At 36.1% G+C, this 71711-nt stretch overlaps 5 protein-coding genes, 1 long non-coding RNA gene and 1 pseudogene across 10 annotated transcripts; 4 read left to right on the plus strand and 3 right to left on the minus strand.

Moving 5' to 3' along the window:
• Positions 1-7874: 7874 nt before the first annotated feature.
• MAB1 (Transketolase family protein) lies at positions 7875-12698 on the plus strand. 3 transcript variants are annotated; one of them, XM_020363771.3, is made up of 16 exons: positions 7875-8011; positions 8237-8274; positions 8357-8410; positions 8482-8562; positions 8650-8676; positions 8765-8827; positions 9013-9099; positions 10570-10695; positions 10853-10986; positions 11124-11196; positions 11333-11398; positions 11596-11634; positions 11734-11858; positions 11941-12055; positions 12337-12434; positions 12593-12698. In XM_020363771.3, exons 2-15 carry the CDS (start codon positions 8251-8253, stop codon positions 12403-12405), a joined length of 1083 nt encoding a protein of 360 aa, XP_020219360.1. In that variant the 5' UTR covers positions 7875-8011; positions 8237-8250; the 3' UTR covers positions 12406-12434; positions 12593-12698. The 3 variants fall into 3 exon arrangements, with proteins under 3 accessions (XP_020219360.1, XP_020219359.1, XP_020219362.1); XM_020363770.3 differs by having other exon boundaries at positions 7876-8011; positions 12337-12698; XM_020363773.3 differs by having other exon boundaries at positions 7956-8036; positions 12337-12698.
• A 274-nt stretch (positions 12699-12972) lies between these two features.
• Positions 12973-17156, plus strand: LOC145957548 (uncharacterized; annotated as a pseudogene).
• Positions 17157-17625: 469 nt separating this feature from the next.
• On the plus strand, positions 17626-24861 carry LOC145957114 (uncharacterized). Its single transcript, XR_014433534.1, has 3 exons — positions 17626-19474; positions 19649-19704; positions 24565-24861. It is a non-coding gene; the product is annotated as an uncharacterized LOC145957114 (long non-coding RNA).
• Positions 24862-31807: 6946 nt separating this feature from the next.
• On the minus strand, positions 31808-33082 carry LOC145957549 (uncharacterized). The gene has a single exon (XM_083073826.1). It carries the CDS (start codon positions 33080-33082, stop codon positions 31808-31810), a length of 1275 nt encoding a protein of 424 aa, XP_082929952.1.
• Positions 33083-37093: 4011 nt separating this feature from the next.
• LOC109802070 (uncharacterized protein At2g33490) lies at positions 37094-42037 on the plus strand. 2 transcript variants are annotated; one of them, XM_020363278.3, is made up of 11 exons: positions 37094-37429; positions 37510-37582; positions 37647-37724; positions 37790-37851; positions 37941-38009; positions 38113-38141; positions 38213-38420; positions 38522-38764; positions 39410-39463; positions 39564-40560; positions 41776-42037. In XM_020363278.3, exons 1-10 carry the CDS (start codon positions 37304-37306, stop codon positions 40530-40532), a joined length of 1911 nt encoding a protein of 636 aa, XP_020218867.1. In that variant the 5' UTR covers positions 37094-37303; the 3' UTR covers positions 40533-40560; positions 41776-42037. The 2 variants fall into 2 exon arrangements, with proteins under 2 accessions (XP_020218867.1, XP_020218866.1); XM_020363277.3 differs by having other exon boundaries at positions 37095-37429; positions 41736-42037.
• A 561-nt stretch (positions 42038-42598) lies between these two features.
• Positions 42599-44300, minus strand: LOC109802402 (leucine-rich repeat protein 1). Of its 2 annotated transcripts, none has more exons than XM_020363763.3 (7): positions 43921-44300; positions 43719-43851; positions 43561-43632; positions 43324-43467; positions 43179-43238; positions 43021-43092; positions 42599-42922 (listed from the first exon to the last, which is right to left on the minus strand). In XM_020363763.3, exons 1-7 carry the CDS (start codon positions 44024-44026, stop codon positions 42844-42846), a joined length of 666 nt encoding a protein of 221 aa, XP_020219352.1. In that variant the 5' UTR covers positions 44027-44300; the 3' UTR covers positions 42599-42843. The 2 variants fall into 2 exon arrangements, with proteins under 2 accessions (XP_020219352.1, XP_020219351.1); XM_020363762.3 differs by having other exon boundaries at positions 43179-43250; positions 43921-44294.
• A 20940-nt stretch (positions 44301-65240) lies between these two features.
• On the minus strand, positions 65241-66081 carry GILP (GSH-induced LITAF domain protein). Its single transcript, XM_020364299.3, has 3 exons — positions 65860-66081; positions 65640-65772; positions 65241-65553 (listed from the first exon to the last, which is right to left on the minus strand). Exons 1-3 carry the CDS (start codon positions 66054-66056, stop codon positions 65470-65472), a joined length of 414 nt encoding a protein of 137 aa, XP_020219888.1. The 5' UTR covers positions 66057-66081; the 3' UTR covers positions 65241-65469.
• Between the last annotated feature and the right edge of the window lie 5630 nt (positions 66082-71711).

Here is a 71711-nt window from a genome sequence, read left to right on the forward strand (position 1 = left end):
ATTAGCTCGATTTTCAGATTACTACCTGTTAACTTTTTTTTTTGTTTAAATTACCTAACTAATTTTTTTTCTTCAATTTAATACCTGACGTTAGTCCCTCTTTGTTAAATGATGACGTGGCCGACGGACTACCACGTCATCACTCAAAAGTATATGCCATGTTAGCTAGATGTACACCTGACTCACTCGCCATGTCATTTTCCACGTCAATTTTTAAATTCTGACCCCACCCGACGACACCAACCACATCAACAAGCACAACTTTCGCATCCCCTTCGTCTACGACTGCCGCAACCTCGGTGAGGCTAGCACCGACAACAAGGAGAGAAGGATAGAAGGAGAAAAGTGCATAGTTTTGGTGGAAGAGTAGAAAAGTCAGTTTGTTTGATGCGTGAAGGAAAGAAGGAGAATGGGTTTAATGTGGTGTGAGAAGAGTGCGTTGGTGTGACTTGGGTGGCTTGAATGGGAAGGGATGAATCACGAACATGGATTGATATCTCAATTTGGATGGTATATATCTGGAAAGATACAAAGCAAGTAGATTCCCTTTTTTCCCCTTCTTCCTTCACTTGGAACTATCATCGAGGCCAAGGGCGAGGTCGGCACCGACAACATCATTGAGGTCGTTCGCCACGTCTGCTCCGTCATGGCCGACATCTGCCTCCTTCGCGACATAGACGATGACAAGGTCTTCACCTTTGCCAAGATCCTTGCCACCCCCTACAACCTCGTCATGCAGACCAAGTAGCTCGACCGCCTCCCCGTTGTCCAGTTCGCCGGCGACAGCGACGCCACCCCCACCGACGCTACCCTCATGATGCAGCTCGGCTGCGACGGCGTCTTTGGCGGCTTCGGTGTCTTTAAGAGTTGTGACCTTGCCAAGCGTGCCAGGGCCATCGTCCAGGCCGTCACTCATTACAGCAACCCTGAGGTCTTGGCTGAGGTCAGTTATGGCTTGGGTGACGCCATGGTTGGGATCAATTTGAACAATTTCAAGGTTGAGAGGTTCGTCAATCGCTCTGAATGAGTATGCGAAACAAATTTTTTTTAAAATTTAAAAATTGACGTGGAAAATGACATGGCGAGTGAGGTGTACATCTAGCTGACATGGCATACATTGTTGAGTGGTGATGTGGCAGTCCATTAGCCACGTTATCATTTAACAGAGAGTGACTAACGTCAGGTATTAAATTAAAAAAAAATTAGTCAGGTAATTTAAACAAAAAAAATTTAATAGGTGGTAATCTGAAAAATCAATTTAATTGGAGGTAGTTTGGACATATTTAAGCCATTTAAAAATTATTACCCATAAAAAAGGCACGAAATGTCTTTTTCAACTAGTAATATATTAATGGCATACAACCTTTTGGTGAACACATTTTTTATGGCATTTTTATTCTTGTAAACTACCTTCAAGTTATTCACTTCTCTATTATAAGTCACCTACTATTTTGTAACTTCTATTAATAGTATTTTAGTTTATACATTGCACATACTAAATACTTATTATATTTAAATAAAATTATCTAATAAGTTATATATAAATAGATATTATCTAAATATATAAATGATATTTAAAATTTGTATAAATTGATATTTTACATATAAATTATATTTTAGATTTATGATAAATAAAAAATAAATTAGAAATTCTTTTTATTAGAATCCCTACAAATTCTCTTGTTAAAGAAAAATCCATAAAAACATTTTTACAAGATAATAGTTCGTATTTAATTAAAAGGGGTTGAAGATTGATTTTTATTTCTAATTTTTCTATGAAGAAAGTGAAGACAGTTATGAGGAGTTACAAAAGCAAGTGAAATTGGTTCAAATGATTTTCTTTTTTATTTAATTAAATTCATGAAGACACATAGTACTTATTTTATGTTAATTATTAATAAATAAGTTATTTTTACATGAAATAACAATAATTTAATAACTTAATAAGTATAACAACCCGTCATAATCATCACACTTACAAATCATAACTATTAGCAACAAAACAATCACATGTTGAAAAATTTATACTCAAAATAACTAGATATGCATACTATAACAGGTATATAAATATAAGTAACTAAAAACAATTATAGAATTATATATAAAATATGTACAATCATCCAGTATAAAATCTTGAGTGCCGGTCAAACACAACTATACAGATCCTCCAAAGATAGTCATTGACTATATCACTAATAGTGTGGCCCACAACTACTTCAAGAGCCTACTTTGATTAACGTTGCCCTACTCCCATGAAATATCATAATCATCATAGTCCACACCGTATGAAAAACACACAAAGGTAAGTTAGATTTTGAAAACATATAAGTGTAAAAATAAATGTCTATACTACTCTCTAACATGTAAACCAACCAAAACATGCCACACGGTTTACAACATACAACAATCAACATGTTTGAAAGCTAAACACCCGAACAATTTAAACATTCACCACAATCATACCATGAAAACAAACACTTATCTAATGCATATGAACAACAATCAACTCACACCTCATTACATGCACACACCATAACTAATCATCGTCATGCATTCACCTATGAAGATCTCCTAATACACCTAAGTAGTCTAAGTAACTTAACCTTATCGAACCAACTCGATCACTATCATACCTAATGCACACTCGTTGAATCGATAACTAAAATGGGATACCAATCCATATTTCTAACTTCTCAGGTATTATCACTTACACTAGAAAAGTCTAGTTCGATTGTTAGGACTAGTATAGTTGAGTATAAGTGTACCATGATCATAACATGCATTACCAAGTTACACATGGAGTTAGTTCACTGACCATCCATAAGGAACCACACAATCTTTCTAGTAATCAGTTAAGGGTTGTAACCATTTTGACATGCATTACCAAGTCACATATGGAGTTAGCCCACTAACTACCCACAATGAACCACACAACCTTTATAGTAATCATTTAAGGGCTATAACTCTCGACTTTATACTTTACTTCACATTAATTAAGGACCTAGAGGAGACTCAACATAATTCATTCCAAGAGTCACGGCTACTCAAGGAAGGTTTTGAACAATTGGCCTCCCAAAGCGCCAAAACAAGATTCCTTACATTGGATCTTCAACTTTCAAACAATATCATCTCCTCTAATCTTACGTCAATCAATATACTTTAATGCCTACAACATTCTCAACATCAACACCTAAACATGCATCATTTGTATACATCACCCCAATTCAATGCATTTAAAAATCAAATCATACCAACCATAATTAGCATACCAATGTTATACGTCTCATCCAAGACTAACATACCAATGCTTAATGAATTATTCAATAATAGCATACCAAGGCTAATTTAACATTCCAATTATGCAACTTATAGCATATCAATCATACACAACATAGCATTACTCATCGCCATTTCAACTACATAATAGTATAAAATGCTAATTCTTATTCAACACCACAACCATGCAACTATAACATATCAACCATACACAACATATCAATGCTTGTCACCCTCATGCAATCATTCAACATGCAATAAACTCACATACTTTATTCATGTTCACCAAAGCATTCATCAAAACATGTATTAACAACATAAATTGTGTCTGACACAACTTACCTTGTAGCCAATGCCATTGAGGCAGGGAGCTCTCTGCCTTGTCCATACCCGATGCCATTTAACCTTTGCCCGATGTGACTGAGGCACCTCATGCTTGGTGATAAAAAATCCATGTCTGGCATCATATTAGGCAAAGAGTCTCTACTAGACTCACGCCTTGACGTCACCTCACTGGTGCTCGACATCATCTAGGCAAAGAACCCTTACCTTGATCATTCTTGGCGCCATCCAATTTGGAGCCCAACGCCATAAAGTTAAAGACATTTTGGTGTTCTTACACTCAATACCATTCGAACCACGCCTAATGCTGCCCCAATCCAAGACGAGTCTTTCTCCTCACGTCCAGTGCCACTAATCCTACACCCAACGTGAACAAAACAAAAACCTATGATTGGAATTGCGTCCGGAGCCATGAATGTGCGTTCAATGTAACATCAGATATCTGCAAATGCAGACTTAAAAAATTTTCTCTATCCACCTAAAACACAAGAACTTTCCAACATTTAACACAAGATATCAACCACATGCATCGGTTATGAACCATTTACAATAAAAAATAAAACATGTGACTAAAATTAAGATCAAATCATCCAATTCTCTCAACCTGTCTCATAAGGACAAAAACCTTAACTCTCATCATTTAGCCAATTCCAACCAATACAATAATCATTTAATGATAATCCATCAACATGCAACTCAAACTAAAACAACTAAACACATTTATAACTTCCCGTACCTCACTCCAAGCAACAAGAGGAAAAAAAACACAAGAAGATGAAGATAACCGAGCTCCCCCAACGAACTCAACACTCTTTACAACTAAGATTCAAGGCTCTCGGTACTTGAATTACATTACATAACAAATTAACCATCCAAGGGAGAGATTTCTCCGATCAAGGTAAGGTTCAGGGAGAAGAAGAAAACTCATAGACTCAGAGTACCTCTATATAGTTTCTCTCAAAAATATGAAGAACGTGAAATTATGAGATTTAGTTCTCAACAAAATTGTTATATACTTCATCCCTTTAAGGTCAACTAGTTAAACATCTACTAGATTCTTACAAATCCTTCAACTCTCCGAGTCTCATAACACACCTTAAACACCATATAAGTTAATAATTATTAAAAATATAATAATTAAAAAATTATAATATTACATTAAGTACAATATTTTTTTATAATAATTATCTTAAAAATTAGAAGATGAATAATTTGTATAATTAATCTTAATTATTCAAATTTAACACTAATATATTTGGAACATGATGCATCACTTCTGGAAATAAATAAATAAATAGAAATTTTGTCTTTTTTCTTAGAATGTGTGATAATATAAATGATAACTTTTTAAAATCTGTTTTATGTATTGTACTTACAATTATCAATTTAGTTTTATGCTATTTATACGAGGGCAAGACTGTTTGTCGTTGGACAAATAAGTTTGATATATGTGTAAATGTTAAAATAATTTTTTTTTACAACAATCAGTCTTGCTCTCATATAATTATATTCCATTATACAATTTTATAAAATATATACCTTTATATAAAAAAAAGAATATTTTTGAATAACTGTTCTACTCAATTAATTTATTTTATTCATAAATTAAAATTATTTTTTTCTTTCAATAATTTTTTTCTTTTATTTTTATTTTTTTAAAATAATTATTCATGTAACTACTCATTCCATGATTTATTTAGAAAAAATAAAAAGATACATATCCTCGGCATAAATAGTATAAATGCTTATTATACTGCCTTTCCTCGCTGCACATACTCTTTTCTTGTTTGTGGTTGGTGAGTTACGTGGATGGAAAGAACGGCAAGCCTCGTGCACCTACCGCTCTGGATTCTCGAGTTGACGCATATATGGTAACCGATGGACTGATAGCTGTTTGTTTACGTGTCTTTTTAATATTTGAAAGATCATTTTATTGTTTTTATAAAGGTTAAAATAATATTTTAAAAGCCAAATATTACCTCATTTACTTATAAAAATTTAACAAATAAACCTTCATACCATAAATTACAAAAATGGAAGTTTTAAAAACCGTTATATTATTTTAAGGGCAATGCATAAAACATAAATTTAAAAAAGTTATCATTTATATCACACATTCGGAGTAAAAAATGGACAAAACTTCTACTTTTATTTATTTGCAAAAGTGATGCCATCATGTTCCAAATACAACAGTGTTAAATTTTGAAAATATAAATGATTAAATGAAGGATATAATTTTGTCATCGTAAACATATTTATTCGGCAACTAAACTTATAAAATTATATTTATCTATATAAAAATAATAATTTCAATCAGCGTTTAAATTTAGAAAAGTTATAATTATAGTAAAAATTATGTGGAAAATATATTTTACTAGTAGAAAAAAATAATATAAAATTATTATTTTTTGAATTTTTAATTATTTTGTTATTTATGTTCATACATTTTTCATTATTTTTATGATTTTTTTAAATGTTAGTTTGGTTCAATCATTTTCATATAGTAAATCTAATGGGACAATTATATTCTCAAAAAATTGTTAGCATGTGAGAACTTTTTTAACTTTTTATTTTTTATATTAAATTTATTTTTGCTGAATTCATCCTAATTTATATTTCTCAACATTTCATATTTCTATTTTATTTTTACTTATGATATCCATTATTGAGACATTCATTTTTTTTCTTTCACAAATTTAAATACCTTGTCACATTAATATAAAAAATATGACATTACAAAAAATAAAAAAAAGTAAGTATTGGAATTAAAAAAATATATCATAAACTATAAAAATTAAAATGAATTAATAAAAATAAATATAAAAATTAAAATATCTATTTTAAATGATAAGAACTAAAAGATAAAGTAAGGGCTCATTTGTATAAATAACTTATTTTTAGATCTTATTTAGTTTTTATGTAATAAGAACTTATGTTATAAATATTTAAAATTTATTAAGTTATTGCATTTGAATATATATATATATATATATATATATATATATATATATATATATAAACACTTATACAAATTTCAAAATATATAAACACTGATGTTATCATTTACTAAACTCAAATAAACACTGATGTTACCTCATTTTAAATTTTTTAAAAAATTTAAATTAAATTTTGACTAAAAATAAAATTAAAAGATTTAAAAATATTTTTAGTCTTCATAAAATTTTTCTTTGATTTTCATTTCTTTAATGTTAAAACTATTGTTTTTAATCACTATATTTAATAAAATATTCAAAACATTCTAGGTGTTACATGCTAAAAATTTATATAAATTTTTAAAATAATTGTTATATATATTCATCTATGTTAAAATAATTGTTAAGAACTAAAAATAACGATTTTAAATTTTAGAGGAATGGAAATAAATTCTTTTTATTAATCAAACAAAAAATTATTTATTTTATAAGGAACAAAAACAATGTTTACAAATTTTAAGATGAATATTTTTTACAGGATCAAAATCAAAACTCCATAATTTTACTAAAACTAAAAAATATTTAAGTCAAATAAAATATAAAAAGTGACTAAATAATTTTAAAAAATGACATTACTCATCACAATAATATTAAACATAATAAAAAAATTACTAGTCACCATTCACTTAATTTTAATTTATAAAAATTATTAATAAAAATATGATACATCAATTATATATAATCATAATTAAATTTTTAAAAATTAAAAATTAATTATATATATTTTATAAAATCATGATTGAAAAATTATTGTATAAATATTAACAAAAAAATTATTATAAATATGTAATTTTAGAGATAAAAAAATTTATAATTTTTTTTAACAATAGGAAAATGTAGACTTTTTGGAGGAAGAAATAAAAGAACATATGGGAGAAGAGAAAAAAATAAAAAGGAACAAAATATTATGAGAGGAGAAACGAAAATATTTAGAGAGAATAATAAAAAAAATATAAAATTTATTTTTAGAAAAGAATAAAAGAATAAAAAAATAAAAAAAAAATATTTGTATCAATGACCAAGTACTTCATAATAATTTTTTTATAAATTAAATGATAAGTTATACTAAATAATTTATAAAAAAATCGGTTCAAAAAATTTATAAACTACTCTTAGACATTCTATAAATTTGTCTAATAAACTTTTCTAAACAAGTCTAATATATGAAGAATATATTAAAAATAGTGTGTTTATAACATTAAAAAAAAATTGAACTATTTTTTTTTTAAATCTATACTTTTTAATATATGAAGAATATATTAAAATAGTGTGTTGTACTGACATTTTTCTTTTATTCTCATATTTTATTTATAAAGCAGAGGAGAGGGAGGGGGTTGTTTGGTTTGGTTCCAGCTACTGGTGTATCTCTTTAAGCGACTGGCGATCGGATCCAGCTACTGGTACGGGTTCTTCTTCCTTTGCTAGGTTTTTCTTTCAATCCTCGTGCTTCTTAATCTTTGGGTTTTTGTATCCACTGTAGATTTGTGTTTATGCATCTGGTTCTCATGCATGTTGTCGATTGGTTAACTTTTTTTTTTTTTTTTTTAGTTTTAAAAAAAATGAAATTTGTTGATGGTTTATCGCTGTTGTGGCTGACTGACTAGTTTTGGTTTGCTTGATTCCAGATCAAGGAGGCAACATGTGGGGTGTTATGAGGCACAGGGTACGATATTTGTCTCTGTCTGATTCCATTTCCATTTCAATTCCATTTCATTTCATTTGAAGATGAACACTTTTATGTGCAGAGTATTCGCCCTGCCATCTCCGCATTCAGATATTTCTCTTCTGCCGCCAAAGAGGTATTTCTCTCTTCTCTCATCAAACTCGCTTTCCCCGATTCAGATTTTGAAACAGAAAATAAAATGTGCAGATTACTGTGAGGGAGGCTCTGAACACCGCCCTCGATGAGGAGATGTCAGCTGATCCTAAAGTCTTCTTGATGGGTGAAGAGGTCATCCATTTCTATCTATTCTCTCTCTTTCGATTTTACAAATAACTTATTCCTGGGGTTGTTCATTTTTCTTGTATTTAAGTGCAGGTTGGGGAATATCAGGGTGCATACAAGGTTAGTTAATTTACTTGTCTTGGCGATCTCTGGATTTAAGAACTTCATTAACTATTACGTCTTAACTTTCTTTCTTCTTTCATTTTAGATATCCAAGGGGCTGCTCGAGAAGTATGGCCCCGAAAGGGTTCTCGATACTCCAATCACTGAGGTCATTTTTCTTACACACACCTTTCATACTTCATTCTTTCGCAGCTCTTATTTCCAAGTTATTAACAGATGAACTTTTATGAATTAAATTTAACTGATTATCCTAGGAAAAAAAGAGAACTGGATTTATAGATAGTTGGTCGCAGCTGTTGGATTGAAATATTTTTTTTGTGAAATATAATACAGGCTGGGTTTGCTGGGATTGGAGTTGGCGCTGCATACTATGGTCTAAGGCCTGTTGTGGAATTTATGACTTTTAACTTCTCCATGCAGGTTAGAGTTTATCTCAATTGCATCCTTTCTTTCTTAAACTGAGTGTGGAGTTAAGTGTTAAATTTGTCACGCACCACTTGGTTTAAGTATACGTACAATGTTATATAAAGTTGACTGGCCATGAAGATTATTAGATGGCATTGTATGAGTTTTGTTTTGTGTGATAAGAGTACATGGGTTACTAAGTTTTCAACACGTGATTGATTCCACCAGGAAAAATGTTAACTTCCCTTTGAGGCTGTGTTGATAATCACAATTGTCAATCAAGGATAGAGGTGTGTGTGGCACACCCCAAAAATGCTTCAGAGGGATAGCAAAATCACTGCCATACCGAAGATTATGTATATATAAATGAGATAAATAATTTACAGTAGGCTCAAATGCTCAAATATGAAGGTTACTCAGTAAAAAACATATTCATCGTTGATAAGCAAAAGTTGTAGTGATATAGTCTGGACTTACAATCATCAGAAACGACAAATCTTAGGCATAATTAACAAGTTAATAACAATTAAGGATCATAAGGGTAACAAAAGTACAACAGAGGTCGCCAAGAGTGCACTGAGGTGACAGAATGAGAGTTGCTATGCACAACATCAGTAGGTTGCTGGAAAATGACAGCAAACAGTGGAAAATGATGAAGCTTAAACTAGTAGGTGGGGTGGGTTGGGGGTGATGGAAAACAACACATACAGTAAACAGCATACCCCTGGGTCCTTTGGCCAGAAAAAAAATGAAGTGCAAGCTAGTGGGGGCGGCCTTGATGAGGCAGATATCACAATATAAATCAGTGGGGCACATGATGAAATCACCAATATTGGTCTGGTCATGATTTGACTCGGTTTGGGCTTGTGATGGCTGCTCTGTCAAAACCTGAAGTGATGCTCTGTGCATTACAAGGATGGCAAAAAGGCAATGCTGTGAAATTCTGTGATTGATTACCCTGTTAAAGATATGGAAGTAAGGATTTGTGGTTTGGGCCAAGCTGTTGATCTCTATATTGGAGGGAGGGATTCAGTTCATTGTTAACAGTGCCAATCATGCTTAACTTAAAAAAATAAGCAATTTTGTGGTGTTTAACTAAAAGTTTGAACATCACATTGATGTATGAATCAATCCAGTTTGTTAGAGTGGCCTGGCCTTTTGGCTGGAATTTTGTTACTTGTCAAATTTTATTGCTTCTATTTTCAATTATTATTCTTGGGTATGAATTATGTTGGAAAGTTAAATCTCTTTCCTTTGAATGAAGTAGGTCCTTATATTTGCAATTTTAATGTTTGAGCATTGGTAGCTTGAATGTTGAAAACTTGAAATACTAATAAATTGTGGCGAATATAGGGTCAACGTGTGTAATTGCGTTTTGTTTTGGGCTTCATTTGTTTGATATACAGTTGCATCATCTTGGCTTATTAGCTTGCTATTTAATTGTTCAATTTTAACCCACTCACTGTATTTTAACTTATGTTGCAGGCAATAGATCATATTATTAATTCTGCTGCAAAATCAAACTACATGTCTGCTGGGCAAATATCTGTACCTATTGTCTTTAGAGGACCCAATGGTGCTGCTGCTGGGGTTGGTGCTCAGCATTCTCAAGTATGGTTCTCCAAGCTTTTTTCTTTCATACACAAACTTTCTTTAATTATTTGTTTAAATTCTGCATTGAATTTTACTCTGGTTTCGAGCTATCGAGCACTGATAAATAATTTGGATTGTCTCTCTTTGTATGTCCTACATCTTTGCTTTTATGAAGTGTTATGCATCTTGGTATGGTGCATGCCCTGGGTTGAAAGTCTTGACACCATATTCATCTGAAGATGCTCGTGGTTTGCTTAAAGCAGCTATAAGGGACCCTGATCCTGTTGTTTTCCTTGAAAATGAGTTGTTGTAAGTTGTGCTGCTTGATTCTCGTCCCCCAAAAAAGAAACTCTTGCTGTTTGATTTATACATGAAAAGGCGTAGCCATAGATTTTGACATCAGTTTGGTTTCAAAATATAATTAATTTGACGAATTATGCCCCCAGATATGGTGAGTCATTCCCTGTTACAGCCGAAGCTCTTGATTCCAGTTTTTGCCTTCCCATAGGAAAAGCAAAGGTAGTTAATTATCTGTAGTATACTAGTATCTGAAATACATCTTACTTATGAATCTATGATTGTTAAACCATACTTACTATGCAATAATGCATTCTTGTTGAATCCTTGTCTGCTTCATGCATTTTACAACCATCAGATTGAGCGGGAAGGAAAAGATGTGACTATTACAGCTTATTCAAAAATGGTTGGCTATGCTCTCAAGGTTTGTTTACTTTGAGATTCTTTTGTAGTATAGATATATATAAATAATGTGTTGTTTACGTGTCTTGTTTGTTCAATTGGCCATTTGCTTAGAAGTACATGAAAAAGATGTAGGTTTGTCTTGCATTAAATATTAAATAAGACGAAAATCAATGGTAATATTTATTTTTTCTGGATGGTTTGGTGTGTTGTGTTTAGGCTGCTGAGACACTGGCAAAGGAAGGAATCAGTGCTGAGGTAAGACTTGCGATAGTTTATAATGAACTTCCCCCTTTTTTTGCAAAACTTCATCTGGTTTATGATAATAGATAGTGAGTGACATTCTTATCCAAACAGGTTATTAATTTGCGTTCTATCCGACCGCTTGATCGGTCCACAATCAATAATTCTGTAAGGAAAACAAATAGGCTGGTAACTGTTGAAGAAGGGTTTCCTCAGCATGGTGTTGGTGCTGAAATATGGTTTATCTCTTTTCATTGACTTTATTGTTTCTTTCTGGTTAATTCTTGGCAATCCTGTTAAGTGTATACTTCTGTTGAGCAGCACATCTGTCATTGAGGAGAGTTTTGGTTATCTCGATGCACCTGTTGAGAGAATTGCTGGGGCTGACGTTCCTATGCCTTATGCAGCAAATCTGGAGAGAATGGCTGTCCCACAGGTAATGATTCTTAAATATATATATATATATATATATAATTTTTTTTCTGTTAACTTGTCAACCTGATTTGGGGGATTTTTTTCTTTCATAATTTTGATCCAGAAATGTATTTTTTATTTTGAATATTTTGAATGGAGGAAATGATAGCCCTGACATGATGGTTTTGTATGACACGAGTTTTGTATCTGATAAAAAGCTAGATGCTAATTTGTTCAAGGATTTTGGTATATGTCTATAGATCATTTAAATCTGGTGGCTTCCTGGTTTGTATGTATGTACAGGTTGAAGATATTGTTCGTGCTGCAAAGAGAGCATGCTACAGATCTGTGCCTTTGGCTGCAGCTGCTTGAAAGTCAAAAAATTTTCATGTCCTGGTTAGGTAATCCTTGATGTACCAAAAACAATTTTCCCCCTAATTTCCACCATAAAACATCAGGAAGAAATTGCAACCAAATAATGCTGGTTTTAACTAATCGGTTATGTTAGGCTTTGGTTTAAAAGATTCTTATGTATGCATAATACTGTCCTAATTTTCAGGACTCTCAGATGCTATACATTTTTTTCCCTTCTCAGCATATCTGGGAGGAAGTTCATGTTTAATAACTTGGATAACAATGACACATGGAGGGAAGTTTTCTGTGTTTTTGGTTTCTGTTTGGCAAAAATTATGTAGTCAACTTTTGAATAGAATCATACATTATCGGCTCTCTCTTTCAGCAGACTACTTAACTGCAATATATAGCTTGCTGTTTTGGGTCCAACTTCGTTTACTGTTTAGTTTCATTGGCAAACTAGAGATATTTGATGCGAGGTCCGTATCCTTGGGGAGAACAAGGCTGTGGGTACTTTTTTTATTTTTATTTTATTTTATTTTTAATGTGTTGTGTATCGACTTCTTGTGGGTGGTGGTTGATCTATAAGACTACGTCAAGCTCCAAACTTCTTGTATATGCTACCCTTTTTTGTCTAGGCGTTGTTTCAGTTAGACCCACGTTATTATTATGTTGGCTGCTGTTAACGTCAACAATTGAATCGAAGAAAACGCTGAAAATTAGACTTTGCCTTTTACGCCTAACAGACGCTTTTCCAATTATCTGGATCCCACAAGTTTGATTTTTATCCTTAGAAGTTTTTTTTTGCACCATGAATCATGTATTGATAAACCACTTAGAGAGTTTTAAAATAGTTATGGGCATGTTCGTTTAATAATGTGTCGATGTGTTATCATTGGAAGATAATTCAGCAAAATTTAAATTAAAAACCTACTTTGGTACTCAAAATATATGCTTCTTAGTTCTTACATTTAATTTTTTTTTCTTAAAGAGTATATTTGAAAGGTAGGGTTGGAGGATAAGGGAAGGCAATGCTTTAAATTTTTTTTTTTTTGTTTATTTTTGTTACGGATGAATGTCTTATTAGTGCATTTCTAATGGAGGTTTCTTAATCTATCCGTTATATCTAAACATTGTATCTAATAAAAAATGTCTATTGGAGTTGATTTATGTGACACAAAAAGTTGAATTTTTTTTAATCCTATCCCTTGGTAAAGCAATAGAGCTTGAGTCTATGAGTTTTTTACATGAAGTATTGTGATTGGTCGGAGAAATCTCTTCCCTTCATGTTGGAACCAAAAACAAAACAAGAGGTAAAAAAAGAAAATAAGTCACTAGAGAATAAAAATAAAGCAAAGCCATACAAAACATGAACAAGCATCCACAATCCACTATTGTGGACGAAGTGAAAGATAAAGTGAAAGAGGAAAAAAAAAGTCGCCGCTCCCGTGCTTACTAGTCGCTCAACGTTGTTGTGAACGACCCAAAATTTGTTGCCTAGCGTTGCCATGAACAACTCAAAGAGAAGAGAGGAGAGAGAGCGAGAGGAAGAGAGGAGAAGAGAAGGGGGGATTTGGGAAGACTGTCGCTGATGGTATTTATCCATCTCTCGGGAAGAGGGGTTGGCTAGTGACGGTGGTGGTTGTGTTGAGGAGGGGGTGGTGGAAGAAGATGAAGCAAAGAGAGAGTTGGTACAAAAGTGTAAAAAATATGATTTTTGTGCATTTCGTGCATTTGTGCATTTGATGAGAAAAATGTGATCGTTCTAAATGAAACTGACTCCTTCAAATGTGATAAAAAAATTTGACCGTTGAAATAGGCATTGATTGAAAGGCGTTGAGAAAAAAAATTGATTGTTGAATGGCAAAATAGTGAATGTTGAAAGACGCTGATGAAAAAAATTGACCATTGAATGATAAACTAGTAAACGTTGTGGCAAGATAGTGTCTCTATAAATTGATTTACTATTCACATTCACTATTCACATCACCACTTCATATTAGTTTCACTTCAAAACAATTCTCCTTTTCTTATTGTTATTCATCTGCATTTTTTTGTGTTGTAGCACATGAATCCCGATTAATATACTTTTTAAAGTTATTTTAATTATTTACAAAATCAACCACCACTTCCACTCCCTTTCGGTCAAAATTTTCAAAATTCTCATTTTTTTAGATACCCACCACTACCACCACCCTCTACCAATGATCATTCTCCAAATCTCCAATATTTTATGTATCTGCCATCACCATCACCAACCAATCTCGGTAGAATGTATAGGCCTTTAATGTTTTCCGAAAGAGTTGTGGAGCCATTAGATCGAGAAACAGAATCACCAATTGGTTCAATATCCGAGTTTCAAGTTGAGCTAGAGAATATCACACTTGATGTAGGAGGATAATAAGGGGAAGAATTATCTACTAAAAAAAATCATGTATTAGCTTCTCAATGGAAGAAGACAACCTCCTTATTCAATCATGGCTCAACATTTCGAAGGATCCAGTTGTGGGAGTTGATCAAACTGGAAATAACTTATGGATAAGAATCAAAGAGAATTACAACAATCATCGCAATCAATTTACAGAAAGAAAACCAGGTTAGTCGAAAAGTCGATGGTTTTAAATCAATAAAGCAGTTCAATTAATTGTGAGGTGTTACAAACAAGCTTGTGATCAAAGAAAAAGTGGCAACTCGGAGAAAGACATTATGGCATGTGAATATAAGATTTACTCACAAGATGTGGGTGATAAATTCAATTTTGAGCATACATGACTATTCTTAAGAGACGAGCCAAAATGGAAATCTGAATCAATGAAAAACTCTATTAAAAGGACAAAGATTTCTAAATTTGGGCAATACTTAGCATCTTCAAACACAGATGTGGCAAATGATTGTGAAGAATATGACCTAACAACACCAATGTTTCGTCCAATAGGCCAAAAGGCAACAAGAAGAAAGAGTGAAGATAAGCTTGTCGAAATATCATCCAGCAAAAAGGAGTTGGATAATATGGCAAAAGCAATGTTAGAGAGAAGTGTTGCAATGGAAAAATTGGCTAAAGCGAAGGAAGCAACTAACTTTAGTTCGATGTATGACATTCTCATAAAGGACACATCTAGGATGATTGAGAAACAATTCAAAGATTACGAATTGACTTGTAATTTTATTAGGCACAAATTAGGAGAATAATTATTATTGTAATTTTAAAAGTTGTTAAATTATCGCAAATTAGACTAATTTTATTGTAATTGATTTTTATTGTTAAAACTAGTCGTTGCAGAACTAGCCGTTATAAAATTAACTGTTATAAAACTAGCTGTTACAAAGTAGCCATTTTTCATGACACTATATAAATGTTACACACTTATTGCATCTCATTATCAAACCCTGGTTATTATTTCATTTTCTCAAACTTCACCTTATTTCCTATTCTCTCCTAAACTTCACACTCGAATTTTCCACATAATGGATTTTGACAAAGACTTTGATACTTTGTTTGAGCAAGTTATAGAAGAGGAAGTTGAAGATAACACCGACGAACAATTAATGAGGATAACACTTGAGATGCAACAATAATTTGACATAACCACTCGTCGAAGGGAAAAATAATGATGATTGATCGGTGTCGTGAAGAAGGGCACAATCGATTATTTATTGATTACTTCTTTGAGAATCCGTTTTACACAAATGCTTAATTTCGACGAAGGTTTCAAATGCAAAGGCACGTGTTTCTTCGAATTGTAAAAGCCCATGGTCATCATGATGAATATTTCCAGATGAAGGTTGATGTAACTCGAAATAAGGGTCTTTCACCATTACAAAAATACACAATTGCCATTCGTATATTAGTATATGGATCAAGTGCTGATAGTACAAATGATTATGTTCGAATTGGTGAAAATATTGTTGTGGAATGCTTAGAGAGACTTGTATCAGGTGTGTGCAGCATATTTGGGGCTAAATACTTTAGGAGGCCTAACAATGAAGATGTTCAATGACTACTTCAAATAGGGAACACACGTGGCTTTATAGGTATGTTAGGTTCTATTGATTGTATGCATTGGGAATGGAAAAATTGTCTAGTTGCTTGGAAAGGACAATTTTGTCGAGGTGATCACGACAAACCTACAATCATGCTTGGAGTTGTAGCTTCACAAGACTTATGGATGTGGAATGCCTTCAAATAATGATATTAATGTGTTAAATGCTTCGAATATGTTTAATGACATTTTGTCAGGACAAGCTCCTACTGTATAATACACATCGAATAGAAACCACTATATTATGGTTTATTATCTTATTGATGATATTTATTCAGAGTGGGCTACATTTGTTAAGATCATCTCTCTACCACAAGAAGAAAAGAGAAAAATTATTTGTCAAACGACAAGAATCGGTAAGAAAAGATGTGGAACGAACATTTGTAGTGTTGCAATATTGATTTGCAATTGTACGTGGACCAGCACATGCTTAGCATCTCAATACATTGAAGAGCATCATGTATGCATGCATCATACTACATAACATGATTGTTGAAGATGAGAGACACACATACAATATTAATTTTGATTATGATAACGGTGATAACGAAGTCTCAACTATCGATATATCTAATGCTCATCCTATTTTTATTGCAACATATTTACAAAGGAGGGCGCATCTTCGTGACAGACAACAACACCGAAAACTTTAAAACAACTTGGTGGAATATATTTGAGAATGTTTTGGGCATGAGAATAACGAAAATTAATGCATATTTATTGCTATAAATATTTTATTGTGTATTTCTCTTTATTATGTAATTTCTTTGTTTTCATATTTAAGTTCTTTCTAATTTCTTGGTAATGCTTTTAATTCTTGCAAATATCTTTGAATTATGTAATTTCCTTGTTTTTAATATTTAATATTTCTTAATGCATTAAAATAATTGTGTTAATTTTTTTATCCATATTAAAAGATTATCTTTTACAAAATTAATATTTAATTATAATTATAACATTATTTTTAAATTGTTAAAAAGTGAAGTATGAGTTGTCAGAAAATGAAGTATGAGTTGGCAAAAAGTGTGGGTGCTTAGAAGCAACACCCATGGAGAAAAAATTGTAAAAATGTAATATGAGTAGCTTATGAGTGATGTGGTATAATGAGACTTATTAGAAGTGAAAGGGAGTTGCTTTAGAAGCAATTCCCATTGTAGATGCTTTTAAAAGTTGGAACATGAATAAAATAGGCGAAAGTTTTAAGTTTTATACTTGTAAACTATTAATATGGAGAAGCCTTTAATTACCAATGTGGTTTGTCATGTCAATCATCTTATGGATAAATAAATAGACGCAACAACTTAAAACTAACATACGTGTTACAAGGTCGACTTAGTTGTACCAAGCCTCACCTACAACTTAGTCATGATAAACATGACCTAATCATATTTTAGATTGTCTTTATCACACCTTAATTAGTGATGTTTGGGTGTGACACCTAGGAGTGATAAGTAAATCTTTATTTATGAGTAATATATGAACTCGTCCTATTTTTTATGAAGAATATTTAGTTTGAATGAGTATGATTACGGGTATAGGTAATGAGTATATGTTTACTTGCTTCATATTTGTATTCATACCTACTTTAATTTTCTAAAAATGTAATTTATTTTTTCAAAAATTTACTTAGCATTTATATAATTTTTATTCTATTTTAAATTTATGTCAAATAAAACTTATATAATTTTATAATAATTATTTTATGATAAAATTTTTGTTTTTGTATATATATTTTAAAAATATTTAATTATCTTTTAGACGGGTATGGAATGGATATGTGTATACTTGACGGGGATAGGAATGAGGACACAAATTTTATATCCTTCGAATATAGGGATGTGGATAGGATAGGGTAGGACAAGGATGGAGATAGTAAAACCTGTATATGCTCTGCCTTGTTGCCATCCTTAGTGACACCATGCATGACACAACATTAGAGATGACAATAGAGTCATGTGGAGGTGGGTACTAGGCTTTTTATCCTTGGTCTGTTAGATAAAAATTTGCTTTATACTTGTTTAATACTTGCACGAGTATTTTTTAAAGTGAGTGCTTGTAAAGTTTATAAATATTCTCATATGTTTATGGATATTTGTGTATATTTTTTAAGAAATTTAAAACTAAAAAAATTATTATAAATAGTTTTAACTTTTATTTGATGTTAATTTTATTGAAATATTAAAGATAAATAATTGATATTAATTTTTAAATTTACATTTAACACTAATTTTGTTGAAATATTTAAAATATTAAAAAAAAACAAGATAAACAACAACATAAAAATAGATTAATCTCATAAATTCAAATGAAAGTCTCGATTCGCAAAGCTAAAATAATAGAGAAAGCACTACAAAAAAAATAACCTGTGCCTACAGACACTTTTACCTATAGACCTGAATTAGTGTAGGTAAAACTAAAAAAAAATTTACCTACAAATGTTTAATGTAGGTATAACTCAAAAATCTATACCCACTTTTATTTGGTGTAGGCAAAACTCAATACAACTTAAAATTCTTTTACTAACAAATTGTCAATGTAGGTAAAAGCCTTCAAAGACTTATGCCTACTACTATTTTAGGTAGGTAAAAAATTTACAAAATTTATACCTACAGTTATTTAATATAAATAAAAATCCATATAAAACAAGTAAATAATTATATAAATAATACTAACCCAAAATGTATTTCTTTCACCATTTTTGTAGGGTAGAAAAATTTTGATCACCCCTAATCGCAACCCAAATGTAATTCTGAAATAGTTTTTAGAATGTTAAAATTTAATTAAAAAACCAGATTTCTAGAAAGAAGTATTTACAACAAAAAGAAAATAAATAAAAAAATACAAAGGAAGTATTCAGAAGTATCTATTGCAGAAGGGCCATGTATGGTGAGGCCCATCATCAGAGCCGCCCAACCCAACCCCAAAAGCTACAGCATATACACAGTTCTATATAATCTATTTAATTCAAAAACCTGATTTCTCATTCTGAATTGCTCCGCACCCATTCCTCGCTCGTCTCCGTTCTCGAATCATGTCTCCGTTCACAGGTTTCTTCATCATGAATCTCCTACAACTTATTTGTTTCTTCTAATCTAGGTTTTTGGTTCATATAATCCTACGTCCTCTACTTCATTGCGCTTTACTTTCGAATTTTATCTCGTACTCTTTTTCTTCTTGAGTCTAATGTAAGATTTGTTTATTGATATTGAGTTTGCTAACAGATGTCCAAGAAGCACTCACAGATCTCGTATTCGAACGTTCACCAGTTTATCAATAGGTATTTTATATCTTCTCACTCTTGAATTCTTCCTCTGTAGATTATAATTAGAATGTCGTCATATAACTTTACCATCAGTGCCACAGTTGAATTCCTCTGCATTCCTCTGCTTGAATTTAAAACACTTGTAACTTTCCAAAGTTGATTATATGTAGATTTTATTAATGGAATTTTTTTGATGAGTTGGCAAATGACAATACAAATTAAGTTATAACCCGAGTCTGCTATTTCAAATGGGAATGGATTCTCTCAGTTTAAACGTACACATTGAATTTATCACTTACTTGGACTCAGAATTAATCAAATTACCACCTGTCTTGAATAATTAAATATCAACCTTTCACCCACAATTGTAATGTAACTTGTTCTACAAATTAATCAAATATAATAATCTTTCCTCAGCTATCCTTGCCATCAATCGAAAAGTTTACATATACACAGTAGAAAATTTTCAATTCCAATCTCCTAGGCCTTTTCCAAGTATGTAATATAAAATTTAGAAGATTTGAGATATTTTATTTGTTCCTAGTGGATACGGTAGGAGTATGGTAGTTGCGTGCAGTTTGGGTGGCCCTGGATATTTTCAACATGTAGACTTAGAATGTGCATTCACAATTAACACAACTTCAGAATGATCATTACATCTAATCCCAGCCTATATAATCCAAAACCGTAAAACATAAGATTTTTCAGTACTTTTCACTTATAATAAACAGGTGAACAAGTTTTGTTCAATCTTCTATGACCCATAATAGATTAAAGTGACAAAAAGAGGAAAAACCATAGGATATATAGATGAACATTGGTATCAGCCTCAGCCATTATGGTTATTGAAGAATCTCTCACCAATTCTTCACTCTTCTTTGCTGCATCAAAGTTGTCTTTACTGTTTCCTTAGCCTTCTCTCCCACATTCTCCACCACCTCTCTTGCTTTCACTGCCCCTTCTTTTACTGCTCCTACAATATTTGAATCACCACCCTGCATGCATTTCAACAACTTTCATACTTCACCAAATTCCATCACCCTATGACCTTGTACTAATGGGATTTTCTGCAACAGAGAAACAAGTACTCAAAGAAACCCCTCCTTTGGATCCAGTAGACTTTAGTCATTGTTGGATGACATTATATTAATTTAATTACATTGGAACCAACAGTTTCATTAGAAGTAATAAAATGTAGCAAAAACCACCATTTATATCCTAATATTGCTCTTATGACTTGGTGGTTATTACGCACCAACAATTGACCAACCAGTCACAAGTCTTGACTAAAAGAGGAAATACTAGAAACATAAGACACACATGAACATGTAAGAATAAGTTAATGACTTTTACCTACAGTCATAACATGTAAGTACAACTTAATGGTGTTTACTTATAGTAGGGAGTGTAAATATAAGTCAATGACTTTTACCCACGCATATTGCAAATTGTAGGTAGTTCTTATAGTGACAGTCAAATGTAATTGTAGGTAAAATTATGTCTGTAGGTAAAACTTATAGTGATAGGCTATTAGTTGTAGCTATATGCCCCCTCAAAGTTGACAACTTCAATGTCTGTAGGTCAAAGTTCATGATACTTTTACCTATGGAATTTAGATTTTTAGTGACATTTTTTGTGTGTAGGCATAAGTCATTTTTCTTGTAGTGAAGTATGATAAATTAAGTGATGTAGGGTTATTTACTTGTATATATAAGGGTATTTACGTAATATTACTTAGCGGGTTGGGATATAAGCATATAGGTAACTTGCGAATCCGAGCTAACCCAAATTGATCTAGTGAGTTTGGATTAGATTTTTTTAGTGTTTAGGCCATACCTGATCCAACTTGATTAAAACCTAACGTTGTATGAGTTAGATAACAGGTTTTGTGTTTTTGACTTATGATCCATGTGACACTCTTACTACCCCAACACATATATTGTAATAATGTAAATAAACTATAGAAATAAAATTTTCAACATTGGTAAAAGGGTTCACACAAAAACCTTCATAAATGTTCTTTAATATCCAAAATAATTGAAAATAAAAATTGGAAAATAAAACATAAGAGTTTACAAATTGTTTGCAAAAGAATAAGTATAACTCCAAATGCATATAACAATTCATGTCCTAGAAATCCTCTGTCCCGATGTCACAATATTAGAGCACACCCACAATTGAACTGTTGGCATTCTAGATGTCACTCAAAGCCGGATCTTTCTCACCTAAAACATCCACAAATTGTATGGTGAGAAAAGAAAACATCTATATGTAAAGCACATACAAACACACCACAATGTAATCTCTTCATAACTCATTACATAATGAAATATTTACAATCATTTCTACATATCATAATTCTATCAATCATGCATCATCTTTACCTCATAATTCTCAATCACACCAATTCATCACATCATATAATTTGTACAATGTTAAGCTCACGCCACCCCTATAGCATCTCGTGCCCAAGGTTGTGCCACGCCAACATAAGTACTAGTTGCCACACACAAATCTTGCAATTAACACTATGTCATGCTCACACCACCCCTGTAGCATTTCTTGCCTAAGGTCATGCCACGCTGACATATGTGTTAATTGCCTCACACATCCCACACTATGCCATGCTCATGCCACCCCTGAAGCTTCTAGTGCCCAGGGTTGTACCACACCGACATAAGTGTGAGGAAACACAATCATATCATATTCACATTCAACACAACATCTCATTTCATGCCAACATACTCACATCATAATTAATTGAACAATTAAGCCATAACATATCATTTCACCATATCATGTTATCAATTCAATACTAAAATAGTAGATACAATATGTATGCATTTGTGCCAAGACATCACACCACAGTCCATAACTCAATTCCACATCACATACACAATATAGATAAGTCCACACTAACAGCTTGATCCCTGTTCACTAAAATAGCCATATCTAAAGTTTTAGATGTAACAGCCCAATTTTCAATTTGCCGTAGGCCCAATTCGTTGCCCAGAACGGGCCGTTTCAAAAGTGAAACGGGCCGTTCTGGAATAAGTTAAAGGCCCAAAATTTGAGAAGCAGAACGGGCCGTTCTGGAGGGAGAACGGGCCGTTCCGGTTTGGAGAACGGGCCGTTCCAGAGGGAGAACGGGCCGTTCTGGTTTGGAGAACGGGTCGTTCTGGAAGCAGAACTGGCCGTTCTGTTGGGTTTGAGAACGGGCCGTTCTGGTTTGGGAACGGGCCGTTCCAGTTGAAAAATTTACGTAGGTTTGAAGGGCCCAGAAGGGGCCGTTCCGATTTTGGAACGGGCCGTAGTGGTAGGTGGGCGAAAAATCCTATAAATAGGCCTCAAATCCTCTCATTTCTACACACCTCTCATTCTCACTCTCTCTTCTCTTCTGTTCTCTCTTTCGTTCCTCTTCTTCTCTCTGAAGACCAAGGGGAACTCAGAGGATGAGGTTCTGCTCCAGTCTTAGTTCCGATCCTTATTTAAGGAAAAAGAGGAGGTTCTGCCCGAGTTCCTATGTATCCAGGTATGGGGGAAAAAAGGATTATTTATATGTAGAGTTGCATGAGGGAATTGGGTAGAAGAAGAGCCCTTAGGATTATGAGTAATTTTACAATTATTTCTGTTTGAAGAATTATTGGCATTATTTGATTCTGTATATATTTAGGACAATAAATATATAATTTGTTTGTAAAAATGATGCTCTAGGAGAGATAACGAAATTATAGAAAAGTGCCTGTAGGGTAGGTTTTGGAAAAATTGGATTATTCCTGTTTGAGGAATTAATTATATCATTAGATTCGGTATGTGTTGAGGATTATAAATATGCTAATAATTTGTAAAAATGATGATCTAGGAGAGAGAACGAAATTGTAGAAAAGTGCCTGTGAGATAGGTTTTAATTAAGGGTTTTATTGTTTATGCTGAATTATATTAAATTGATAATTCCATTGTTTATAATATTAATTTATGAATGTTATTATTGTATTGATTGATAAGAATGAATGATCTTGATGTGAATTACTTGAGGGGTGTGTAAACCCTTATTTTGTTGGGCTTATCTGTTGTGTATGTGAGGTGGAATTGTGTACGTGATGTGAATTTGAATTATGAGATGAGATGTTGTATGAATGTGATTATGATTATGATTATGGTGCCTCACATCAGTGACTAGGGATGGCACGGCCCCTGGGTAAGTGGTGCTACAGGGAGGGCGTGACCCTAGCATGGTGTGGGATGAGTAAGACAGTTAACACACAACACTTATGTCGATTATGGCAGCCCTGACATAGGGTTAATTGCAAGAGACTGTATGGATTGTAATTTGATTGTGGTTCCTCACACTAAAGGATCAAGGATGATACGAACCATGGTAGTTGATGTTTCAGGGACGAGCGTACTCCCGGATGATCAGGGATGATACGAACCCTGGGTAGGTGATGCTTCAGGGACGAGCGTACTCCTTAATGACTAGGGATGGCACGGCCCCTGGGAAAGTGATGCTACAGGGAGGGCGTGACCCTGGTTTGGTGTGGGAGGCAATTAACCTGTATCACTTGTGTCAGATGTGGCGAGGTCTTGGCATAGTGTTAATTGTAAGATTGACATGAATTATGAATATGGAAATGATGTTGTAAATTGTATAATTGGTGTGGATTATGATGGATTGAGATATGTATGTGAAATGAGATATGTTAAATGTGAATTGAGATGTGAAGATGATGAATGATTGATATATATATATATATATATATATATATATTTATTTATTAAATAATGAATTATGATGAGATTATATTGTGATGTGTTTGTATGTACTTTGCATATAGATATTTTCTTTTCTCACCATATAAACTGTGGATATTTTAGGTGAATAAGATCCGGCTACGAGTGGCATCTAGAATGTCAACAGTTAAATTATGGGAATGCTCTGATAATGTGACATCGGGGCAGAGGATTTCTAGGACAGAATATTTATATGGATTTGGTATTGTAATAAATGTGTTTAAAATTGTAAACTCTTAAATTTTACCTTTCAAGTTTTATTTTTCAGTCATTTTCTTATATTGAAGAAAGAACAGTTTCGAAGTTTTATGTGAACCCTTTTACGAACCCTTTGAAAGTTTATTCTTCTTAATTAAATTATATTATATATGTGTTGGGGTAGTAAGGGTGTCACATTAGACATCATTTTTATAAATTATTTGCATATTCATAATCCGCAATACATGAAAAATTTAATGGGATCATCAAATTGTCAAACAAAAATAATTATAAAATTATTCATAATCCTACGAGATTCCTTCTCTACCCAGTTCCCTCATGTAACTTTGCATACAAATAATTCTTTTTCCCCCGTACCTCGATAAGCAGTAGCTGAAACTAAAGCAGGATCTGGTTGGTCTCCTCCTCTGAGTTCCCCTTGATCTTCAGAGAGTGTAGAAGAAAAAGAAGTCAGAAGTGAAAAATGTCCTTATGGAGTGCCAGAGTGTGCTATTTATAGATATCAAGAGTGGCCAAAACAGCCCGTTTCGGATCCGGAATGGCCTGTTCTGGACTCATTCGTCATGTGTAAAATTCACATATGGAACGACTCATTTTTAAACCAGAACAGCCCATTCTGGGGTTGAGTTTAATTCATAACGCTCATGTTTGGAACGACCCGTTCTTAAACTAGAATGACCTCTTCCCAACTAGGGTTATATGCCATTTTAGTAATTTGGAACGACCCGTTCTAGGCTATTAAAATTTAAAATATTTAATAAAACTCATTTATTTAATTAAAATAATTATAAGAAAATAATCTCCATAAATATAAAAATAATAATAATAACTATTATATTAGTAGAAAATTTGGGATGTTACAATCCAACTTGATCTAGACATATAAACCCTAAACCCTAAACCTTAAACCAACAACAATGATAATAATAATAATAATAATAATAATAATAATAATAATAATAATAATAATAATTCGGTGTTTGGATAATCACTTGCTAAGGACAATACTCTTTATCACTCTTGGTCAGTAACGAGTTTTGTGTTTTTAGGTTGATAGCATTGCAACACTATAACATATTTATTTTAAATTTTATTTTATATTAATGTTAGTTATTTGAACCAATAACTATATAGTAAATCAACAAATTAATTTTGGAACTTAATTTGTATCATTATTAACTTTATGAGTTGATAACATTGTATTTGCAATAAGATATCAAACTTTTTCTCTTATCATCATGGTGAATATAAGTAAGGTCTCATATCACAAGTTTGATTTTTTGTTTTCATACTCATACTATTACTCTACTTATTTTCTTAGTGATTTAGGTGTTGAAGTGCTTGTAGGTGATTTTTATCATCGCCTTTCCATTATTTGTATGTTGCCTTGCAAGAGACGACACTCAAGGTACCTTCATATTCTACATTTCAACATGTTGAATTTGACAAAGTCCCTACTAAGAAAATGTCCAAGTAATTTTACTAAAATCAAGTGTTTTTAATTACTTTCCTTTAACAATAGTAATCTTACGTGTTTTTGTGAACATCTTATTTATTGAAATGTCACTTTTGTTATTCTAGATTTAAGTTACAACTTATTTAAGTGCTATCATAGAAATGTTTTATCTATTATTAATGACAATGAGTTGTATAATTGTTGTCATTCATCCTTCTTATCATTAGTTGAATAATTCAGTGTAAGGGCTATTCAACCTCTAGTAAAGTACATACCTTACTAAGTGTGGGATACTCAATTATACTAAGAGGTATTGGCCTTCTACGAGAGGTAATTGGCCTCTAGTAAAGTACATACCCTATTGGATGTGGGGTACTCAATTATACAAGAAGGTAATTGACTTTATCTGACACAATACAATTTTATATTTTGAACAATTATTCATCTTACAAAAAAAATGTATGAAATTAAGAACAATAAATAAATATGTAAAAAGAGAAAGTGATAAAAAAAACACAATTAGATTTCACAATCATAGATGGTAAAATGGGTTAACTTGACCCATTTAGGTCTAATTTGTCGTTGGCCAGCCAAAAATGGGTCAAGTCGGGCTGACCCAGTCAAAAAAATGAAAGGAAAAAAGTTTGCATATTTATTTTTAGTTACTTTCTCAACATATTTTTTTCTCAATATTCAAAGGACCATATAAATCAATGTATTTAAATAATAATAAAAAATTAAATTACAACTGGTTTGATTTGATTTGTTAGATAATAAATCACAAATTACATATAATAAAATAAATTAAATGCACAATGGTTTGTTGCACAACAAATCACAAATTATGCACAAAATAAATATGAAGTGACTTAATAAAAAAAATGAGAAGGTTCGACAAACCAACCTGCCTTTACTCGTTATTTGACCTAGCAGGCTAGACATACTAGGATACCTAGTATGTTTCGTCAATTTTTGAGGACTCGTTGGCTGTGACTCATTTTGTCACTCCTACATAATTTTTTCTCAATAACTAAAGTTTTGATTATCCTTCTACTAAAATATGCATTTAGCTCTAAAAAACAATCATAAGAGCAAGAAAATAGAAAACAGAGAAGAAAAAACTCAATTATATTGATAAAAAAAATAAATTTTCCAAGAATTTTTTAACCTTAATTGCAAGGTTTCTAGAGTGAGTCTAAAACCAAATAAAAGAAAAACTTAAAAGAAAACACAAAATACAAAATTAAATTAAATTGTTCTTAACCTGAAAGGTAAAATAAAACATAAAATAATAATCTTGAAGCTATTATACGAGGGTTTCACAAGTGTTGTGCACTTCATATATATGTTTCATAGCTTCTTATTCCTTTTTTTAATTAATCATAATTAGCTTTTTTTATTCCAATCATATATTCTTCTTTTTACATAAAAAATAAATAAAAATAAATTAGAATAATAAAAATATATAATGTCTTGAGAAAATATCTAAATATCTTTAAAATTGGCTCTTATGTATTAAATATAAAATCATTTTTGCACAAAATTATTTTTAGGAATTTTTCTTTAATTAGAGGGTTTGTAGGAATTTTTTAATTTTTTATTTAATTCATTTTTATTTATCATAATTCTTATGTATTAAATATTAATAATTTAAAAGAATTTGTCAATAAATAAATTTTATTACAATATAAAATATTTATCATAAATATAAAATACAATTTATATATTCTAAATATTTATGTATACTCATTTTAAATATAATTTAAAAATTTAACCATAATATATATAATTTAATATAAATTTTAATTATATATAACCAATATACTTGTGTATTTCACTTGTACATGTTAAAATACTTCAACCTTATATATTAAACACAAGCCTCTATTTTGTTTAGAAGTATTTTTAGAAGTTTTTCTTTAATAAAAGAGTTCGTAGAAATTTTATTAACTTGTTATTTAATTTAATTTTTATTTATCATAATTATTTATATATTACATATTAATAATTTTTTAAAAAAATTATCAATAAACAAATAAATAAAAATTGTTAAAATATGAATTATTTATCATAAATTTAAAATACAATTTTTATATTCAAAAAATTTATGTATACTTATTTTAAATATAATTTAAAAATTCAAACATGATATATATAAGTATATATATAATTTTATATAAATTTTAATTATATATAATAAACATGTTGGTACATTACGCATGTTAAAATACTATTTCGTTGAAAAAGAGTAATAATTATAACCAATGCAATGCATATTCATTACAAGATAATAATTGAACAAATTGACAAATTTAAATAGATGGACAATGTATTTGATTTGCTAAATAATAAGGGATAAGAAAATATGAAATTATTTGTTCTTTGTATGATTTTAAAAATAGTCATTTATAATCTATAATATATATAAAGGTGATAATTTGATTTACTGTACATATTTTTTTAAGTGATTTTATTCTTAAAATTTTAAATAATAAAAAATATTATTAAAAATGAATCACTTTTATAAATAAAAGATTTGAATTCAAGACCTTGATGTTTGAAAACCAAACACAACACTAATTACAAATATTGATAATTTTTAAATATTTTTATCAAATAAAATATAGAAGTATAAAATGACTCTACTCTATTAGTAATTTATATATGTGGTTCATTATTTTCGCGTACATAATTTTTAAGATATTTTTATTCTTTATTAATAAACTACTTACACATTTTATATAAGATAACTAAATATTTTCACTTTATTAATTTAAATAAAAATTATTTATTTTTTAAAATTACATATTTATTTTGTAACTTCTATGCCTTAATCTTTTTTTGGTAAAATAGGAAAGTTAAAACAAAGCAGACAACTCAAGACATAGAGTCTCGCCTTAATGGAAACAAAATAAAATCTGGAGGACTCCTCTAAAATACATTGGAACCTAGGTTCCTTACACCCCAACTAGCAAGCGTATGAGCTACTGAGTTTATTTCTCGAGGAATATGACTTACGTAAACTACCCAATCCCGAGCTAGCAATCGCTGAACACGCCGAATAACATCATAGTGCTTGTGCAGATAATCCTTATCCGTTGGCCGATCTTGAAACAACTTAACAGCTCCCAGACAGTCACATTCGCAGCTCACCTTCCGAAACCCACCTTCCCAACAAAACGAGAGACCCTCATCCAAAGCCAACAACTCAGCACGTAACGCATCACCAGGTAAGGCAGCTCGCGAAAAGCCCCCCGCCACATACTTGCCCAATCACGAATTACTCCACCCATCCCCATAGCAGAAGTCTCACTCAACCAACTGCCGTCCGTGTTTAGCTTGACCCATGGGTGCTCCGGAGGCCTCCAAAGGGCTTGCTCCACCCATAAACGCCTCTTAGCGTTATACGCACTGTTCTCCACCATAGATAGTATCACCTTCCGACGGACCGCCGAGATTTGCCAGAGCTCATCATTAAACACCATGTTATTCCTAAAGCGCCAAACCCACCACAAGGTGATGGATAGCATAATAGCATCCTTGTGCAAGATAATCCCCTTTAGCCACTGAAAACAATCCATTACAGAGAAGGACCACCCCACACTGCACCCGCCAGACATCAGCACCTCTCGCGAATATGGGCAATCCCGAAGAGCGTGTAAAATGGTCTCGTGAGGGCAAGAGCAACGCGAGCATGCACCTGACTTTGCCAACCTCCTATCCGCCCGAACCTGATTCGTTGGGAGGGCTGAATGAAGGCATTGCCACATAAAGAACTTAACCTTCTCAGGGATCCTTATCCTCCAAAGCTTCTTCCAAACTGCATCCCCCTCCGCTGCCAACCTCGGGGTTAGAAAACGATATCCAGATGTCGCTTTATAGCAACCCGAGATAGCACTCCCCCACACAAAGTGATCTAACCCCAAAGGGGAATTGACAACACTCAACTGTTGGACCGAGTTTATCAGCTCGGTCGGAAGAACCGTATACAAGGCATTGAAGCTCCATTCTCCACTAATCCAGCAGTCGGCAACCGTTTTGTTGGTGTCCGCAATGTGAACAAAAGGGACTTTCCCGCACCAAAGCCCATTACCTGACCAATCCGTGTACCAAAGTGATGAGGCGCCCGAACCTAGATTAGGCTGGAATCCCTCACGGAGTGAAGGAAGGGCCTTTATAATACACGACCAGATTGGAGAAGCACCCCGCTAATTTTGAGCACACAAGATAGAATCTCCATGTAGATAGAGGTTGCTGAGGAGTTGAACCCAAGGCTTCTGCGGGTCCGAAAGCAGATCCCAAACTAACTTCCCAAGGAGTGATACATTCACCCTGCGCGCCTCCCTAACCCCTAGGCCACCTAACTCTTTAGATTGAGTAACAACATCCCAACTCACTGGAGACCAAAATCGTGTATTATCAGCCTTTGCCCAGAGCATACGACGGCAAACCTGATCAATTCTATTACACACTGCTTGGGGGAGCCACAATGATTTCATGCTATAAACGGGAATAGAGGAGATGGTAGACTTCACCAGACACAACTTTCCTGCCTTATTGAGGAGCTTGGCCTTCCAAGCCGCGAGTCGACCCTGAATCTTATCCATCACATCATAGAAATCTGCGCACCTCGGCTGACCATGAGTTATGGGAACACCCAGATACTTCCCAATCTGAGCCGTATAGCTAATCCCTAGCAGTCCTTCCAACGTATCAATCCTCCTCTGCGAAACCCTTCTAGAGCTCACAAACTTGGACTTAGTCAAATTGACTCTTAAGCCTGGTGAACGCGAAAATTCCTCCAAGAGAGGTGCCACCAAACGAGCCTGGTCCTCTGAAGCTTGACAAAACAGTAAGATGTCATCAGCAAAGAAAAGGTGTGAAAGCGGTAGCCCCCCAGGAGATAGCTGAATCGGTTTCCAAAGACCCACCTGGAGCAACTCAGATATCCTAAGGGATAGGCGCTCCATGCAAAAAACGAACAAATATGGAGATAATGGGTCTCCCTGCCGAAGGCCTCGGGACGGGACAAATGACGGTAGTGTGCTTCCATTCCAAAGGAGGGAAATTGATGAATTCTTCAACCCCCATATGATAAGTTGGATTATGATCGTAGGAAACCCAAACTGCATCAGCGTAGACTCCAAGAACTCCCACCTGACCCTGTCGTATGCCTTTTCAAGATCGATTTTTAAGGCCAAGGAACCCACACCTGAGCCGTCTTTCCGAACGAAATGAAAGGCTTCCTGAGCAATAATACTGTGGTCACAAGTCCTCCTCCCAGGGATAAAGCTGCCCTGGAAAGGCCCAATGACGCCCTGCAAGAACGGTTGAAGACGAGCTACAATCACTTTAGAAATAACCTTCCAGGCGACATTGCATAAGCTAATAGGACGAAATTCTTTGAGGCTAACTAGGTGGTTCACCTTCGGAAGTAACACCATTTGCGTCTCTAAGAGTGATGTGTCCGAGTACCCCAACCGAAAGGCATCCCTCACCGTACGCCATAATTCATCACCCACAATAGGCCAATACTGCTTGAAAAAGAATGGTCGAAACCCATCTGGCCCTGGTGCCTTGAACGACTTCATGCTCATCACCGCCCGGCGAACCTTCTCCTTCGTGACTGGGGCAGTTAAGGCAGGTCGGGCCTCAACTCCCAAGCCATGTGAAATCAGGATGTATGTCTAGAGACCCTTGATCGTTCTCCACCGAGAAAAGCTCCTTATAGAACCTGACTGCCTCGGTTTTCATGACCACAGGGTCTGTATGCCAAGTTCCATCTGGTAAAAACAACCCCTGTATTTTGTTCCTCCTTCTTCTCGCGAGTGTTTGAGCATGGAAGAAGGACGTGTTGCGGTCCCCAAACTTCACCCACTTCTCTCTAGATTTCTGAAACCATAGATACTCCTCCCGAAGACAAGTTTCGTCCAACTCCATTTGTATAGCCTTCTCCAAGCGCGACAGGCTCTCTGAATCCCCTATCTCCAGTTGTAGCTGTACCCCTTTAAGACGACGTTGGAGAGCCTTCTTCCTAGTAAGGATATTCCCAAACACCTCTTTGTTAAACTTGAGGGCATCTACTTGAACAACTTGTAGCCCATTAGCAAGGGTCGGCTTGCTACGACACCACGCCTCCCTAACGATCCGCTCAAAGTCTTTATGGGTGGCCCATGCAGCTTGGAACCGAAAGGGTCGATCCGGAGATTTGTCCCTAGAGCCGTCACGCCGTAGTAAGAGCGGGCAATGATCAGAATAGACCCGACACAGATTCTCAACATATGCTTCCGGAAACATTGCTTGCCACGCGACATTACACACCGCTCGGTCTAACCGCTTTGCCAGCACAACCCCTCGTTGATTTCGATACCACGTAAAGTGAAGGCCCTTAGCCCCCATGTCGAGAAGATTGCAATCATTAAGAACCTCTAGAAACTGTGATGCCCATGCCATCGAGAAACGACCCCCACGACACTCCGTTGACAACAAAATTTCATTAAAGTCCCCAAGCACTAGCCATGGAAGCGTAATTCGTCCTCCCAACTCCCGAAGGTGAGCCCAAACCTGTTGTCTGAGTTCCACCCGAGGATTAGCATAAACGGCAGTACAAACCCAGCTCTTGCTCCCTTCAACAACTGTAAACGAGATGGCCTGAGGGTGAGAGGCAAAGTCGGAGGTGGTAGCAGAGCAAGACAAGGCCATCAAAACCCAAATACCCCCAAAATGCCTCGTAGCCTCAATGCTATAACACAGCTTATAGTCCAAATTTTTCCAAAAGGATTCCACCGAAGAGAACTGGCAATGAGTTTCCAAGACAACAAAAATAGACGGGTGGTGGAGCCTTACTAACTCGGAAACCCTCCTTTTACCCTTGGCATTAACAGCCCCTCTAATGTTCCAACTCAAGATATTGAAATTTGTAGACATTAAATAAAGCAAAACTCGACAGGTACTTACACCATCATGGCCTCCTCTTCCAATAGCTGATCATATTGCATCACATCTTCCGTCCCCGATATGTCTCGCCCACTATCCTCGGACTCGTGAATTACCAAGGTCTTGCCACCTAGTTGGGGCGCAATGGAGACCAATCCCGTATGCAGGTTCCCCATGAGGCCTTCGTGCATGTCTCGTGAGCCTCCCAGAGTAGGATTATCTTGCGAACTGCTGGCCTTAGGAATGATACCATCCGTTACAATGCTACCTCCATCTAGATTGGGCCGTGGGCGGGCCCCAATGTCCTCCACTCTGCTGCGTTTTTTAGTCTCCTTTGCAGAACCCACTTCATGCTGATTCACGGGCATCACATGGCCCATATCAACACCACTTTCACGTTCGCGGTCACCTTCACGAGAATTCACGTTCACTGCACGTTGTGCATGGCCCTGTTCACGTTCACGTGGACTCACTTTGACTGCACGTGGGTTTTTAAAAACCTCACGTGATTCGGCCTCCATATGGGATCCCCGCGTAGGGTAACGCGGAAGGTTCTGATTCTTCTCCGTATTTTCCGCAGTCCCATAATGAGAGGGAGATTTACCCTTGCTCAACGGTTTGCCGAGATTGTTTTTCCGAGTTTTCCGTTTCACGATTAGCCAATCCCCATGCGGATCTGGCGTGATTAGCTCCCTTGCGCGCGGAGTGGATTGCTTTCCTGATTGAGCCACAGAATCTGCACTGTGCATTGCTTCCCCTGACGGCTGTTCCACAACCTCCTTCTCTCCCACGCCGTTTGCCTTTGCCACAGGCCTAGCTGCATGTGGAAAGTTCCGCAGAATGTGCCCATAACAGCCGCACGACGAACACAACAGATGTAATCCCTCATACTCCACGTTATACCAAACACCATTGAGGAAAAATCTCCCCACGACTGGTTCATTTAGATTGATCTCGACACATACCCGTGCAAACCTTCCCCGTGTCATGTTGAGAGTATTCAGATCCACCTTAACTGGCTTCCCTCTGGCTGAAGCGATAGTTAGGAGAACACTCTCATCATAAAACATAACTCCAAGCCCTGGAAACCTGACCCAGACAAGAGTACTATCAACCTTCGTTGCTGAAGCTACGAACTCCGGGGACCATGGTCTAACAATCAGGTAGTGATCAAAGAGCATCCAAGGACCCCCGTGCATGACCCGTTCTCTATCCGCTTCCAAGTCAAACTTCACCATGAAGTAGCCATGTGACACGTCCAACAACTCTAGGCCTCCTTGGACCTTCCACAAGGCAGGCAGCCTGTCCCGCAAGGTTAAGAACCCTACATCTCTCCCTAGCAACTTGATCACTAGACACTGTTCCCATGGTTCACACAACTGCTTCAGGGTTGGTGCTGTGATGCTGAACTTGGGTAACAACCGATCTCCACCCTCAAAATCCAACGTCATAGCCCCTTCCTTAATAAGATCGCTAACGACCGGACTCACAGCCGGGGCACCCAGTACCTTCTCCTTGAAGGTCATGGTCTGGCTCATCTTTAGACCCCCATCACCCTCATCCGGCGGCTCCGATGGTGGTTGGCGTCCCATAGACATTCCCCAAATCCTCTCCATTTTTTTCTTTCGGGTTTAGGAGTAGTTTACTCACTCCGTCCCACACAACAACAACATCAAACATTTATAGGTTTCATCTTCACCACCAGTGTTCGATGAGCACTGTTCGACAATGAACTTCATTGTTGGTTTGGTACCATCATGAAGACCATGAAGGTCATGCTGGAGAGGAACACCAGACCAGAAGGGCCTTTATATTAAAATCATGAGCAACTTTCTGAAAAAATATGTGGAGGATAAAAATGTAATTTTATTTATAATTTTAAATTTATAATCTTTTAATATATTTGTATATCTTAATCGTTCAATTTTTAATTTATACATCTAACAGTTGTAAATGATTTCTCACACATATACCATTTAACACACTACTTTAAAATTACAAAAGTTATTACCTCACAGATGAGGCACATGACACATAGCTACATGCTAGAATCTCTATTTGTATTGTTTATTGTTCTTGTAAGTTATTTATTTTTCTTTTACGATTTTTATTTTGCAGTACTATATCGAATGAATATGTAATCTCAAACTTACTAATATGAAAGTGTGGTGAAGATCAACAAAAGTTCACAAACAGCATAATTAAAAATAACAATGTGGGTTATACTTAATGGAACAATTTGTCAATCCATCTTGTTTTTTTGGATTGAGTTAGATGAATAAACTTATCAAGTCACTCCATCCAACTCACTAACCTTTTTTTTTTTGGTCTTAAAGGACAAATAATTAGTGAATTTATATTTCATCAATGTTTACATTTTATAATTTAACTCCTCTTTTTAAGTACTTATTCTCATTTTATATAAAAAATATATATTATTCTGATCACATATTTTTATTAGTACATTTTAATATGCAATGCCTTTTTTTTAAGTGTAGTTTTTTTTTCCTTTTGTTTGAGTTGTGTTAATTTTTTTCAATCCATTGAATTGAACTTGGTACTAAAGGAATTTACAACACTCACACACTCTGCTTAACCAATCGACTAAACCTCCTTAATGAGTTACATTAGTTTGAATTAGGTTTCATATTCAAACATAATTTAATTATAGAAATATATATCACTTTAATTTTTTACATGAAAAAATATAATTGCTCTCATAATCAATTTCACAAATAATAATAAAGTTGTAGGTTAAATTGATGACGTGTATTAAAAAATTTTAATTGAAATATTTTTTTAATTTGGGTGGATTGAAAATAGGACAACTCATCAATCTACTATTTTTAACCCAAAAACACTCCAAAGTATCCAACCTACCAACCCCATAACTAAATGGGGGTGAATATATTCTTTAACTCAGTTTTTTTGATGGACCAACTCGTCTCATCTCAATTTTTTGATGATTCAACTCATCTCACTATACTTAAGATGATTGACCTACTTTACTATTACCTAAATTGATGACATCATGTCAAAGGATTAAATTGAGTGCCCCTACTATAGGACAACACTTTTGAGTAATATTGAAATTGAATACAAATTTCTCTCTAAAAGACTCTAAATTTTCTCTTTGGAGGCACTTCTCCTTATGGACTTTTATAAAGAAATTTCTTCTTGTGACAAATTCTTCATCTTTTACTCATCTTCACTTTGAAGTGGTGCACCATGCTCTCTCCTTTTCCACCATTTTCATTTTGTTTCCTATGATGAGTTCCATGAATGAAGATTGGAGCATCAATGAAGCTAATTGAAGAGAAATACCAATCCTCTCCTTCACTAGTTTCATCATAAATTGTCTCATTAACATCCATTATAAAATTTTCCTATACTTTACGACTCCGTGATAATTATGTATCAAATTATGAAGAGTAAATAACTAGCTAAAAGTTTACAAATTTTTTTTATGATATTGTGCATGAATTAGATATATGATAATGAATTTTTTAAAATAAAAAAGTTTTACAAGTGAGATTTTAAATAAATGTTTAGATGATAATCTTGTTTTATTTGAATGAACTATTCATGCATATAATATCATTAAATGTTTGGGTTTTCTAACACTGAACAAATTAAATGGCATTAAGATTAATTTAACATTATTTGTACTAGAAGGATAGAGACATTTCGTGCTTCTAACAGTTATTTATTAATAAAATATTAGAAAATTGTGTATAATTATTTAAAGAAAATTTAAGATTTTTTATATATCTGGGAATATAATGGTCAATTTAAAAATAGAGACCAAAAAATGGTTATATCTCTTATATCCCCTTTATAATAGTTATAGATTATAAATATGATTATATTTTTTTTGGTGTTGCAAAAGCAATAGATATGGTTATATAATAATTGATATTATGAGAGAAAAATAAATTAAAAGTTGATTTATGGAAGGTATTGTGTGTTGAGCAAGGAATGGAAGGTCATATAATAAGGAAGGGTTGAGTAATGAGAATGGAGAGAATGCAGGGGCCAGGGGAGGAAGAAGTCAAGAAAGGGAATTGTAATTAAATAATAATAATAATAATGAATAATGAATAATGTGATAGGTCTGGGGTTGGCGTAAGCAGAGGAAGCGGTTGAAGATGGAGATTTGAGTTTGACCTCGTTGTTGGGCAATTGAAAGAAAAGAAAAAAAAGGCAATCTCCATGAAGAGCTCTCTGAAGAAATTGCGAGGTCTGGCACTCAGCAATCACAATCACAATCACAAGCATGCCTCCTCCAAGTCCATTCGGCCTCTGGGCCAGCTTGACGAGCTCGCTCGGGCTACCCAGGCACGCGTTTCTATTTCTATTTCCATTTCTTCATACAATACAATTTTTAGGGTTTCATGGAATTCGAATTGGAATTTCAGGACATGCAAGACATGAGGGACTGCTATGACACCTTGCTTTCCGCCGCAGCAGCAACCGCCAGCAGTGCTTATGGTATCAATTCATTGTTTTATGATCTCATGTCAATAATCATCATATCATATCCGCTTTCTTGCAGAATTCTCTGAGTCCTTGCGGGACATGGGTTCTTGTCTTCTTGAGAAGACCGCTTTAAATGATCACGGAGACGAAACTGGTATTCTACTGCCTACTGCCACACCTCATCCCCTTTCTATTTCTTATTCTTTTCTTTTCTTGCAGGAAAACTTCTCCTCTCTCTTGGCAAAATCCAGTTCAAACTCCACAAACTCATTGATCAATATGTCGCTCCTCATTCCTTCTCTCTATTTCTTTTTTCTCCTTTCCTTTTTTTTTTTCTCTGCTTTTCATCCCCTTTTCTTTCCCGTTTCAGCGTTCTCATATATTCCAGACAATTACCATTCCCTCCGAGTCTCTCTTGAATGAACTTCGAATTGTTGAGGTTTCTATTCCACAAAACAAAACGCTTTAACCTAAATTCAATTTACTACATCGACCACCTTTTCTAATTTTCATTATTTCTTTTTTACTTAACACTGGACCAGGAGATGAAACGACAATGCGACGAGAAAAGGTTTGAAATGTTTTCTTCGATCTAGTTTTCTCTTTCATTGTGATACTTATCATTTGTTATATCATCTGCAGGGATGTATATGAGTATATGGTAACAAGATATAGAGAAGGAGGCAAGTCTAAAGGTGGGAAAGGAGAAACTTTCTCTTTGCAGCAGTTACAAACTGCTCATGATGAATATGATGAAGAGGCTACATTGTTTGTTTTCCGATTAAAATCTCTGAAGCAAGGACAATCCCGGAGTCTTCTAACACAAGCCGCACGTCACCATGCTGCTCAGGTTCTTCATATTCCTTTAATTCATTGTAAGAATTTGGAATTCCTACTTTTTCTTTTATTTTGATATTGATTACCATTGCTTTCTTCTATGCTCCTAAACAGTTATGTTTCTTCAAAAAAGCAATCAAGTCCCTTGAGACCGTAGAACCACATGTGAAATCAGTAACCGAACAGCAACACATTGATTACCACTTCAGTGGTCTTGAAGAGGAGGCTGGGGATGAAGGTGATTATGGAGATGATGATGGTGGTGGTTATGATGAGCATGATGATGGGGAGTTGAGTTTTGACTATGGACAAAGTGAACAAGACCAGGATGTTTCTATATCACGAAACTCAATGGAGGTGTATACCTTTAGTAACTAAGGACTTTGTAATCTTTTTCTTTCTCTTTTATGTTTGTTGAGCTTGTTTAAAAATGAATGTCTAATAATAATTGGGCAACTGCATCCACTAACAGGCAAAAATGAGCAGCCAGGTGATTGTACACTCATTTGGTGGTAATTGAGGGGTTTAATTATACTACATGCATGCTAAAAAGAATATTAGTAAAATCAAAATTAATTAGTGAATGAATGAATTCCTGGGGGGAGAAGACTATGTTCTGTAGGCAGGCCTTCCAGGACCAAAGTCCATGAGCATTAGAGTTTTTGGCAACGTTGTTTTGCAGTCTTATGCACAGAAACTTTGCATCCTTGTTTGTTTAAATGTATGTGGCTAGCTGCTATGCACATGAGTAATATAGTTTAATTTGAGTGCTGCTAGATGGATGGATTGAGCAAGAACCTCTACAAGAAAACTATGGAGTATTAATTTGTCTGGTCCATGCATAAAAATGCTATGGAATATTTTAGTACTAAACTTCTGATTATGAAGATTTAGGATCAAGACAATATGTATAATTTTAATTTTCAACTTTATAAACGCTTCAATTAGCTTATATTACTCATCTTGATGACACGTTGCTTAACCATGTTTGCTTCTTTACAGCTGGACCAGTTGGAACATACACTTCCTAGAGTTTCTACAGCTGAAGCTGCTAAGGTAAAAAAGACATCTGTTGTCTTTAATTTCCTTTTGACTGTAAAATTTAAAGTATGTAAGTTAGAGCTTGCATAATGAATATCTTTTGCTCTATTTACAGGAAAACTTGGATAAACTTCAAAGGAATTTGTTTTCCTTTAGGGTTAGGGCAGGAAGCCAATCTGCCCCACTTTTTGCTGATAATAAACCTGATTCAAGTGAAAAACTAAGACAGATGCGCCCATCTTTATCACGGAAGTTTAGTTCATATGTGCTACCCACACCAGTTGATGCGAAGAGTTCAACCTCTTCAGGGTCAAATAATCCAAACCCTTCCAAAATGCAGACAAATTTAAGTGAACCTGCGAAGAACTTGTGGCATTCATCCCCATTGGAACAAAAGAAACATGAAAAAGATATTGGAAATGAGTTTTCTGGTTCAATTGGCAGAAGTGCACAGTCAGTACTCAAGGAAAGTAACAGCAATACTGCCTCCACGAGATTGCTGCCTCCTTTGGTAGATAGTCTTTTATCCTCAAATCGGGATTACATTTCTGCTTACTCTAAAAAGACTAAAAGACAAGCCTTTTCTGGCCCATTAACAAGTAATCCTGGGCCTACCAAGCCGGTCTCGGTAGAAAGTGCTCAACTGTTCTCTGGACCTCTTTTGCCGACCCCAATCTCTCAGCCTCCATCTTCATCTCCAAAAGTATCTCCTAGTGCTTCTCCTACTCTTATGTCTTCACCCAAAATAAGTGAGCTTCATGAACTTCCTAGGCCTCCAACCAGTTTCCCCTCCAATTCAAGGCTTTTAGGTTTGGTGGGTCATTCTGGTCCATTGGTGTCTAGAGTTCAAAAGGTTTCCACTGCAAATAATTTGGTTGCATCAAGTGCAGCATCTCCACTCCCAATGCCACCTCAGGCCATGGCTCGTAGCTTCTCCATACCTTCTAGTGGCACTAGAGTTGCAGCATTACATGGGTCAAGAACGCTAAAATCCTCTAATAGATCATCTATATCTGAGAATATTGCTTCTCCTCCTCTGATGCCAATAGCATTATCTAGTAGTCAGCCATCATCAGATGGCTAAGACTGTTGTCTGGATGTTTAGACCAGAGGTAATTTTTAAACCAGGATTTTTTTGTTTATTTTTTTTTCTTATTAATATTTTGTTTTCCTGGATTTATTTGAGCATTTTTGTTAATTCTGAAATAATGCCAGTGTAGAAATTTCATATATAAATGGCAAAACCTTCATCTCAAATTGCCTGGTTTGGAATGGAATAAAATGGAGACGAGGGTTAGAACTTAGGACCTAATTCTATGATATCAGAAACCTGAAATGCCATTGGTATTATTGAGCAAGTTCAATCTTCGAAGTTGTTAGAATATGTGAAAAATATTCAATCCCCACCTAGTGGAATAAAGCTTGGTGGTTGTTGTTGTATGAAAAATATCCAATATAATCTTGATTGTATCTTTAGAGTAATTTAGAGTATCTTAATTAATCTCTCAAGACTTTATTAATTAGGATATGATAAAGTAAGGATTAGTGCTTTATGTTTTGCAACATGACATTCACATCATGTCAAGTCAATACTAATTTCATAATATTCAGTTTTTATTCTCTCCTTTTCCTCCCGCAATACCTAAATCAATAATTTTGACATGGTATTACACTATCAGACCCTTTTGGACCAAATGGTCTAGGATTGGCTCCTAGCCACCCCATTCTTCTGATGAAGAGTTGAATTTAGGGGACTTTTGTGTGAGATGTGTTAGAGATATAATATAAAATTATTTTTGTCTTTACCCAACAGTTTAAAGTTTTGGAATAGTTGGTTGATGACAAATAAACTGTGACCTTTATACAAATACTTTCTAGAAATTCACATTGGGATTAAGAATATTTTTGGTGCAAGCATCTGATCTTAAATGGAAATGACATTTAACTTTGTGCCAAGTACTTTACGATATCAGGTAATACATATAGCAACTCACTTCATTGTTATTTTATACCATTTGCTCAATAACATAACATGTCCATCAGGTAGAGTGGAGCTGTTATTAATTGGTGGGGGTACATATTTTAGGACATGATAGGCCAGTTTTAATAAAGCCAAGAAATTTTTTTAATTCAAAACTAATTGTTCTAAATTGTTAAATACTATCATGTTAACATTGTATGATTTAGCTTAGAAAATGGCTTATATTGTTCTTTGTTCCCACTACCAATCCTCTGATAAATTTTGGTTTAACATCAAAATATTTAATGTCCACTTTCTGTTTTACAGGGATGTACATGTTTTGACTAATATTATGCGATGAACCCAGGTATTGTCAATGGATACTTGTGCAGACTAATTAACTTACGTCTGAAGTTAGCCCTGTTTACGACCTGGCAAATTAAGCTTAGGGTCAAGGAAACTTAGGTCAAGTTTTGCTTAATTGCAATTATGTAAATATATTCGTTTTACCTAGTATTCTTTTTTCTGTCATCTTCATTGTTAATTCAACCTTATGGGCTTTTGTCTTATTTTGAAATAAATGCCCATCGGCGTTATTGTTGAGATATGCATCTAAGCAATTGACAGTATCATGCCTCCCCTTTCCAAGCGATCCAATTGTCGAATTATGTTGTGTCCCTTCCATCAAGCGAAGTTTGCTTTCGGATGCTTTTGTGTTTTTGCAACTCAATCGTTTCTAAGAACACATCAAAGCAAACCTCGTAGAATTCTTTTTTTTTTTCCTTTTCCAGATCTGCATTCAAATCAAGCATTTGATTTATCTGCAACCAGTTGGAGCTGGATGAAAAGAGAGTGAATAGGGGTCATGTAAATATAAAATCAATTTCCCTGCCTTGTGTTTCGGATTGTTATGTGGTTAATAACGTGTTCAACCATCGAAGAAAGTAGAAATGGAGTGAACTGTCATGCAATTAGACTTGAGAGGGCGTTGTACCGCTCAAGAAACTGGTTGTCAGTGGTTTAGTATCGTGGCATTTCCGATGGACTTGTTGAATTAGTTTGGACCAGCCAAATAGTTATAGGTATGGGTGTGAAGAAACCTGAATCTATCGAAAACCGAACTGTGCACAGCCTCTTGTTGTGGACTTGTGGAGGGTGGTTTTGTTTAGAAGGTGTAAGCAAAATCCAAAGACCCAAATTTAATTGGCTTCTATTATTATCATTATCATTAATATCAATCTATCTATATATTACAAATAGACATCCCAAACCAAACCATCCGTACTAGCTGTACAGATCTGTAAACCACGAAAAGGATTGCCGAGGTCCTAATTGAAATACAATGCATGGTGGTAGTAGCAAGTAATTTAGAGATGGATGTAAGGAAAAGAGACATTTCCTATGATCGGGGATTGTGTTTGGTAGATATAATCTTTCATTTGCAGCTTCCTCCGGTATCATATCTGACGAATCCCATTAATTCCGGTCCTTTAAGTCTTGGATTATTCTTGAAACTGTAGGAATATAATGTTGTCACGATTGTAGATGAAACACTTAAGTATGGATAGAGAGGCAAGAGAAGCATGAAATGGCATATCTTAGATGGAGTCACCTTTGTTCGGAGAACTTGGAGAAGGAGCCGGATGTAGGGAAAGTGCCACATAGATCATTGTTTGATACGTCTCTGCATAACACAAGAAAAGCGAATTAGAATGGGTGGAGAGAAGTGGGATATTAAAAAGTATAGGAATATGAATAGGAGAGACTGACAAGATCTTGAGGTTTGCCAACTTAGTGAGTTCCCTCGGTATTCTTCCGGTGAGCTTGTTACTGTTGAGTCGCCTGTAATTGTAATTGTAATTGTATCACAAAAGGAAAGGTCAGGCTTAGGCTTAGGCTATATAATGTAACTTACAAGAATTTGATGTTGGAGAGGTTGGACAGTGTGGCGGGGATGGAGCCAGTGAGGTTGTTCTGGTAGAGACCCAAGCTGACGAGGTTCTTAAGGTCTCCAAGTTCCTTTGGTATTGGACCAATCAAATCATTCTTGTACAATTCTCTACTCAAGGTCAAACATACAAAAGTAAACCATTCAATTCAACCATACAATACAAATACTTTGGATAGACAGTTTGAAACAATAAAAGTTTACAGAAACTGAAGGCGCTGGAGCCTCCCTAGCTCTGGAACCAAAGGGCCTGATAGTTTTGCGTGTCCGAGGTCTCTGCATAGCATGGCATGCAAGGTGAAAAGCCAAGGAAATAACATAGCATTCAAAATAAATGAAAGGAATAGGATCAAGAGAATTACAGTCGGGTAACTCGCTTATCATCATCACAGGTAACATGAAACCATGTACAAGGATCCACCAAAGTTGGATCCCAGCTCTGTAGAACGTTATTTGGGTCTTTCACAGCTTTTCTCAACGCGAACAGAGCATCACCTGTTACAAGCACTTCAAAATGCCTCCATAGAACCATAACATACATATAATATATGTCAAAAGTTTTACCTTCAGAATTTGCATTTGCAACACCAAAAGGGTCTGATAAGAGAAGAAAAATCGCAAGAAACGTCATCATGCTCGTCTCCTTGAGTAGAGATTTCACACGAACCATGTGCTTGTTCCTGTGCCTACTACTAACAATTTTCTTTAATGCAATTATGCTTTTCGAATGACAACTTTTATAGTGCCCGTAAATGGACTGCTGTTAGTCACTATTGACACAACACAACTGCCAATTCACTCCTACGTTTAAATATCATTTCTCTTTTCTTAAACTAACTATGATTCGCTTTAGGCATCTACAACTATTCAATTGTATTGTATGTTTGCCAAGTGTAAGGATTTTTAATTTAAAAGAGTGGTTAGAAACAAAGTGGACATGAATCCTCTCCGTTCAAATATATAATAGAGGAGGTTAGGACTTGGGTGTAAGTAAATATAAGTAGCAGAAAAATATGAATACAAAGTTCTTCCTTTTGTTCGCTTTAATTTTGAAAACAAAAAGAATAACTAATTATACTTTAGATTCGGTGATGGGTGGTGTAATTTCAAAGAAGAAGAATAATTGTTCTTTTTTTTTTTTTTGGTTCTGCCGGTCTTTCTTTTTGTTTTATATTACTAGCAAAAATTATGATGAATATTAATAATCTAATTATTACTAGTCAACCATGATGTTAATTTAGTTAACCAGAAGCATGGTGTGATTGGACACGAAAAAGTAGAAAGTGAATAGAAAGATTGTTTGTAAGCTACTTTTGTGGTTTGGTGCAAATGAAATACTCGTCTTTTAATGCATGTTATGTTAATGGGTCCAAAAGTCCAATACTCTGGTTTTGACCTGGGACGGCTCAATGCTTGACAGCTAACGATATACAATGTAGACGTTGGTTTGTTCTCTTTCTCTTTCAAGTTACTGTACCTTTTTTGATAGTGGGATGGGAGGGACACCAACACCATCAAAGACTCCGTTTGCCTTTGCTTTGTATAATGCTCTTGCTATCATCTCCTCATTAAAAGAAGTGACATGATCGAGCATTTCAGACTTAGACCACATCACTTTCTCTGTCTCTCATTGTCCATGTTAACTCCTTTTCATGTTATAAATATTACTGTACAAAACGAAAAGCCCTCTCTATAATCTTCCTTTCTTCCTTCCACTTTCATCAAAGCTTTCCATACGGAAAATCGAGATTATAATCAACACCTCACGTGTAAAATAAATTATAATGGTTTGTTGCTTGTTTGACCATTGACCACCAATATATTCACATTTGAAAAGATGTATCATTACCCCACCGCTCGCGTTATCTTTTCAAGTTGAAGGTGGGAACAAAATTTTGAACCATGCAACTCACATGTATAGTATAGATTGAGTTGTAGAGAAGTAATTAACCGAAAACAAAACGTTGATATGCTTCAAGTTAGACACCTACATCATACCATAAATATAAATTGAAAGAAAATGTTGTTATAACTTTACTTCAGATGTATTAGGAAGTGCACGGGCCTAGTCGAGTATTGAACTCGTCCCTTATCAAGTTGTCAAACTCGGTCAAAGGTTTACTGACCTGGCCAAGTAGTGAATTCGTCACTGTCAAGTTACTAAGCTCGGCCAATAAATAAGGACATCGGAGTATCACATTGGCTCAAAAAGGTCACGTCATTAGAAAGATAAAGATATAATCTTGTCACCGTGCCGCAATCACAAGGAAAACTCTAAAATTGCCAATGTGCCGGTAGATAGAGATAACCCTAAAATCATCAAGGTACACTTGCTATATATACGAGACATAAGCATCAGAATCTCTTTTGCAGGTATCACACCCATCTTGGAGCGACCAACCTATGAACCAGAGGAAGCTCACCAATTTCATCAGAGAGATCGTCACTAGACCAATCTCAGGTGAGAACAGGAATTAATAAGAATATTAACTTGACTTAGAAATATATATATATATATATATATATATATATACATATATATATTATATATATATATTGGTGAAAAGAAAAACAATATCATCATAAAGTTGGCAAAAGGAATAGGATATATATAGGAAGGATCCGTTTACTTTAAGAGTAAGTCTACATAGTCTTATTTCGTTCAATAACTCATGTTCTATATCAAATTTCAATGATCTAATCGTTGAATTTAAATTTCTTAATGCACAAATAAAATATGCAAAAAAAATTTTAAAAAATTGAAAATCATTTGAAATTTCGTTCCATAAATTCAAATTGACGAAAAATTGAAAATCACTTGATATTTCATTTCATAAATTCAAATTAATGGATAATCATAAAAATATGTTATCCGTCAATTTGAATTAATGAAACGAAGTATCAAACAATTTTTAATTTTTTTTTAAAAAGTTTGCAAATTTAATTTGTGCATTAAAAACTTTAAATTCAACGGTTGGATCGTTGAGATTTGATATAAAGTATGAATTATTGAACAATGTAAGTTTAGGTAGATTTACTCTTGAAATAACAAGTCAATCTTGAAGACCATTCTTCAGATGGATACATCCAAACAAATATAGGAGTAATGAAGAGAAAGTTTCAAGGGAATGTAGCACAATCCCAAGGACTTCGTCAAAATTTCAAGGTTTTGGAAATGAATGTTGGGGAGTCTGTTTTTGATTACTTCTCAAGAGTGATTTTGATAGCTAATGACATGCGAAACTATGGAGACATGTTAGATGTTAAAGTGGTGGAAAAAATCCTATGCTCCTTAAAAAAAAAGTTCAACTACATTGTTTGTTCAATTAAGGAGTTAAAAGACATCTATTCTCTCACTATTGATGAATTACACAGATCTTTAACGATGCATGAAATAAGTTTTGAAATAAAAATGATATATAACATGCTTTAAAAATGAGTTCAAAGGAGAAATTTTCCAAATGAGGAAGTCGTAGAGAAACCTTTAGAGGATGTGGTAGAGGAAAGGGAAAATAGAGCTTCAATAAAGCCATGGTTGAATGTTATAGAAGTCATAAACTTGGTCATTATCAATATGAGTACCTATCACGGGATAGAGAAGCAAATTTTGTTGAGTTAGATGAAAAATAAGACCCATTGTTGATGTCATATATGGAGATGCATAATGCAAAAAGAGAAGGGATATGGTTTTTAGATTCTGGATGTATATCACATGTGTGCAAACAAATCAGTTTTCAACATGATGGATGAAGCCTTCAGACATGTGGTAAAGCTTTGGAAACAATCACTACTATAGGAGGCACATTTTATATTGATTTTGGAAACAATGTAAATTAAGGTGACATAGAAAGTGTAATATATTCTATGTTAGTTTAAAGATCAATGAAGAAAATGTCATTTATACATAGATTATTGATAGAATTGGTGTAAAATATGGCACATTCTACACCGATACTATCAAGAACCGATGTATAATATGTCATTTTCTACATAAGTTCTATCAATAATCAATATAGAAAATTCAATAAGCACATTTATATTAGTTGGAAAAATTCATTTACACCAATTACTCCAAAATCTCTTATGGCATCACATTATTAAATATTAATCACTAAAATCATTTGCCTTCAAAAAGAAATTTTGTGCTTGTTAAATTAACCTAAAACAATATAACATTATAATTTAAACACAATGCAAGACAAAGATTGAGTGTCTTAAAAATATATAACAGTAATTAAGAAGAAAAATAAAAAGATTGAATACCAAAGACAAGCTTGAGTGTGTCTTACTTCACTCAGTTTCATAATGCATATTTATATATATCAAAACCAGAAGTACAATGAATACAATGGGCAAAGAAATAAGGAATTACAGTATGATCCCTATGAGACTATGACAGCCAACAACTACAGGGAAAAATATATTACAAGAAACAACATAAAATATTGTGATGAATGACAATTTAGTACTATAGAACAACATATAGATTGGTTGCAAGTTGTATGACAGTCATGGCAATCATCAATCACGAGATCCACGAACCTATTAACAAGCTTTGGTTCACACGTATAATCAATTATAAAGAGCGACAAGTGTAAAGTGACACTTGAAAGAGAAGGTTCTTTGTTTTATCCACCAAAAGCTCAATTTTCTCCCCATGGTCAGGAACCTGCCAAATGGGATATAAAATGTTTTGCCAACATATCAGTCAAAAATTTATAAGATTATATAAGTTTAAATTCAATCTAGGCATGACAATCTAACCCGCCCCGGGGGTACCCGTCCAAACCTGCCCCATTTGGATGGGAAAAACCCGCGTTGATCGGGTTTGGGTTCGGGTTCGGGTTCGAGTTTGGATTTTCCCCGATTGATAAAATCGGGGATGGGGGTGGGGGCGGGGATGTTAATACTCACCCCGCCCTCGCCCTCGAACCCGCCCACGCCCTGCTTAATAATATAATTAAAAAATTATATATATATATATATATATATATATATATATATAAAGCAAACTTATAAATTTTTATATGTAAATATTTGTATTATCTTACTTTTCTTTTATTTTTTTCAATTTATTATAAATAAAAAATTAAAAAATAAATTGTTTTTTTTTTAAAAAGTGCAAGAGCGAGGACAGGGCGGGGCAGGGAAACCTGAACTCCGTCGGGGACGGGGATGACTACCAAGATTTTACCCCCAGCGAGTATTGGGGGCAGGGACCATAAAACCCGCCCCTGCCCCGCCCCGCTACCATGCCTAATTCAATCCCAATGCTATCCATCTATGCCTACAAGAGAAAAATTAGCACTAATGGGAAGATAAAATATTCACATCATAGCATTCTACCAAGAGGGAAGATAAAGTTATTTCTTTACCTTCTCAATATTTTTCATCATAACTCTTTTGACTTTCAAACTTGAGCTTTCACTTTAGCAAGCTTGCTAACTTCCTTTGGGTGATTAAAATAGTATTGCAACTACTCTTTCAACTTGGGTCTAAAGAACATTAAACATTTCACAATAATTGATATCATTTTAACAAATAAGCATTACAAATTTGCTAGGTCTAAGAATGCATTGAGGACATGCTCCACCTGTTTTGGCTTCTCTATTCTAGGGTTTTGCGATGGGCACACTTGCTTTGTCGGGACGACGGACCTACCACCATGAAACTATTTGTATCCATAGTTGTTGGCTGCCATTGTGTTGTTTGAGTGTGGCAATTTATTTGATCCAGAGTTCTTGACTAGGTTTCTACATAGCGATGATTTTGTGTCGCCATCAAGGCTTGAAGTTCTTCCATGAAGGTCATGGGAAATGGCTAGCGTAGCTTCTCGAGCACGTTAATGAGGGTGAGGATGGAGGACCTCCTCTTGCTTCTTATTGAGTGGACAATGACCATAGATTTGAAAATGGCAATGCATTTTCAATTTTAAGGTTTGGGTGCACCTGGGAAATGTTTTTAGGAATATGAAGCGCGAGAAGCACTACATTAGTCCCTAAATGAAATAGTGTAGAACATCTCGTATTTACATCACTTTTCCTTAAAACTGATGTAAATATGCTAGCATTTTGCATTTAATTACAAAAATGTCACCGCATTTTAATTCTACACTGATTTTATGCCAACCAACTTAGAAATGGCGTCGTAAAATAATACTTTTGTAGTAGTGAATGTAGACCCCTAAAATTGTCCGGGTCGGAAATAAAGCTTGAAGACTCTTGAGGACTGAAGGAAAGTCAGCCAGAAGGACTCATGGAAGGCCCTAAGAGGATTCTCTGTAGGTCTAGAGGTCTTGTAATAGCTCAAAATAAGGAAGTGGAGGGAATGAAGCCCAATACGGCCTCCCAAAAGTTCAGTACGGCCGTATTGAACATTTTGAACTACAATACGGCCGCACTGAACTCAATACGGCCGTATTGAGGTTTCTTGAACATCAATACGGCCGCACTGAACTCAATACGGCTGTATTGAGGTTTCTTGAACTTCAATACGGCCGTACTGAATTCAATACGGCCGTATTGTAGTTCAAAAACTCAATACGGGCCGTATTGACTCCAGGGCCCGTATTGCGCCTGTTCCCTATAAATAAGACGTCATTTGGACGTCATTGAACACTTTTACACGGAGTTTTAACCCTCTTCTTGAGATTCTGGGTTTTTTTGAGCAGTGCTCTGCCTAGAAATCACTCGGAGAGTTGATCCGACAAAGTTCTCGAGTTCTGAGCTTTTTTTGCTTGAGTCTCGAACTGAGTCGAAGGGAAATCCTCCGGATTTCCATAGTTAAAATTTTCTAGGAGGGAGCGAGCGGGCTTGTAGAGCGAGGGAACGCCAAAAAGCTTCCCAGTTTTACTTGAATATAAAAGCACGCTTCAAAGGTTTCTTCTTAAGTCCTTCCTTTTACTGCTTTCTGTGTGTATATTTAACTGTCATCATGTAGATAGTTAAGTTATAATTGTTTAGAATAAATAGGGGTAATTTAGTAATTTCGCACTATTATTTTTAGAAATAATCTGTCATAGGGAACCCGAAAGGGGCGCTGTGGGGTGCTAACACCTTCCCCACGCGTAACCGACTCCCTTACCCGACTCTGGTTGTCATGGCCGAAGTCGATTTTTGAATCGATTGCCTTAAACTTCTTTTTCCAATGTTTTGAGTAAAACATTGGTGGCGACTCCATGAACCCTTCCTTTTTATGAAAACCGCTAATCCATGGAGGGTCCCGCTTGGGATTAACATGGATTGGTGAGCCTTTTAATAAAATTGCTCGTTCGACAAGGTCTCAGTTTGAGAATAAGTCATTCTAGCAATCCATATTTTTAAAAAAATAAAAGAGTCCAACCATCCTTCGCGAATGCCGAAAGCCCGTTTCGGGCCGGTGGCGACAGATGGCGACTCCACTGGGGAAGCCTCGAGAGTCAGTCCCATTTAGTGATGGATTATTTCTAAAATAATAGTTTAAAATTACTTTATTACCACTCACTTGTATGATAACATGCTTTATTTATTTGGCTTTAATAACTGTTGTTTGTTTAATTTTCCGCAATTGTTTGAAATATAAATTGCACACAAACCTTTGCACACAACAGTTCCCTCTATACCCGGGGGCATGAGTGGTAAGCCATAGGGAGTGGATGTTAGTACGGCCGGTTGTCGAATGGGTCTATAGGTGCCCGTAGACCGTTGTCGGAAAGCATCACTCAAGGTGATAACCATGAACTCGAGTCCGACAGTGCGTTGGAGCTTTCCATCGGCTTACGACGAGAGGAATTGGGTCCCTATAATGGGGGCACCTTAGGGGCCTCAGACCGGTGAGAACAGTTAGAACCACCTTGAATATGCACTTTTCTGCAGGATACCCCTACCTCGTGATTCGCTCGTGACTGTTCGTGGATGAGTGAATTGTTTGTGTATAGGTTTATGTGATATTGTTTGTGCATTAATAAAACCTCGTGATAAGGTCTAAAGAATAATCCCCATGCATGAAAAAACCATGACATGAGAGGAAAGACCATGTGCGAAAATATAATAAAAGTGAGGAGCATGTGCATCATTACCAATAAGACATCATGCATCCTCATAAACCATGCATTCTAGGTTCACCAATACCTCTTGACATGAGTAAAAGAGACCCATAATTATCGAGATTCTCCGTTGGGGAGGGATCATAAGTCAAGGAGGGTGGTAACACTCCGTTTTAAAAAGACAGCGCCTTAAAAATGGAGGGTTATCAAGCTCATGTCAAGAGCGTATTCATTCCATAAAATAAACTAATTAAACATTCATTTTAGAAAGTGGCTGGTCATCTCTCTGTCCTCACGCGCGCGCAGAAAATCAAGAAGATGGACGCGTTGGAGGAACAAAATAAGAAGCTCACAACCGAGCTTTCACAGCTTAAAGAGCAGATGGCGCAAATGATGGAACTCATGCGTCAACATAACTTCCATGGATCAAGCCACAGTGACCATGGGTCCCATCATGAGGAAGAGGAGGTGCATGAAGAAGAGCCTCCGCACGTCATACCTATTGGGGCTGGAATTATGATTAAAGAGCCCGAAGTTTCAAAGGAACAATTCCACGCCCTAGAGGATCGGCTAAGGGCTATGGAGGGGCATGATTTCGATATTAAAGATGCCGCCGACATGTGCTTAGTGAGGGATATTCAATTTCCTCCTAAATTTAAAGTGCCAGATTTCCCGAGATACGTGGGATCGACTTGCCCCAAGAGTCATCTCACCATGTACTGCCGAAAGATGGCTGCATATGCCACAAACGAAAAGCTCTTGATCCACTGCTTCCAAGAGAGCTTGGCTGAAACCGCACTCAATTGGTATATGCAGCTGGATGGAAATCAAGTGTGCACATGGAGACAGTTGGCCGACGCATTTCTCAAGCGCTATAAATACAACATCGACCTAACACCCGATAGGTCAGATCTTCAAGCCTTGAGTAAGAAAAATGATGAATCTTTCAAGGCGTACGCCCAACGATGGAGGGAGTTGGCGGCACAGATAGAGCCCCCGCTGTCGGATAAGGAGACGGTGTCCTTATTCATCAACTCGTTGACTGGTCCCTATTACGATAAAATGATAGGGAACACAACGACACTCTTCTCGGACATCATCACCATTGGGGAGAGAGTGGAACAAGGACTTAAAAGTGGGAAGCTGGCCAAGCCTTCCCAATCATATGAAGCTAAGAAGGCCTTCGGGAAGAAGAAAGAGGGAGGAGTCAATGCTATAACCATACCCTCGGCTACTTCCACTTCGAAGTCGGGAAGATCGCAATTCACCCCTGTGAAGAAGTTTGATAAACTTCCGACCACTTATAGCGATCTCCTGCCGAAGCTATTAGAAGCCAAACTTCTAGCTTATGTTCCACCAAGGAAGATCGACCCACCTTACCCCGATTGGTACAAGCCACAAGACAAATGTTTATACCATTCGGGGGCACCAGGGCATTCAACAGAGAACTGCCTAGCTCTCAAACACAAGGTCCAAAGCCTTATTGATGCTGGGTGGGTCACTTTCGATTCGACAGCGCCCGACGTGAGCAAGAACCCTCTGCCAAAGCAGGAGTAGAGAGAAGGGCAAGCCACGATAGGGCCCCTCCTTAATTTTCTTTTTCTTTTTGGGACTCATGATCAGTACCCGAGATCATGAGGACCTTTCATATAAATAAGGGTTTTGTACATTTTACATATATCAATAAAGAGGCATTTTTCACACATTATTCTCTCATTTAGTTCTTTTCTCTCTCTCTCTTATTAACATTAATAAATTCTAAACCTAAACAGAACCAATAAATAATTATGTCTGTGATTGTTCGCTCTGATCGGGATCCGAAAGCCGAGGATGAATGGGTTGAGTTGGACAGTGATGAGGAGACCATCTCTCCGGATCTGCGAAGACTGCTAGATCAAGAAGCTCGTCTACTCCAACCGTATCAAGAAGAATTGGAGACCGTGAATTTGGGGCAGGGTCAAGAGTTGCAAGAGGTCAACATTGGGACCCATATCAGTGATGAAATAAGAGCACAATTGATCCAATTATTAAGGGAATACAAGGACGTATTCGCATGGTCGTACCGTGATATGCCCGGTTTGGACTCTAAAATCGTCGAGCACAAGTTGCCATTGAAAGAAGGGTTTCGACCCGTTAAGCACAAGCTTCGACGAATCAAGCCCGAATGGTCTTTAAAGATCAAGGAGGAAGTGGAAAAACAATTAGACGCGGGATTCTTGGTTGTGTCCCAGTATCCCGAATGGCTGGCTAACATTGTGCCAGTCATCAAAAAGAATGGAAAGGTTAGAGTTTGTGTTGACTATAGGGATCTAAATCGTGTCAGTCCAAAGGACGATTTTCCCTTGCCACACATCGATACACTTGTGGATCACACAGCCACAAACACACTCTATTCCTTTATGGATGGATACTCAGGGTATAACCAAATCAAGATGAATATGGAAGACCGCGAGAAAACTTCTTTCATCACACCCTGGGGCACCTTCTGCTACAGGGTGATGCCTTTTGGACTTAAAAATGCAGGCGCCACCTACCAACGAGCGATGGTGACGCTATTCCACGACATGATCCATAAAGAAATTGAAGTATACGTGGACGACATGATCGCAAAGTCGAAAGACGAGATGAACCACATTCAATATTTGAGAAAATTATTCAATCGGCTTCGCAAGTATCAGCTTAAGCTAAATCCGGCTAAGTGTACTTTCGGAGTCCGGTCGGGTAAGCTTCTCGGGTTCATCGTCAGTGAAAAAGGCATAGAGGTGGACCCCGATAAAGTAAAGGCAATAATGGAAATGCCTACTCCTAAAACTGAGAAAGAAATTAGAGGATTCCTCGGCAGGGTGAACTACGTCGCAAGGTTCATCGCACAGTTGACTGACACGTGCAAGCCAATATTCAAGCTGTTGCGCAAGAATCATTCCGAAGTTTGGGATGAAAATTGTCAACAAGCTTTTGATAAGATCAAACAGTGCTTGGCCAATCCACCGGTATTGGTGCCACCTGTCGAGGGAAGACCATTAATCCTCTACTTGACGGTGCTTGATGAGTCTATGGGGGCTGTGCTGGGACAACAAGATGAAACAGGAAAGAAAGAACAAGCCATCTACTACCTGAGCAAGAAATTTCTTGATTATGAAACCCGCTATACGCCGCTAGAAAAAACGTGCTGCGCGTTAGCATGGGCAACGCAAAGGCTCAGGCAGTACATGATTAGGCATACTACTTGGTTGGTTTCCAAAATGGATCCAATTAAGTACGTGTTCGACAAACCCATAATCACTGGGAAGATCGCCCGATGGCAAGTACAATTATCAGAATTTGACATCATACATGTCACTCAAAAGGCCATCAAGGGTAGTACCCTAGCTGATTACCTAGCACACGGGCCGACCAATGATTATCAATCCCTTCAGGACGATTTCCCCGATGAGAATATAATGCATTTACAACATGAAGAGCCTAAAGATGATGCGTGGACCATGTATTTTGATGGAGCCTCCAACATGCTTGGACAGGGGATTGGAACAGTGTTAATCTCCCCACAAGGAAAGCATATCCCCCTAACGGCAAGACTCAACTTCGATTGTACAAATAACATGGCCGAATACGAGGCTTGCGCGTTAGGAATCCAAGCAGCTATCAACAATGGTATCCTCAAGCTCAAAGTGTTTGGAGATTCGACTTTAGTCATTCATCAGCTACGAGGTGACTGGGAAGTCCGAAATCCTAAACTGATGCCATATGTTGAGCATATCAAAGACTTGACACATCTCTTTCAAAGTGTCGTCTTTGAATACATTCCAAGGGAGGAAAATCAGTTTGCCGACGCCCTTGCTACGCTCTCGTCGATGTTCGCCTTGGATAAAGAGCATGAAATGCCCATCATCAATATCCGGCGACACGATAAGCAAGCGTTCTGCCTTCTGATAGATGAAGCTATTGATGATTGTCCATGGTTCCACGACATCAAACAATACTTATCAAAAGGGGAATATCCTGATATGGCCAGCGATAATGACAAAAAGCATATCCGAAGAAGGGCCATGGGATTTTTACTAATTGGTGAAACCCTCTACAAGAAGAATCATGACTCGGTCTTGTTGAGATGTGTAGACCAAGTCGAAGCCCAAAACGTAATTAAAGAAATACATGAGGGGGTTTTCGGCACCCATATTCCCGGGCCTGCAATGGCTAAAAAGATCCTCAGGGCGGGATATTATTGGTCGACCATGGAAGAAGACTGTTACCAGTATGCGCGGAAATGCCATAAATGTCAAGCATATGCCGATAACATTCATGTCCCACCCACTCCACTCAACGTGTTGGCTTCACCTTAGCCATTCGCAATGTGGGGCATGGATGTTATCGGACCTATCGAGCCAAAAGCATCCAATGGACATAGGTTCATCCTTGTGGCCATTGACTATTTCACCAAATGGGTAGAAGCGGCATCATATGCTCATGTGACCCGAAAGGTGGTAACATCCTTCATCAGGAAGAACATCATATGCAGATACGGTATTCCCGATAAAATCATCACTGATAATGGATCCAATCTAAATAACAAGATGGTGGAAGAACTGTGCCAAGAGTTCAAAATCCAACACCACAACTCTTCCCCCTATCGACCAAAGATGAATGGGGCAGTCGAGGCAGCCAATAAAAATATCAAGAAGATAGTGCAAAAGATGGTTGTCTCATTCAAAGACTGGCATGAGATGCTACCCTTCGCTCTCCATGGATACAGGACTTCAGTGCGCACATCCACAGGAGCTACTCCATTCTCCCTCGTTTATGGGATGGAGGCGGTCTTGCCTGTTGAAGTTGAGATACCTTCTCTAAGGGTAATCATGGAAGCGAAACTTTCCGAGGCAGAATGGGTTCAAAGCCGATACGACCAATTGAACCTCATTGAAGAGAAACGGCTGAACGCCATATGCCATGGTCAAGCCTATCAAAGGAAGATCAAAAAGGCTTTTGACAAGAAAGTCCACCCTCGAGTCTACCATGAGGGAGAGCTGGTAATGAAGAAATTACTACCAGCCCAAAAGGACAAAATCGGAAAGTGGGCCCCGAATTACGAAGGACCATACGTGGTGAAGCGAGCCTTCTCCGGAGGAGCATTGATCCTCACAGACATAGATGGAGAAGAACTTCGATACCCAGTCAACGCCGACGTGGTAAAGAAGTATTATGCTTGAAGACGTTGCTTGCATAAGCCCGCTAGGATGAAAACCCGAAAAAGGGCATCCTAGGCAAAAGTTAGGGCAAAACAAAAAGCCCGCCAGTACAAGGGTACTAGGCAAAACAAAGGCAAAATTATCCCCGCTAGGATACGTCCTAGGCAAAAGTTAGGGGCAAAAGAATAAGATGTAAAAGCAAAGCAAGCAACGGTCACTTGAATCGAAAACCGAAAGGCGGTTCAAGTGATTATCTTCTAGAAGCAAGCGTCTTGCAGCATCTACACTCCTGGCTCAGGCATCTCACCCGAAGCGATTAGGGGAACGGGAAGAGCGACAATTACAGATATAATTGTTTAAGCCAAAAATGTATAGCCTACCTTGGCCAGCCATTCTTCAGAAAATCCCTTTGTAAATCTTTCTGTAAAAAAAAAAAAAAAAAAAAAAAAAACATTTGAATATCAATAAAATATCCATTTGTTTCTTTTCTCTCTTGACCATGTGATTATGCCTTTAAATTGATGATTCAAAAATTGTACGAAACTCTGTTAATAATCGGTCAAATAAAGAAAATTGGAGGGGTTCCTATAAAAATCAGTAATCTCCTGCATTAAAAGGCTCACGAAAATACTCCCTCGCGTTAATAACAGAAGTCCCTCTAAAAGAAGAAGAGGATAGGGAGAGCCATTCACTTTTCTAAATAAAAGAACAAAAATAAAAACTTGCATCGCGTGCATCACACACATTAGTTGCACATTAAAGACCTTACCACGAGGCAATTGCATAAAATAGAAAAAATAGAAAATTGCTTGTGTATGACAGCAGTCAACAAAAGCCGAAAACGAAAAAAGGCAAGGATACAAACAATACTCCTCAGTTTGTACAGAATAACTGAGCCTGGAGAGGCTTGCTGAAACAATACTCATACAGAATAACTGAGCCTGGAGAGGCTCGCCGAAATAATACTCTCTCAGAATAATTGAGCCTGGAGAGGCTTGCCGAAACAATACTCCCTCTTAGAATAATCGAGCCTGGAGAGGCTCGCCGAAATAATACTCTCTTAGAATAAATGAGCCTGGAGAGGCTCGCAGAAATAATACTCCCCAGAGAAACCTCAGCTTAAGCTCATGGAACAAATCCCCAGCGAGAGCTATCAAAAAGCAAGATCGTCAAAATCCCCAATGGAAGCGCGATCATCCAAAGCAAAATATTCAGTCAAAGGACTTGAAACTTCCTCAGTGGAAGATAGCTCTCTGACTCAAGCGCTGAGTGAGGCTAAGCCTGCAGAGGCTTCCTAAATAATACTATGGGATACATAAGATCCCCAAATCCCCAGTCGCCTACTCAAGAGGCACCCCTACAAAAGGAGCAAAATAAAAAATATATCAATAAATATTTCCCAAGCGGAATTTGGGCGTACAGCCAACCACTAAACATCAAGATGATTTGCCTAACAGAAGAGGTCAATCAAAAATCAACATCCAGAATCCCCAGCGGATAACAGCCTACACAGAGGCAGCAAAAATCAGAAAATCCAAAAGAGATACCCGAATAAGGATAACCGGGATACTCCACCAACGTCAAAGGACGTCAGCCAAACATAAGGCATCGCTCAATTCAAGAAGAGCATCTGTGTCTACACCCCAAGGAGTCAGAAATTCCCCATGGGTACCAACTATGCAAATGCAAGTTGGGGCACAAGAACCTATGAATGACTGCACATCCCCTAGACGGATCCCTGCGTTATCCAGCCCTCAGTGGCACAAAATCAGAAAAACCATCGAAGCAGCATAGTGGACTGTGGAGACAAAAAATCATCTCAGATCCCTGGAGAGGGTAAACTCGCATTGCCGAAGTGATCAGAAGACATGGACGCAGACCCTGGAGAGGGCAAACTCAGTTGCCTAGGTCGTCAGAGACAACCGAAGCAAAGTCTGGAGAGACGGTACTCAAAGTCTGGAGAGATGGTACTCAAAGTCTGGAGAGACGGTACTCAAAGTCTGGAGAGACGGTACTTAAAGTCTGGAGAGACGGTACTCAAAGTCTGGAGAGACGGTACTCAAAGTCTGGAGAGACGATACTAAAGGTCTGGAGAGACGGTACTCAAAGTCTGGAGAGACGGTACTCAAAGTCTGGAGAGACGGTACTCAAAGTCTGGAGAGACGGTACTCAGAGTCTGGAGAGACGATACTCAAAGTCTGGAGAGACGGTACTCAAAGTCTGGAGAGACGGTACTCAAAGTCTGGAGAGACGGTACTCAGAGTCTGGAGAGACGGTACTCAGAGTCTGGAGAGACGGTACTCAGAGTCTGGAGAGACGGTACTCAAGGTCTGGAGAGACGGTACTCAAAGTCTGGAGAGACGGTACTCAAGGTCTGGAGAGACAGTACTCAACCATCAGCGTCGTCAGAGGCACGTTGGTGTTCAACTTCCGGCTCGGGCGTCGAGTGAAGTTGACCCTGGAGAGGGTAAACTTAGCTACCGAGGTTGTCAGAAGCGCCGAGGTATGCAACAACCTGGAGAGGCTACTCAACAATTTTCCACCGGAAGACGCTACAAGTCAGAAGGTTGGCACATCACCCGGACAATTGGGTCAACTCCTTTACTTGTCAGCCGGTACACCAAAAGGTCGTCCGACTAAGTAAAGGGGGGGCAGCTGTAGACCCCTAAAATTGTCCGGGTCGGAAATAAAGCTTGAAGACTCTTGAGGACTGAAGGAAAGTCAGCCAGAAGGACTCATGGAAGGCCCTAGGAGGATTCTCTGTAGGTCTAGAGGTCTTGTAATAGCTCAAAATAAGGAAGTGGAGGGAATGATGCCCAATACGGCCTCCCAAAAGTTCAGTACGGCCGTATTGAACATTTTGAACTACAATACGGCCGCACTGAACTCAATACGGCCATATTGAGGTTTCTTGAACTTCAATACGGCCGCACTGAACTCAATACGGCTGTATTGAGGTTTCTTGAACTTCAATACGGCCGTACTGAATTCAATACGGCCGTATTGTAGTTCAAAAACTCAATACGGGCCGTATTGACTCCAGGGCCCGTATTGTGCCTGTTCCCTATAAATAAGACGTCATTTGGACGTCATTGAACACTTTTACACGGAGTTTTAACCCTCTTCTTGAGATTCTGGGTTTTTTTGAGCAGTGCTCTGCCTAGAAATCACTCGGAGAGTTGATCCGACAAAGTTCTCGAGTTCTGAGCTTTTTTTGCTTGAGTCTCGAACTGAGTCGAAGGGAAATCCTCCAGATTTCCATAGTTAAAATTTTCTAGGAGGGAGCGAGCGGGCTTGTAGAGCGAGGGAACGCCAAAAAGCTTCCCAGTTTTACTTGAATATAAAAGCACGCTTCAAAGGTTTCTTCTTAAGTCCTTCCTTTTACTGCTTTCTGTGTGTATATTTAACTGTCATCATGTAGATAGTTAAGTTATAATTGTTTAGAATAAATAGGGGTAATTTAGTAATTTCGCACTATTATTTTTAGAAATAATCTGTCATAGGGAACCCGAAAGGGGCGCTGTGGGGTGCTAACACCTTCCCCACGCATAACCGACTCCCTTACCCGACTCTGGTTGTCATGGCCGAAGTCGATTTTTGAATCGATTGCCTTAAACTTCTTTTTCCAATGTTTTGAGTAAAACATTGGTGGCGACTCCATGAACCCTTCCTTTTTATGAAAACCGCTAATCCATGGAGGGTCCCGCTTGGGATTAACATGGATTGGTGAGCCTTTTAATAAAATTGCTCGTTTGACAAGGTCTCAGTTTGAGAATAAGTCATTCTAGCAATCCATATTTTTAAACAAATAAAAGAGTCCAACCATCCTTCGCGAATGCCGAAAGCCCGTTTCGGGCCGGTGGCGACAGTGAATACTAAGATGAATGTACTTTGAAAGAAGAATGTGAAGTTGAATGTAAATGGAATAACACTTGCGATAACTAGAGTTTTTATATACCTGAACTCAAAAATAATCTCTTGATTTTATGCCAATTACAAGAACAAGGTTTGGCCATTATAATTCAATCAAGGATTGTTGTATGTATCACCTTTGTAATTCAATCAAGGATTGTCAAATATATCATCCTCACAAAGGTTTGATTATTTAGACAAATATGACAACAAACAGAACGCTTGTGTGGTTAACTCAGGTTCAAGTTCAAAGGGAATCTTACTTCAACATTACTACACAAAATATCACTCAGCGATGGCATTGTTGATATGCTCATCTTAGCCACAAGAGACTAAAGATGTTATTGTCAAAATGAATGGTTAAAGGCCTACCAAATTTACCAAACTCTATAGTAGTGTGTACTGATTGTATGATAAACAAGCAACATCGTGACTCAATTCCAAAGAAAAGTTAATGGAGATCGACTTAGAGATTACAATTAGTCCATGTAGACATTTGCAACCCTATTACTCCAATTTCTAATAGTAATAAGATGTACATACTATGCTTTATAGATGATTATTCTAGAAAGAAATGATCATGTTTTTATTAGAAAAATTAAACACATTTTATTTCCTTAAGTGTTTCAAGGTGGTTTTGGAAAATGAAGTGTTAAGTGTTTATCTACAAAAAGAGGTGGAAAGTTTAATTCCATGGACTTCAATGAGTTTGGTAGGCATAATGGGATAAAAGGCAACTAATTATGACAAACACCCCTACAAAAGGAAGTAACCGAGCACATGACTGTGATGGATCTTATGAGATGAATGCTTTTAGAAGAAAAAAAAAGAATGCCCAAGACCTTTTGGCTTGAGGCAATGAGATAGGAAAATGTGTGTTTTTAATCGATCACCTGCACTAATTGTTAAGAAGTTTAGTCTAGAAGAGGCCTGAAGTGGTCAAAAGCCATTTGTGGATCGTTTTAGAGTGTTTGGATGTGTTGGGCATGTTCATATACAAGAAGTTGTGAGAAAAAAGCACAAAGACAAAAGTATGAGGTGTGTGCGTCTCGGTGTTAGTGATAAGTCCAAAGGATACAAATTGTATGATCCCATTGCTAAAAAAAATCATTGTGAGTCAAGACCTAAATTTTAAGGAAGAAAGTAAATGAAATTGGGATGCAAGCTATGAAAATGCGATGTTGATGGACAAAGAATGGAATGATAGTGTAAATAAAGAAGAATATGAAGAGAATACAGGAGAAGAATTTGGAACAAATGAAACTAAAGTTGAATGTGACTCTTTTAGTACCACTAATAGAGAAGGCATGAATGGTAAGGAGGGGAGAGATAGACACCCTCCATTGTTGATGAATGATTATGTTTCATATGATGGTTTATCAGAATAAGAAAAACGAAAAATGAACATGGCCTTTATTATATCTACAGATCTAATAAGTTGAGGAAGCAATAAAGTGCTCGAAATGGCGTATTGAGGGTGCATTTTGAGAAACAACTTTGTATCCATTTATTTTGCCTTTTTAACCTTTGTATGTGTCTTTTATTCATTTTTGGCTTAGATTATGATAGTGGTTTTATTTGATGATTGTTGTAATTTTTACTCAATTTTTGGATTTTTATCCGCTTTTATACTTTGTTCTTGTACAGACTATATCTAGAGCTCTTAATATCGAATTTGTACGTTCTAGGTGTCTATGGAAAGATAAAAGAGAGTTCTACAATTTCTTTGTTGAGAGCAAAGGCCAGTTCAGTTATTAAAGGACCCCAAAATGTGTTGCAAGGTTACAGCCCTGTGCAGTATTTTCTATTTGTTTTTAGATTGTATTATTAACTTGTGTTTAGTGTTTTAATTAGCTAATTAGTGGGCTAAGTCTTTAATTATTTAGATTAGGCCCATTATTTTAGTCTATAAGTAAATATAACTCACGTGCACTAAGAGAACTTACTTCATTTTTCAGATTTGAGATTACTTCTCTTAGAAGTTTGTCTAAATTTTCTCTCAAGCTTTTTTGACTTTTCAGATTCTCTCCTTCTCTCTCTCACACACACACAAATTTTTCTATCTCTAAAGATGAATTGCTGGAGTGTTTTGATTGAAATGTGTTGCTGATTCATTCAATGATTATAAATTTCATTTTATATTTAGAATTGAATAGATATTGGATTTAGATTTAAATCCTAAATTAACTAATAATCCTAAATCAACAGTTTACCGATCTAAATTTTACAGAAATTATTTGATTGTGATTGCATCCTATGTTTCTATGAAACTCAGTAAATCTAGATTTAGATTTAGTTTCGGATTGCATTTATGTTGATCTAGAATTAAGAGAATTCAAATTATAATTTGAAACTGTAAAAATTTTACCGTAAGAATTAAAATCTTGAATCGATGCATTTTTTGATTGGAATTTTTTATTAAAATTTCTGTCTACTTTCTGTTTCTAATTTAATTACCTTTAAATTGTTTGTCAAAACTCCCCTAGCTAAGTTGCATGTCAAGATTTGTGTTCTATGATTTTGGATTTTGGATTTTGGATTCTGACCTAGATTCCCTATATTACAAAATTTCTAGAGAAAACTAGTTTAATTTGATAGTGAGACGACTGTAACTATCATGTATGACCATGGATGAAGAGGTCAAATCCATCGAGAGAAATCAAACTTGGAAGTTAGTAGAGTTACCGATTAGGAAAAAAAATATAGGAGTAAAATGGGTTTATAAGACTAAACTAAATGAGCTTGGAAAGATCAACAAATACAAAGCAAGGCTAGTGATTAAAGGTTATTTGCAACAACATAGAGTGAATTATAAAGAAGTGTTTGCACCTATTGCTAGAATGGATATTGTGAAAATGATTAAAGCAATTGTTTCAAATAAGGGTTGGAAACTCTATCAACTAGATGTCAAGTATGCTTTTTTACATGGAGTGTCAAGTGAAGAAGTTTATGTGGAGTAACCAAAAGGGTATGAAAAGAAAGGAAGTGAACAACATGTGTATAAATTGCATAAGGCACTTTACAAACTAAAACAAACTCCGAGAGTTTGGTTTAGTAGAATTGAGTCTTATCTCATGAAGAAAGGATTTCAAAAGAATCATAATGAACAAATTTTATTTATCAAAAATGAAGCAAGGAGGGTAAGGTTCGCATTGTTAGTACTTACGATGATAATATTTTATTCACCGATGATGATGGTGATGATGAAAATATGATGTGTGAATTTAAGTGTTCTATGAAAAAATAATTTGATATGAGTGACTTGAGGGAATGGGATTATTCTTTGGAATTGAGGTTTTACAAAGACCATATGGCAATTTTGTATGTCAGAGAAAATATGTAGTTGAAGTATTAAATTGGTTTGACATGAAGGAGTGGAATTTAATTTGAAATCCCATGATTCTAGGATGCGAATTATACAAGGAAGAGAAAGGAGTCAAAGTTGATGAAATTTATTTCAAACAAATTGTGGGAAGCCTAATATATGTTACAGCAACAAGACCAAATCTCATGTTCATTGTAAGTCTAATTTGTCGTTTTATGTCCAATCCAACTGAGTTGCATTTGTAAACAGCAAAAACAACATTTAGATATCTAAAATGAACCATGAACTATGGAATCTTGTACAAGAGAGGAAGAGTTGATAATTTGCTAGCCTTCACAAATAGTGATTATGCAGGTGATGTTGGAGATCAGAAAAACACTTTTGGCTATGTGTTTATGATGAGTGAAGGTGCAGTTGCCTGGTCATCAAGAAAATAACCAATTGTTACTTTATCTACAACTGAGCCTGAATTTGTGGCAGCAATAGCTTGTGCATGTCAAACAATTTGAATGATAAGAGTGTTGAAGGAACTTGGTCATTCACAAAAGAAAGCGCCGAAGTGAATTGTGATATGGGTTCTGCTATTAAGCTCTCCAAAAATCTAGTATTACATAATCGATCTAAACACAAAGATGTGCGATTTCACTTCCTTAGAGATGTTAAACAATAGGCAATTTTTATTTCACTGCCTATTTTACATAATCGATCTTATTATTTGTTGGCCGTTAAAGTTGGAAGTTATTAGGAAGTTCCCTGAAGCATTAGGAGTGTGTACAGTTCCAGAGATGAACTAATTGTCTGTCAATAGCAAAAAGTTCAAGGATGGATTGTTGGAAGTGATTACTGGTTTTTTAGGAATGTTGCATAATTTTTAGAATAAAATCCTATTATTTAGAATCGTTAGTTTTTTAATTTCTTTCATAGCTGTTGCCACTATTATGTTTAGTGGGCTGATTTTTCTCTTCAGTTTTCTGTAAGGCTATGTAGCCACCAACGATTATCAATAAAATACACACTTCCATCAAGTCCCTCGACATCTGAAATGTCGTCACCCTTGGCCTTGATGCTATCAAGAACCTCCAGCGCCTCGAGGACCAAGTCTACCTCGCCAAGAAGAGGGAAACAAAATGTTCGACGTAGTATAACCTATTAATTAGTATTAAAGGAGAGCCCAAAACAAAAATATTTTGAACGAAACAATAGGCAGTGAAATAAAAATTGCCTACAATAGCCAACAAATAATATTTTTTAAGAGAATTTCGTTTTCTTATTTCTTAATGGTTATTTTAAAAAAAGGTTACCAAACTTTAATATAACTTTTTTTCGTTATTTAATAGCTAAATATCTATTGTAAATGAAGAAATGGAGTATTTGATAGTAGAAAGTAGAAATATACAAAAATTACTTATAGGTATGCAAAAGGTAGAAAATGGCACTTGGATTGTATCATATTCAAAGGTAATATGTATTGAGTAAATTAACATGATATGAGAAGTTGAATATCTCCTCCTCATGACCACCAAACATAAACAACACCATCCAACTACTTTGTTATCTAGGAGAAAACAAAGCACGCAGATTCTCCTTACAGTATAATAATATTAACAAACATGCAAGAGATAATTAAATTGTTTAGAGACTTAACAAGGTAGAAAATAGCAGTAACAGAATTATGATGAGAATGCAAAGCTCTCCTGTGTCCAGTGTACTGGGTCCATGACAGCACAGGGATCTGATTTCTGAAACTCAGCAACCTAGAGATGAAGATAAGAATAAAGGCATTGAGTTGCAATGGTATTGAGGAGGAATGGAAGTAGTAGGATTAGGATAGCAGTGTTACCTTTTGTTGACATTTAGGATTAGGACAGTAGTGATATTTATGCCAAAGGCAGTCCATTGAAGGGCAAAGAAAGCAAACGCCAAGCATCATCGGTATCAAGCATCCAACAAAAGCTGCCAGACTGGGCTTTGATCTGGTCAAAGCAATTGAATGGAGCAGTCACAACTGACAAGGCTAAGGGTGAAATCGATTATTAATAGAAATCGGATCGAAAACCTACCTGAGGGTTGTGAGACCGGTTGTACCGCAATAAGGACAGTTGAATGGAGCAGGAGTGTCCCTGTAAATAGTCTGTTGGATGGGGATGCCCTTGGGAACTCCCACCACCGCGTTAGGAGGAATCACTCCTCTTTGGTATTCGTTTTCTCCACCGTAATACCCTGCCACACCCTCCACCTCTTCCTCTTTTTTCTCCATCTTCTCTCTCCTCCTCTAACTCTATTTTTCATTTCTTTTATAATTAATTGTTCCACGCCGCCCAAAAGTCAATACTTTCATACATTTTCTAACCAGACTATTCTTTTTTTTTTTTTTTTTTTTTCTCTTTCTTTTTTTTCTAGAACATCTAAGATTGTTTCCGGTTTCAACACCTTCAAAATAAATTCTTAATTTCATACCCATTATTTTTATTCTTATCCATATTAATATATAAAATAAATACTTTTTTTAATCATTTTACTAAGTAAAAAGTTATTAAAAAATAATATTTTTAATCAAATTTAAAAAATTTAAATTAATAATTATAATATCAATTAAATTAATATATTTTTATTATTTTATTTTATTTTTAATAAATACACGAACTAAAATATCTTTCCCCGACACTTTTAATAACATCTTAATCTAATATAAAAAAATTATTTACAAGTTATAATTTCATTGTTTTGTCCCTTCGTGAATATAATAATAAACTTTACAACTATACTAATTTTGAGATTCAAAATCTTATGCGAAAGGTCAAAGAACCATTTATCACTATTTTAAATACAAGATGATCTAGAATATTATTTTCCCAAGTGTAAGGTGTTTACCAAACCATTTCTTTACTATTTTTTTTGGTTTTCTTTTATACTTTTTGAGACCGGAATCCTTGCCATAAAAAATAATGTTTATTTTATTATAAAAAACAATTTTATAAGAAAAAAGTTTAAGCAAACTGCTGAAATAAAATTATAAGACACATTGTATTATCTAACATACATCTTATTATACTAAATTCACCTCTCCTGTAATTTTATTTTATTGCACAAATTATGATACGCTTTTATTACAGGAAAGTCCTATTCATTATATTAATATATTTTAAGTAGTTTTTAACTAATAGCTTGTTTATTTTCCCTAATATTGAAGCTTTATTTTTTAAAACCATTGCAAACAACTTTGAAAGTTTATTTGGTAGTTATAACATAAAATAAGATATACAATTTCTTTTGACAGCAATAAGAATAAGATATGCAAATTGAATAAGAGTATAATAGGATAAGACCTTGATAAATTTATTATATTATTTAATATTTGACGCGCAATAAATAGTACGAAATTATATGAAATATATATAGATGATAATATTACATTTATGTTAAAATTACATAATAAAATTTGACATTATTTTTAATATAATTTTAACTTTTTTTTTTTACATTATTCCTTTTAAAAATTATATAAAATTTATCTTTTATATAATAAATCGTATTTTAGTATAAGAAATGTATTATATAAATGTTTTAATTATATATCTTTAAAATGTAATAAATAAATAAATTATATTATAATTAAACAATTAATGAATAAATTTAAATATATAAATTATATTTTATATTTATTATAAATAATTTATATCATAATATAAGATTATTATTTATTATTAATAATCTTTTAAAATATTAAAATTCAATAAATACAATTTAAAATATATAAAAAAAAATTGAAATGTGAGGGGTTGAGAAACCTCCCCCCCCCCCCCTTAATCACTGCATTAAGAAAATCAATATTTTTGTTTAGTTCAAAAATAATCTCTAAAAATACTTTGATTTGAAATAAGTATTTTATTCTTTTATAAAAATATATAATTTATATTCATATGAATGATTATTGTAACGATCCAGCTGGTCACTACACACTGCGTAGCACACTAGAAATACTACACAGAAAGGAACAAGTGTATACATATAGGGTCTAAAATATATACATATACAAGATCCAAGTCTGAATAGAGTTAAAGTGTACAAAAATACATCAAATGCTACTACACCAAGTAGCTATAAATCATCAAAACATAAGGAATTCAACCCTATCTGCCATCCGCAGTCTTGCCACTAGCGTCCAAATACCATGGAAACAACCAAGGGTAAGCTAGTGAAAAGAAATCAACATACATATATAACAATATGATTAGTAAACAGCTACAGCTATCAGCACACCAGCACAGCTAAATATTACACCACAGCTTTCAACAATATCAGCACCGCAAAGCGACAATATCAGCACTGCATAGCAGCAATAACAGCACCACTCAAGTGGCTATAACAGCATCGCATAGCGACAATAACAGCACCAACATAGCGGCTAGAACAGCACCACAATAGTGACTAATAACAGCACCGACATAGCGGCTAGAACAACACCACAATAGTGGTTAATAACAGCACCGACATAGCGGCTAGAACAGCACCACAATAGTGGCTAATGATCAACATATAGCTCAGCTAACACAACCCACAACACAGCACAGCAAATCAGCATACAACACAACTAAGTAGTATTCAACACAGCTTACTACTCACAACTCAGCTCAACATTCTATAGTACAACAATACTATATTTCAGCATTTAAAATCACTAATCACAGCCCAGTTCAGCACAACAATATACATCTATCACAGCCTAACCTCAATATTCAGCACTATCATCTAGTCATTTCAGCATATTCATTAATTACAGCTTAGTACATCATAAACAACATTTATCAGCAAATTTTCAGCATAATTCAACAACATCATACGCGCCCGGCGCACTCATAGTCGCGCCCGGCGTGGCGCAACCAGAGAGCACCAGGGGTCACCACGCCCGGCGCAAGAGTGCCCGCGCCAGGCGTGACCCAGCCAGAGAGCTCAAGGCTCTCACGCACCTGGAGCAATACCAAATTGCGCCCAGCGCATGTCCAAGCAGAGACTCCAAGGAGCCTCACGCGCCCAGCGTGGTCTAACCCGCGCCCAGCGTGGGGAAGGCAGAGACCTACCAAGGCCTCGTGCCCAGCGCAATTCTAATTGCGCTCGACGCCCCCAAGGCAGAGACTCCAAAGGAGCCTCCGCGCCCAGCGCGACAATGGTCGTGCCCGGCGCAACACCAGAAAGTCCAAAGTCATATCACCCACTGATATCGCGCCTGGCGCACTCATCCTTGTGCCCGGCGGGCTTGCCTAAAAGGAGGCTCCAGGTGGTCTCGCGCCCGGCATGAAGAGCATCGCCCAGCGCACAGCTCAGCTGCAACCCACTAAGTTCGAAAATTTCACCAAATCCTGCAAAAATCAACAGAAAAATCCACATGCAAATGGTTCAAAGTACCACATTTTCAACCAACAGCTCAAAAATACCATCTTTCTGCACATGCAACAACAAATCAAGGATTCCCCAAAATTTCTCAAAGACCCCGAAAACCCCAAACTCCCATCTTCAAAAATTCTCAGCCAAAAATCATAAATCCTTTGCAATAAAATGAGTTCTTTGACTCATATTCAGCCAAACCACAACAACACTCTAACTTCCCTTACCTCGGTTCAAGAATCCGAGCTCCGGAAGAGAAGAACAGAAGAGAAGAAGAGGAAGAGAACTCTGCACACGGTTAGCTCCGAACGGCTTCAAGTTTGCAAGGAAGGGTCTCCAAGGTCACTCACGGCTTCAGCTAGAGAGAAAGGAATTTGAACAAGGTTAAGGCTGGAGAGGAAGAAGGATCAACAACCAAAGTGCAAAAGAGAGTGCAAGTGAGAGTGAGTGAGGGTTCGGGGGAGAAAGAAAAGAAAAGGGGCCTCACAACCTCCCCAACATCAAGAGTTTTCGTCCCTGAAAACAGACTTACTTGGGAAAAGAAACGGGTACCGCTCCCTGCACTGCTGCTCCACCTCCCAAGTAGCCTCACCAGTAGCTGCATCCCACAACACCTTCACCAGAGCAATGGACTTGCCCCTCAGCTCCTTCAGCTTATGATCAACCACAGCTACTGGCAACTTCTCAAATGTCAGGTTCTCCTTCACTTGCACATCATCCAGCTCCACCACATGACTCGGGTCATGGACATACTTCCTCAGCTGGGATACATGAAACACATCGTGTAGGTTCGAAAGAGACGGTGGCAAAGCCAACCGATAAGCGACCGAACCCACACGTTGTATGATCTGATAGGGACCAACAAACCTCGGTGTTAACTTATTTGCCCTCAGCGCTCTACCCACACCAGAGGTCGGAGTCACCTTCAAAAACACATGCTCCCCTTCAGCAAACTCCAAAGGCTTATGCCTTTTGTCAGCATATGACTTCTGCCTACTCTGAGTAGTCTTCATCCTCTCCTGAATCATCTTCACCTTCTCAGTAGTCTGTAGGATGAGCTCCGGTCCCACAACCACTGACTCACCATCTTGATACTAGCACAGAGGAGTCCTACATCTCCTGCCATATAAGGCTTCAAACAGCGCCATTCCAATGCTAGCATGAAAGTTGTTATTGTAAGTGAACTCAACCAGCGGTAGGGCCTCCTCCCAGCTACCCAAGTGGTCTAACACACAAGCCCTCAACAAATCCTCCAAGGACTGGATTGTCCTCTCTGACTGACCATCCGTCTACGGATGATAAGCAGAACTCAGCTTCAGCTTCGTGCCAAGGGCTTGATGTAGACTCTGCCAAAATCTGGAAGTGAACCTCGGATCTCTATCAAAAATAATACTGGAAGGCACCGCGTGCAACCATACTATCTCCCTCACATACAACTGTGTCAGCTTCTCCAAGGACCACTTGATGTTGACAGGCAAGAAATGCGCACACTTGGTCAACTAATCAACAATCACCCAGATAACATCATTATTCCTAGCTGACCTAGGCAACCCCACAATAAAATCCATAGTAATGTTATTCCATTTCCATTCTAGAATCTCTATCTGCTGCATCAACCCACTCGGCCTCTGATGCTCCACCTTTGCCTTTTGATAGGTCAGACAGGCCGCCACATATTCAGCTATCTCCCTCTTCATACCAGACCACCAGAAAGTCTTCTTGAGGTCCTGGTACATCTTAGTCATACCCGGATGTATGCCAAGTCTGCTCTTGTGGCCTTCCTCCAACACAGCTCTCTTTAGCTCAGTATCCTGAGGTAGGCAAATTCTGCCCTTAAACCTCAAGATTCCATCTTCTCCCAGCTCAAAACCAACAGCCTTCTCGGTACCCAGCAAGCCATGAAGCTTCACCAGCTTCACATCTTGCAACTCCTTAAGTCCAACCTGCCTCAAGAAGACATGCTCCCCTTCAGCAAACTCCAAAGGCTTATGCCTTTTGTCAGCATATGACTTCTGCCTACTCTGAGTAGTCTTCATCCTCTCCTGAATCATCTTCACCTTCTCAGTAGTCTGTAGGATGAGCTCCGGTCCCACAACCACTGACTCACCATCTTGATACTAGCACAGAGGAGTCCTACATCTCCTGCCATATAAGGCTTCAAACAGCGCCATTCCAATGCTAGCATGAAAGTTGTTATTGTAAGTGAACTCAACCAGCGGTAGGGCCTCCTCCCAGCTACCCAAGTGGTCTAACACACAAGCCCTCAACAAATCCTCCAAGGACTGGATTGTCCTCTCTGACTGACCATCCGTCTACGGATGATAAGCAGAACTCAGCTTCAGCTTCGTGCCAAGGGCTTGATGTAGACTCTGCCAAAATCTGGAAGTGAACCTCGGATCTCTATCAAAAATAATACTGGAAGGCACCGCGTGCAACCATACTATCTCCCTCACATACAACTGTGTCAGCTTCTCCAAGGACCACTTGATGTTGACAGGCAAGAAATGCGCACACTTGGTCAACTAATCAA

This window comes from Cajanus cajan, chromosome 4 (genome assembly GCF_000230855.2).
Source record: "Cajanus cajan strain Asha chromosome 4, NIPB_CcT2T_4, whole genome shotgun sequence".
NCBI classification, from domain to species: Eukaryota; Viridiplantae; Streptophyta; class Magnoliopsida; order Fabales; family Fabaceae; genus Cajanus; species Cajanus cajan.

Excerpts from the sequence above, each read along its gene's own strand:
- MAB1 (XM_020363771.3), top strand. The coding sequence starts at position 8,251 with ATGTGGGGTGTTATGAGGCACAGG. Across the intron at positions 9,100-10,569 it reads CTTTTAACTTCTCCATGCAG|GCAATAGATCATATTATTAA; the intron begins GTTAGAGTTTAT and ends CTTATGTTGCAG. Across the intron at positions 11,635-11,733 it reads AGGAAGGAATCAGTGCTGAG|GTTATTAATTTGCGTTCTAT; the intron begins GTAAGACTTGCG and ends TTATCCAAACAG.
- LOC145957549 (XM_083073826.1), bottom strand. The coding sequence starts at position 33,082 with ATGTCTACAAATTTCAATATCTTGAGTTGGAACATTAGAGGGGCTGTT.
- LOC109802070 (XM_020363278.3), top strand. The coding sequence starts at position 37,304 with ATGAAGAGCTCTCTGAAGAAATTGCGAGGTCTGGCACTCAGCAATCAC. Across the intron at positions 37,725-37,789 it reads TGATCACGGAGACGAAACTG|GAAAACTTCTCCTCTCTCTT; the intron begins GTATTCTACTGC and ends CTTTTCTTGCAG. Across the intron at positions 38,421-38,521 it reads CACGTCACCATGCTGCTCAG|TTATGTTTCTTCAAAAAAGC; the intron begins GTTCTTCATATT and ends GCTCCTAAACAG.
- LOC109802402 (XM_020363762.3), bottom strand. The coding sequence starts at position 44,026 with ATGGTTCGTGTGAAATCTCTACTCAAGGAGACGAGCATGATGACGTTT. Across the intron at positions 43,468-43,560 it reads CTCCAGCGCCTTCAGTTTCT|AGAATTGTACAAGAATGATT; the intron begins GTAAACTTTTAT and ends GACCTTGAGTAG. Across the intron at positions 43,251-43,323 it reads CTCTCCAACATCAAATTCTT|GCGACTCAACAGTAACAAGC; the intron begins GTAAGTTACATT and ends TTACAATTACAG.
- GILP (XM_020364299.3), bottom strand. The coding sequence starts at position 66,056 with ATGGAGAAAAAAGAGGAAGAGGTGGAGGGTGTGGCAGGGTATTACGGT. Across the intron at positions 65,773-65,859 it reads ACCGGTCTCACAACCCTCAG|ATCAAAGCCCAGTCTGGCAG; the intron begins GTAGGTTTTCGA and ends TGCTTTGACCAG. Across the intron at positions 65,554-65,639 it reads ATCCTAAATGTCAACAAAAG|GTTGCTGAGTTTCAGAAATC; the intron begins GTAACACTGCTA and ends CTTCATCTCTAG.